The sequence below is a fragment of the Sorex araneus genome, chromosome X, assembly GCF_027595985.1.
Source record: "Sorex araneus isolate mSorAra2 chromosome X, mSorAra2.pri, whole genome shotgun sequence".
NCBI lineage: Eukaryota > Metazoa > Chordata > Mammalia > Eulipotyphla > Soricidae > Sorex > Sorex araneus.
The window spans coordinates 329,592,934-329,665,022 of record NC_073313.1 but is presented as its reverse complement, the minus strand read 5'-3'; positions in this window follow the sequence as shown (position 1 = coordinate 329,665,022).

Here is a 72,089-nt window from a genome sequence, read left to right as displayed (position 1 = left end):
CTCAGTTTCATCATCATAAAATTGCAATAAAGACAACATAATCTGTGTGGGCTTTGACTCTAAAATAGTTGAGAGTCAACCTTTATTTATTTATTTACTTATTTATTTATTTGCTTATTGATTGATGGGGGAATTCTGTGTTTTAATTTATCAATTTTTATTGAGGTCATGTTGGTTTTCAAAATGGTTTATGCTTTGGAAACTCAATTTTACATCTCTTCAAAATTAGTATTAATACCTCCTACAGTATATAGTATGGAGTATTAGTATTAATACCTCCATCTGTATCTCTGTATCAAAATCCTCATTTCACATTTCTGCATCTTCCACATTTAAAATAATAATGCTTAATAAGTCCTAAACATACACATGTCCAAAGAAGATATACAAATGACCAACAGATGAAAAAAAGACAAACACATAAAAAATTCACTATCACTTATTATTAGGAAAATATATAAATCAAAACCTCTATAAAATGTCATACCTTGTGCTAATTGCCTATGTCAAAAAGATTAGAAACAATTAGTAGTGGAGAGAAGGTTTTTTTTTTTCCAGAGGAAAAACCCTTTCTACACTGTTGATGAAACTGTAAGTTGGTGTAGCCTTTCTGGAAAATAATATAAAAATCCTTAAAGCACTAAAAATAGTGTTTATGATTTATCAATTCAACCTGTAGTCTTTTATTTGAAGAATAAAAAACAATACAAAATTATAATTTCACTCTATTTTTTTACCAACAATATTGACAATAGCCCAAACAAAATCAAACTGAATGTCCATGAACTAATAAGATAAAGAAGTTGTGCTATATAAACTTAAAGGAATATTTGTTTATATATGTATATTGCTTCTAACAAGTGTTTTGTAGGATATATGAGACAACACTTGTAGCTCATTCATTTGTTTTCATATCCTATTTTAAAAAGAGTACTACTCTGTCACACACATTTCTCATTTTACCACATATAAATGGAAAGAAAGGGAACAAGTATTCAGTGTTGTAATCGCATATTTAAAAGGAACATCTACAAGAAAGGATTCAATCTTTGAACTTCAAAGGGCATATTAAATACCTAATTTTAAAAATGATGTACAACTCAAGGGCTTTTACATGCTCATTAGGAGAAAGAAGGTTAATGAGTTTAAAGACTCACTGGAAAAAAATGGGCTACTTAGAAATATCCTCTTGTTCTTTAATACAACTGCCAAGTCAACTGAGTTAACTTCCTTCCCAGAAAGACTTGAGATTGGATTTCAAAATGTAGGTGCTTCAAATAATTGCTAAATATGCTCAAATCCATGTTAAATTCTGAAGTATTTATAAATATTTCTTTTAAATATACAAATGTTAAAGTTCGTCCAGACAGGTGCAAGGATATATCATGTGCCAACAAATTGTCAAAACTTTTAACAAAGAGTCAACAAATTGTGGCAATGTTTTTAGAAGAGCTCAGGTCTTTGTATGACATAAAATTCAATGCCAAGGAAAATCACCAGCTCCATCTGCAGTAACTCATTTACAAAAAAGAGTAAAACAAAGAATTCCCATCTTTCTGCAGATGTCATTTTCCTTGCCAAGAAATTTAGTCATGTAAACCATTACTATGCTTCACTTATCCTTAAAAGCCTCTGGACCTAATAAGTGATCAAGGTGTGGGAACCACAATCTAAATTCTTGTTCTCAAAACTGAATTAAGAGACTACGACAAATTCAAGAAACCTTTGCCAAATAACAGTGAAGCCACAAAAAGAGATTGAAATCATAAAATGGTGCACACCGATGCTTTCTTAAAAAATCAAATCTTAAAATAGAAAACCATAATAATCACTTGTGCCTTGCTTTATCAAGATTATGGGTGAACTTCATATTTATATCCATCAACCAATATTTAACTATAACCTTGATAAAAGCAAGGTTCCTTGCTAGAACTAAGGTTTTTTTTTTTTTTTTTTGCTTTTTGGGTCACACCTGGCGATGCACAGGGGTTACTCCTGGCTCTGCACTCAGGAATTACCCCTGGCCGTGCTCAGGGGTCCATGGGTCCATATGGGATGCTGGGATTTGAACCCGGGTCGGCCGCGTGCAAGGCAAACGCCCTACCCGCTGTGCTATCTCTCCAGCCCCTCTTTTTTTTTTTAGAATTGAGGTATTTTAAACCCCACAACATAACAATGGTGGTGTGAGTTCTGATTTTAGGGTCCATCTTCCAGCTGTTAGGAGTTAGATATCAACACTGACCAAGAAAAAGACTGCAAGTGCAAGATAAATAGGGTAAGCACCAGGTGGAACAGATATATTGAGACTTTTTATGGAATTTGAGATTAGAGATAGGCCACTTTAGAAAAGAGTGAGCAAAAAAATATTTACATTTGTTGGTGTGCTCTGAAAACTGTCTAAGCTTTTAAATAGAGAGGTAACCAGGAGAATTTTTGAGACGGGAAATAGGTAGAATAAATGAGCTGATGTGTATAATACGGGGGAGGGGCGTGAGTTGAGGGTGGTAGTTGACTTTATCTGAATTCATGCATGAGAAATCTGTGAAGATTTTTAATTGTTGTGTTATAGTTTGAATAACATAGAGATATTGATATTAATATTAATGGTATTGAAGTTGAAGGTTACTGCACTCCACCATATCTATGGTGCCCCAAAACCTTCCACAAATGCTTGTATATATGAAATCTATATAAAACACTTGATCTATTAGTATCGGAGCTCCTTTTGAATTTATTAATGAAAGCTAAAGTTGAGATAAAGTCTAGTTATTTCAGTATACTCATCCAAATGCAAGGAGACATAAATGCTAGGGAACAGCAGAGAAAAAGTAATAATAAAAAAAGTAAAAGCTTGCAAAATAGAAGAAAATAAAGACATGCATATGTACATGATATTAAAGGTATTAAGAATATTAAAGCAGTATAATGTCAGAAAATGTAGTTGAAAAGAAAAGGATTACAAAGAAAAAATGATATATCCATTGAGCAGAAAATAAATTTAAGAAACAAAAATTCTTTAAGAATGCATGCATAGGTAGAATACAGGGGTTAAAATCTTGCCTTGCTTGAAACCAACCTTGGTTACATCCTCTGCACTCAATATGGTTCCTGCACACTGGAGGAGTGCTCTCTGAGCACTGCAAAGTATGGCTCAAACAAAATGAAAAGAAAGTAAAGAGAGAGAAAAAAATGCAATATTAGATGCTAAACTTTAACAATAACCTGAGCATAATTGTATATAACAGAAACTAAAATCCAAATATTAAGGATACTTAAAAAGAAATAAAACCTGGTAGGAGAGATTTAAAATTACAAAATTAAACTCTAAATTTGTCACTGTCACTGTCATCCTGTTGCTCATCGATTTGCTAGGGCGGGCATCAGTAGCGTTTCCATTGTGAGACTTGTTACTATTTTTGGCATATTGAATTATGACAAGGATAGCTTGCCAGTCTCTACCTTGTGGGTGAGATACTCTCGGTAGCTTGCCAGGCTCTCCGAGAGGGGCAAAGGAATTGAACCCAGGTTGGCCACGTGCAATCGAATGCCCTACCCACTGCACTATCGTTCCAGCCACCCAAACTCTAAAATTAAATAAAAATATTGAAGAATGCTTTTCAAAAGTTGAAAAGTAACCGGAGCTGGAGAAAGAGAACTACAGATTGCTTTCACATGGCTAACCAGGAACTGATTTCCGACATCCCATATGGTCCTCTGAGCATCAACAGGAGTGATGTTTGAGTGCAGGAGAAAGCCCTGACCAAAGCTGGTTGTGGCCCCAAACCAAAAACAAATTAAGTAGCCAATAGTTCAACTAAATCAAAATATGCTGATAAGGTTGGAGAAATAGTGCAGCAGGTAGGACATTTGCTTCGCACGTAAGATGGGTTGATCCTCAGCACCACATAGGGTTCTCTGATCACCAGAAGGAGTGTTCCTTAAGCATAGAGTTAGGGAAAATCTCTGAGGGTAACCAGGTGTGACTCAAACAAACATACAAACAATGATAACGGTACAATAGAAAATAAGATAGCAAAGAAAACTGTGCCTTTGACAATATTTGATATATATTGTCAAAGCATCAAATATAGAATTGAACATTATTTTCTTAAAAACAGTTTGATGAGGGGACTGTAGCAATAGCACAGTAGGTCGGGCGTTTGCCTTGCATACGGCTGACCCGGGTTCAATTCCCAGCATTCCATATGGTCCCCCAAGCACCGCCAGGAGTAATTCCTGAGTGCATGAGCCAGGAATAACCCCTGTGCATCTCCAGGTGTGACCCAAAAAGAAAAAAAAAAACAGTTTGACAAAAAAAAAAAGAAATCCAGCTTGCTTGTTTAAAAATAAGATGTTGTCTCTCTCCTCCCAGACGAGATTCGAAGAGGCCGCACACAAAATGGCTCCTCTACTCCTCAAAGACTATGATCCCTGAGGCCTACTAACCAATTTTGGCACCCAGCGGCTTCTTACAGAAATGCATCTAGACTGTGACCTGAGCTACAACCCCATGCCACCCCAGGAGGGGAAAGGTCTATCTCTCTCCACCTTTTCTTTCTGCGGGGGTGGCAGCGGCGGCACCCACATGGCGACCGCCATCTTCTAGAGCCCACTACCCAGAGGTACAAGTTTGTAGTGATGTGGCACGCAGGAGATCACGGGATGAGGGGATGTTAGTGGCGCGCTCTCCGCCCAGATGAGATCCAGAGCGGCCGCACATGAAATGGCTCCTCTTCTCCTTAAAGACTATGATCCCGGAGGCCTACTAACCACTAGCTCTCGATCTTTTCTTTCGACGACTTCTGGCAGAAATCTCTCTGGACTTAATTACTAAAATATCAGAAATTCAAAACCGCGCTGCTGCAACAGCGGCCATGCGAGCTCATATATTCTTCATTCTCAGCAATGGAAAACAAACTATCAAATGATGCCCAACAATCAAACCAGTAGGTTTGATTGTTGGGGAAAAATTCCAAATAATAATAGTGAGTTTTCTGTTGAAATATTGAATGTACTCAAAATATAGAGAGAATAAAGTGAAAAAAGATCATTAGCCACACAGGTGGGGGGAGGGGGTGTACTGGGGTTCTTGGTGGTGGAACATGCGCACTGGTGAAGGGATGGGGGTTTGATCATTGTATGACTGAGATTAAACCTGAAAAAGCTTTGTAACTTTTTTCATGGTGATTCAATAAAAAATAAAAATTTTAAATAAATAAATAATAAAAATAAGATATCTGTTTTCCCAAAGGGCTGAACCAGTCGGCATTCCCACCAGCAGTGAAGGAGAGTCCTTTTCTCCCCATATCCACGTCTACACCGGTTGCTTTTGTTCTTTTGGATGTGGGCAAGTTTCTGTGGTGTGAGATGATATCTCATTTTGATCTGCATCTCCCTGATGATTAGTGATATAGAACATTGTCTTATGTGCTTTTTAGCCATTTGGATTTCTTCTTTGAAAAAATTTCTGTTCATTTCATCACCCCATTTCTGGATGTTTTCTTCTTGTAGAGTTGAAGACCTCCAGACCCAGCAACAGCCATGCTCAAGGCCACTCTCCACATGTTTGGACACGCCTCACACATGAAGGAACCGGCAGAGGAACCCAGGTGTGTGGGATCCAGGGCTGAGATCTCCAAGCCGGCTCGGATTGGGACTGGGCCTCTTCCACCCAGATTCCCCAATTTCCAGTAACTAGGTAATCATACCCCAAAACTGCCCCTGGTGCTGTGTAATCCCATCAACGGCCAATATCTAGAGACTATAAAACCAAGGTCCCAGAAGACATCTGATAGCCTCGTTCTCCCTCTTGGAGAACCTAGCAAGCTACCAACAGTTTATTGACCACATGGGAGAGCCTGACAAGCTCCCCGTGGCATTTTCATATCCTAAATACGGTAACAGACATATACATACCTCTCGGAGAGCCTGGCAAGCTACCCATGGTGTATTTGATATGCCCAAAACAGTAGTGACAGGTCTCATTTCCCTGACCCTGAAAGAGCCTCCAATTGTTGGGAAAAATGAGTAAGGAGAGGGTGCTAAAATCTCAGGGCTGAAAGGAATAGAGACATTACTGTTGCCCACTTAAGTAAATCAACGACCAACGGGATGACAGTGATACAGTGATACAGAGTTCAACCACTGCTTTGCATATCCTTGTATAGTCTTGATATCAACACCTTATCAGATGGGTATTGGGTGAATATCTTTTCCCATTCTGTAGATTGTCTTTGTATTTTAGTCACTGTTTCCTTTGAGATATAGAAGTTTCTTAGTTTAAGATAGTCCCATTTGTTTATCCCTATTTCTATTTGCTTTGTCAGTAGCATGTTATCTTTGAAGATAACTTTAGACTCAATGTCATGGAGGGTTTTGCAAGCCTTGTCTTCAATGTACCTGATTCTGGTCTGATGTTGAGGTCTTTAATCCATTTTGATCTAACTTTTGTACATGTTGTTAGGTAGAGATCTGAGCCCATATTTTTTTGCATTTAGTTGTCCAGTTTTGCCAGCATCATTTGCTAAAGAGGCTTTCCTTGCTCCACTTCACATTTCTTGCTCCCTTATCAAAGATTAGATGACCACATATTTAGGGTATGTGTCAGGATATTCAAATGGATGATTCTCAAAAAATTAAAAATTAAGCTCCTATTTGACCCAGCAATACCACTCCTGGGAATATATCCCAGAAAGTCAAAAAAGTATAGTGGAAATGACATCTGCACTTGTATGTTCATAGCAGCACTGTTTACAATAGCCGATATCTGGAAAAATTCCAAATGCCCAAGAACAGATGACTGGTTAAAGAAACTTTAGTACATCTACACAATAGAATACTATGCAGCTTTTAGAAAAGATGAAGTCATAAAATTAGCATATAAGTGGATCAACATGGAAAGTATCATGTTAAGTGAAATGAGTCAGAAAGAGAGACAGAAATAGAAAGATTGCACTCATCTGTGGAATATAAAGTAACAGAGTGGGAGACTAACATGCAAAAAATAGACATAAGGAGCAGGAGGCCTGCTCCACGGCTTGGAAACCGGCCTCACATGTTGGAAAAAAGGCAGCTAAGATAGAGAAGGGAATACCAAGTAAAGGATACTGGGAAGACGCATTCAGGTTGAAAGATGCGTGCCGAAAGTAGACTATAGACTGAACATGATGGCCACTCAGTACCTCTATTGCAAACCACAACACCCAAAAGGAGAGAGAACAAAAGGGAATGCCCTGATATAGAGGTGGGGTGGTGTGGTAGGGGATGGGGTTGGGGTGGTAGAAAGGATATTGGAAACATTGGTGGAGAAGAATAAGCACTGGTGGATGGATGGGTATGACTGAAATGCAAACACAAAAGTTCGTAAGTTTGTAACTGTACATCACAGTGATTCACTAATAAATTTTTTAAAAATAAAATAAAATATTTAAATAAAAGGATATACCTAAAAGAGAAGTTCTACATGGAGCTGGAGAAGCTCTATAAACAAGACCACACCTTCTACAAGTTCATTGTTGGTGATTTTCATGCCAAGATAGGACCGAGAAGGTCATCAAAGAACTCCACATTGGAACCCATGGCCTAGAATGGAACGAACAGGGTGAAAGACTGTCTGAGTTCATCATGTCAACCAGGACCATTCATGGTAACTTACAGTTCCAGAATGCTGAAGCTAAACGTTCAACATGGGAGTCTCCCGGTGGACAGTTCCACATCGAAATTGACCACATCATATTCAATCGAAGGTTTTGCTCACTAATGTCGCTGTTGTCCCAAAATTCTAAACGGGATCGGACCATCTCCTTCGTGCAAAATTCTACTTCACAGAGCGGGGAGAAAGATCTGCAAAGTTTACATTTAAGAAAAGAACTTCCAGAATGACCACCCACTGGGAGCTCTTTGGCACTATTGCTACAATATGGGAAGATGCCATCATTGACAAGACCAATAAGAATATGATCCACTGGTCAGCACCTCCATGACTGCATGAAGAATGCTGAGAGTGGGAAAACCACAAAGAGACGCCTGTCTTCAGAAACTCTCAAGTTCATTCGCCAACGTGGTTTGGCATGAGCCTCAGGCAACCACAAGCTAACTTCTGAGCTCACAAGCTGTGCAGAGAAGCGATAAAGGAAGACCTCAAAGAGAGAAGAGCAGCAGTGTTGGCCGATTTGGCAGAAGCTGCAACGGGAAAAGTATTCGCAATGCTCGCCTGTCCTTCACCAACTACAAGACCAGGATGACTGCCCTCCGAAATCCTGATGGATCTATCACATCTTCTGCAGGATGGATATGTCGTTCCCAATGTTCTCCCTTCCGAAATCCGACATGCCATTTCGTTGGTAAAGACGCATACAGCACCCAGTCCAGACAAGCTCAGACTTGAACATCTGAAGAATCTGCCACCAGTACGCATCAATACACTGGCTCGACTCTTCACATGCTACCTGTCCGTATGCAAGGTTCCATCCTAAAGGAAAACCAGCAGGACCATTCTGTTGTACAAGAAGGGAGACATCCACAACATCAGCAACTATCTCTCAATCTGTCTTTTGTCCGTGATTCACAAGTTGTTCACTCGAGTCATCCTGAATAGAATAGGCAAAACACTAGATGAAGGACAACAATGTGAGCAAGCCAGGTTCTAAAATGGATTCAGCATGATCAACCATATCCACAGAGTGACCATGCTCATTGAAGTTTCTTGAGAGTTCAAGATGCCACTCTGTTTAATGTTCATCGATTTAAAGAAGGCCTTTGGTTCTGTTGAGACTGAAGCAGTCATCGAAGCCATAGCCAAACAGGGCATTCAAACTCAGTATGTCAAGATCTTCTGTGAGCTGTATTATGGATTCACCATCAGGATATGCCATTCTACAAGGAAGTGATCATTGACATAAAGAGAGGGATTCAGCAGGGTGACACCATTTCACGAAACTCTTCAGTGCCACCCTTGAGAACATCATGCAACAACTGGATTGGGAAGAAGTGGAACTGAAGATATAGGGTTGACAACTACACCACTTCCACTTTGCTTTTGACATCTTCCTAATAACACCAAGCATTAGCCAAGGGACACAAATGCTGGCCGACTTCGACCGCAAATGTGGAAAAGTCAGATTGCAGCTAAATCTCACCAAAACAATGTTCATGAAAAACAGACTAATCCCTGACATTCCACTTGCTCTCAGCAGAAAAAAATATCTCTAAATGCAGCATCTATGTGTACCTGAGTCGAGAACTCAACATGAGGAATGACTTGGCACCAGAACTGCGAGGGAGGAAGAGAGCAGCGGGGAACGCCTTCAAGAACATCAAAGAAGTGGTAAAGAGGATGAAGAACCTTCAGCTCCGGTACATCTTTTTGACTCCAGCATTCTTTCTGCACTAACATATGCCTCAGAGTCCTGGACCCTATGAAAATATGATGAGAACACTATTCAGGTATACCAAAGAGGAATCAAAAGAGGTATGTTAGGAGTATCACATCTCACTCAAGTGAGAGAAGGAATCTGGAGCTCCGACCTCTGTCAATGGTCAAGAATCAGGGACACTGTCTCCTTTGCCAAGGCATCAAAAATCAGATGGGCCGGACACATAATGCGATTCAGAGACGACCGATGGACTAGAGCTGTTACCGACTGGATTCCACGGGACATCAAAAGACCGCGTGGCCGCCCATCAACGAGATGGTCAGACTTCATCGTCAAATCCCTGAATGAACGGTTTGAGGCTCTTCGTGTTCCTGGAGCAAGCAGATATCATTGGGCTAAACTAGCACACAACAGGGACTAATGGAAACGTTATTGGCACCTGCTCGAGGAAATCGAAGATCAATGGAATGACGAGTGATACTAGTGATCTAAAAGAAAGGAATACAAATAGTTCACAGTAAAAAAGGTGAAAAGCACATTTTAAAAAATTATATGAAAGGGTTTAAATAAAAATTTTAGTTTACAACAAAAGAGGAAAATACAGTACAATTCATTATTATATTGCTATGACTTTCAGTTTAGGTAGTGCTAGTATATAAAAATAAGTAAAATATAGAATGAGAAAATAGAAAATAATATATGCAAGATATTACCTTTACTTGGTTTGGGCACAGTTTTTTTAATATTGTAATTTATAGGGCTGAAGAGATGTAATAAGAGATAGGACACCTGTCTTGCACATGGCAGACATGGCATCAATCCCTGCACCCCATATAGTCCCCCCAGCTTTGACAGCAGTGATTCCTGAGTACAGTCCAGAGTAAGCTTGAGCATCACTGGATGTAGCCCAAAATTAAAATAAAGGAAAAGATAAAATTATCAAATAATTTAAATACGGAGCGATAGCACAGCGGTTGGGCATTCGCCTTTCACTCAGCCGACCTGAGTTCGATTCTTCCGCCTCTCTCGGAGAGCCCGGCAAGCTACCGAAAGTATGGAGCCCGCACAGCAGAGCCTGGCAAGCTACCCGTGCGTATTGGATATGCCAAAAACTGTAACAATAAGTCTCTCAATGAGAGACGTTACTGGTGCCCGCTCGAACAAATCGATGAGCAATGGGATGACAGTGACACAGTATATAATAAAGTGTTGCCAACATTACAAGCAAAGGACAAATATATCTTAGTAAAGAAATCAAAATGGTAATTAAAAAAAACTCCTTAACAAACAATGCCCAGGGCTATGTGGGTTTACTAGCTAGTCTTCCAAACTTTCAAAGGAGACATATTTTCAAACCTTCTCAGGCTCTTGCAGAAAGTTAGAGAAACATGAATCCTCCCAAACAGTACTGTGAGACAAACCTTACCTTATTATCAAAAGCAGACAGAGACGTCATTAAAAAGAAGAATTGTAGACCAGTATCACTAATAAACACAGATGCAAAGATCCTCAACAAGACATGGCATGTAAAAATAAGTGCGGGAAAATGGGAAAAAAAGCAAACTTTGTGTCAATCAAGATCAAGTAGTGAACTATTTTTATCACATAAATCAAACTAATAATTTTAAATTAAAATGGCTATTTCATTAGCAAGGCATTGAAAATTACCTAAATGGACAAAATAGGTAATTAACTAAAATTTATGAAGCAATGAAACACTAAGGTTCAATTATAATCATGTTTGCAGAAGAAAACACACTCATCTAAAAATATGTCAAGGGGCTGGAGCAATAGCACAGCGGGTAGGGCGTTTGCCTTGCACGCGGCCGTCCCAGGTTCGATTCCCAGCATCCCATATGGTCCCCTGAGCACCGCCAGGAGTCATTCCTGAGTGCAGAGCCAGGAGTAACCCCTGTGCATCGCCAGGTGTGACCCAAAAGGCAAAAAAAATAAAAAATAAAAATATGTCAATTGCTATTTTAACAGAGTGACTAAACAGCTTTGTAATTTTACATTATTTGGGAAAAATGAATATTCTGTTTGGGGGGGGACACACTCAGTGGGACTTAGGAGTACTCAGGTCTTACTTCCTGCTCTGTGCTCAAAGGTCACTCCTAGTAGCTCTCAGGAGAATATATGTGGTGCCAGGAATTGAACAGAACTGGTCACATGCAAGACAAGTGCCTTGATCCCTGTACTATCACTCCAGCCCTGAATATTTACTTCAAAAGGATAGAGTACATTATACCAAAATACTTTAAACAATGTTTTCTCTGAACAATAGGAAAAGGGGTGAATAATGCTTTTATTTTTCCTATATTGGCCTATTTGTCTACATTAAAAATAAATAAATTGTTTTGCAGTCAGAGAAAATGTGTAACAAACTATAATGATAAGTACCACAATTTTTTAAGTTAACCATAAAATTGACTAATAAAAGTAAATTATCTTTGCTATTATTTAGCTAAGAAACACATGCTTTTACTAATCCTGATAAACTGTTAAAAAGGGAAAAAAGCCAAAGATAAAAATACCAAGGAGGTTTGGGGCAATAAGTAGAGAATTTTATTTCAGGATTTTATGGATTCTTTAAATCAAAGATCAGAATTACAGTTCTTTCAAACTTAATTATTATTGTTGCCATTTTAGGGGAGGGGGAGAAGGAAGTTTTCTACTCAGAGATCCTATAGAAATACATATTTCTCTGGAATATAATGTACCGCAGCCATATGATGTAGGCTGTAGTATTTTAAACTTAGCATTATCTTCCAGTGTGAGTCCATGAGAATTTGAACAAAGCACAATAATGTAAATGATCACTAATGTTTTGAAAATATTTTTATCTTTGTTTCCAACATGAACTATCATCTGTAGTCCCCTGTGCTAGAGCCAATTTTCTACTGGCACTGAGAAATAGGAAAAATATTCTCTGAAGTATAGGCAGTGTTTTCAAGGTGCAGAATTGGAAATAATTTAATGTGGTTTCAAGTGGTACTTGTGAAATGTCTTTAAAAATAAATCCTTTCTGACTCTTCATTATGTTGTACAAATGAGAGGCCCAAAAATTATGGCTCAGCACCCATTTTACATTCAAGGTCAGATAGGTAACAATCGGATGATGATATTTTATTCTCCAGCACATATGAAATTCTGTTTCAACTCATCTAAGTGAATTTATAGATGTGCTAAACTATCCAATGAACAACTCTGGTGTAAGTAGGACAAGTTCTCTACTTGGTTTCCTAATGCAAGTAAATTACTAGCTAGGCATGATTTTACTTAGTATAAAAGGAAATAAGTTAATAATTTGTGTCCCAACCTTGACCAAAATACATGCCTGAATTTTTAAGGATAACAAATTTGAAAACCCTGGCAGGAACAATTCAGTAATATTTCTGAATAAGATAAATTCACATGAAGCCTTTTTCTCTTTGCCAGCATCTCTATAACTACTAGGAACTTGGAAGAATGAAAACAAAATTTCTCAATATAAATGGAACCAGAATTGAATATTTATCCACTGCAATTTAATCTGAAGAGATGTTCTTCTAGCATTTAGGGTTTGGTTGAATCCCACAAAACCCAGAAATGTTTAGAACTCAGATGGTTCTGTCCTCACTTCACCTCCCAATATCTGACTTGTGTGGGTGTAAGTGAATCACTTGATGATAAATTCCATTTTTTTACATAAATTCCATTTCAATTGATGTCAAAATTAAATTTTAAAGTGGAATTTAGCACTTACACTGTGGTTGAAAGAATATTTTATTTTTAATTAGAGGTTGTCTTCTCAATATTTTAGAGGTACAAGTTTATATATTACAAAAATATTCACCTCTAGGCATGAAGCAAAGCTCTGTGATGGAGACTTTATAAAATTTTGCCAATGAGTAGTAGGCTGAAGAAAATGTTTTATTAATCCTTAATGGCAAAGCAATAGAGAAAATATTTGAGGATACTCCATATAATTAATAGAGTAGAACTAAGCATACCACACATGCTTCTAAGAAGATCACAAAATGCTCTGTAGAAATAGCAATACAATGGTTAATCACTTTAGAGAAATCATGCAGAAAGTACTACATGTACCACATCCAAGATAATGACCAAACCTCTTCATAATCATCCCATCTGGAAATCTTTTCCAAAGCTCAAATTGGACCAGGCCATCCTTAGCCTTCCCCCACCTTGTAAGCACACAAAGCGAATTTCAGTCCAACTGTTTCTGAAATAAAAATGTATGCAAATAGCAAAGGCGAGATCCTCTTGCCCATCGAAAAGACGCAACCATGTCTGCAAACTTAAGAATGAATATGAAAAAGGGTAGCAGACTATCATCTTGGATTTCCAAGGGGAAATGGAGTAAGGCGGTGGTATTTTGGATCATAGGAAGAACCCACATAAACTGACCTCATGCATAAGATGATCCAAATTCAAATAAAAACCATGCCCTTCAGAACAACAGACTAAAGCAAAACATAATCTTTTGGAATAATAATACTTAGACAAAATGAATCTTAATTGTGTTAATTATTCATGTGTTTAAGAAACAGACTTTGCTGTCTAAATTATTGGTAAACCAACTGTTCAATTGTAAAAGAGATTTCTATGTCTCTTTTGTAATTCCTAAAAAACTGTGTTGATATCTGGGGTTCTCCAAACTCATAGGATTTAAATATAGTTGTGGATTGAGCTGTTATGATTTTAATTAAACTTGCAAAATGGCATATTAAAAGCAGATCTAACCAAAGATACAATGAAGCAAGAGAGTGACGCTTAAAACAATATTAGCAACTAGTGTTTTGTGGTTTCTCTTCAAATACCAAAGGAGATTGAATTGGAGTGAGGGAATATTGGTTAATAAACTTCCACAGAAGGCAAAAACACCTCTATTTTCAACCAAGTATCAGGAGAAGGAAGAACCTTAGTTAAGTAATGTTTATAATGTTTCCCTAAGTTCTATTCAAGTTAATGGACTTGGTGACACCCCAAGGAATTCTATAAGCAAGGTAAAATTTTGCACCCAGTATAATTATTATGCCTAGGGTACATACTTAGGAACGAATTTTCTAAAAATATACGCAGAATATTTTAGAAGAAAGTGCTAACAGATTCTTAACTCTTGGAAGTCTTGAGAGAGTACTATCTACTTCAAAATAACAATATAAAACATGGTAAAACAAAAGGTTAATGTGCTGTTTTAACTTTCTTCTGCAGCTCTAATTTAAACAAGTTGCACACGTAAGTGATGTTATATTCATGGGGTTTTACATTAAGTTTGCAATGCCAAGTTTGTTTATAAAAATCATATTTTTAACTGCTGGCCCCTGGGGCTCTGTTCTGGGCAGTTACATGCTCAGCCAGTTGGATTCTGATTTTTAAAGAGACAGTTCTCATTTCCATGAACTTTCAATGGAGACATTACAGACCTTGGGACAAAAATCTTGGTTTATGCTTTCTGTGGCCTTACAAACTTACACTGAGTTTATTTACTTAGCACAGAAAGTGCACTCCTGTTTGCCATGACTGGCCGGTGGCCACTGCCGCCCTTGGGAGGCCTGCAAAGTTTTTACTCTTCTTCTCTCTCTGCCTGGCCACCACGAGTGTGGAAAAAAATTTCCTCATAAGGCTTTTGAGAGCATTTACCACTTTTCTGTCCCCACTTGAAACTTTTAACTCCATTCATAAACCTAGTGGTCTCTTGGTAGTTAATAAAGGGCAGAAATCTTTATAGTCTTTCACCATGGTTGAAATCCAGGCTGCTATAATTTATGCCCAGCCATAACAATGCTCATACGCAGTGGTGGAACCAAAAACCTCCCATTCCTGGATGCTCTGCCACTTCAAGGAAAATGTAGTGACTTTGCCAAATATTTATGAGAAATAATTGCATGCATTTGCTTTGCAGTTCACTTAAATGTGGCAACATCATCATAGTTTTTGTTTTGATCTTACCACAGAACTTTAATTTGATCTTCTCTCCATTTCCCCATCTCCTTACTCTCACTGTTAGCTTAACAGCACCAAAACATAAAACAAACGTGATCATTATGAGGTTCTAGAAATACATTGTAGCTGGGCTGCCCAGATAATATTTTCATTAAGAGCTAGCCTTTTATGTTATGAACAATGCATTTCTATACTGCATCTTGAAACGTCAGTATGGATTGGGGACAAACGGTCATGACTCTCACAGCTCATTACTCATGCTCCATCCAGGAAGCACTGTTGTTTGCAATGTGACTTATGCTTTTATAAGCCTGATTCTTTGATATAAAATAAATTATCTAGGGCAAAGTTGTAGGTTCAGTGCAACTCAACAGAGCAAGTTTCTAGCTTGGTTAGACCCAGGAAAATGTTAGGGAGGAAATATTCTCTGGGCTACTGTCCATGATTACCATTCTGCCATCTCCCTTCTCCATTTGTCTCTCCTAAAGTCCCTGAAGAAAACTCTAGAATGTTACTTCAAATACTAATATTTATGTGGTAGTCCCTGAACACCTCCTACCTTTGACCATCCCAGTCTTCACAGTAATGAAATTTCTTCTTACAAAGAGAAACTTTTACACCCAAAAGCACAACTGAGAAGCTTATTAAATGGTAAGAGAATGATGACAAAATAGTAGTGATATAGAAAAAAAAGTTTATAAGAATTTCATAGTAGCAACCACAAATTTTTTTTTAAATATTGCATTTAAGCAACTTGGGAAGCATTCTGTCACAAATGTCTTCAATTTTAAGTTGTTAATATTATCTGCAGGTAGGAGGCTTATCCTTGTTTGCCCCTGAGCACTTCATAGACAGGAGTCCTCTTCTATGCCAGGAATCCCTAATCCTTACACTTTACGTGAAACAAAACTGGCATTGTCATCTGGAACTGTCAGAAATGTGCTTAAGTCAATTGCATCTTTGTCAATCTTTGAGCCACAAATAATTCTTCTTGACCTTTAATAAGCAAAATGCCCTGGGAAAATATCCTTTTTTCTGCCTACAACATACTTTCCTGACGTTCCAGGAGACCCCAATATCTCTTCCCCAATTTATTAACTATATAAAGATCCTTTATATAGAGATGTATGCTTGATATAAAGTATTAATCTTTCATCTTTTAATGACTCAAACTTCCTCGTTAGCAACAAAGATTTACTTATACTGACTTTTATTATTTTAAGAAAAAAATCTGCATATTTCAGTTCTTTGGGTCATTGCTCCTTTGTTACACTTTATGAGGTTCAGAGTTTGGGTATCCAAGTGGTGATATTGTAACTGAATGTATAAATAGATTGAAAGGAAATTAGGGTTTAAGGAAAAGGGAACAAATTCTGTTCTGAACATTTTGAGCTCAAGAAAAGAGAACTACTCAAATCAACTTCTTTAGAAAACTAGCGTTGTCGTCAAATGCCCTACTCTGTTATAATTTATCCAAAATAATAATAAAAAACAACTCTATTTCTACACATTGCATAGTCTTTACTCCTGTAACAAAAAAGAAAATATCCTACAATGGATTGATTATTCATCTGTACTGAGAAGTACACATAGGTACACATACTCTCCAGTCACTGCTCTGAATTTTTACATATATAAAATCTGACATAGTTCCAGGCACTTAGTAACCACTCAGCAAGGATTACAAAAACCTATGTCTTTCATCACTTTGAGTGAAACCTCAGCACTTGATATGAAAAGAACAGCAACTTTCAAATGTTAGCAAATCCTTCCCAATTCGTGCTTCTATTTCTATCCCAACAGACCCATGTCACTCCAGTTTTCTTCAGCCTGACCTGAGATGCTTTCCTGATTTCCCTCCTTTGTCTAGTCTTTCCTCACACTCTAAGACCAGCACTTAACTGTTCTAAGAAACATCACCTGAAAAGCCCTACTCTCTCTGTGAACAAAGGGTTCTAAAGTCTGGCTACACTGAGAGGTACAAGCTTGCAATGATGCAATTTCTGGCAGATATTTCTCTGGACTTAGTTACTAAAATACTAAAATACAGAAATCCAAAACCGCGCGGCCCTTAGTGCGGCCACTCAACCTCATACCTCTTCATTCTCTGCAATGGAAAACAAATTATCAAATGCTTCCTTTTCAGCAGGTCCGACTTTAGGGGGGGAGAAACTCCAGACAATAATAGTGAGTTTTTTGTTGAAATATGGAATGTAATCAAAGTAAAGTGAAAGTAAAGTGAAATTTATCAGTTACACAGGCGGGGTGGGGGGCTGGGGAGGTGGGAGGAAGGAGGGGAGGTATACTGTGACTCTTGGTAGTGGAATATGTGCACTGGTGAAGGGATGGGTGTTCAAGCATTGTATAACTGAGACTCAAACCCGAAAGCTTTGTAACTTTCCACATGGTGATTCAATAAAAGAATAAATTAATTAAAAATAAATAAAGTCTGGCTACAACTTGAACTCGTGATTGTAAACCTACATCCATCTCTTGTTATTTCTTTTCCTTTTCTGTTTTCCCTCCAAACTTTTGCTAGTTCGGGTGAGCTGATCACCACTTCCAATTGGTGGTGATCCTTCAGAGAAGCAAACCGGTCTCTGAATTACTTTGAAGATTTCACTTAGTCCAAATGTGGGATTCCAATGGCTACTGGTTATTGAGTGACTCAGTAACCCAATATAATTATCTATATGTGAGAGTGTGACAGTTGTAGGAGTGGAGCGGTTGGGGAGAGGTGCCAAATAACCTAATTAATCCAATTGGTATTTTTAAATCTTGTCTGCATGAAGTGTAGCCAAACAGATAATAGAAATATCTAATGTACAGATAGATAGTGATACATAAAATTGGAAATAGGACAGATAACTTTCTCTTTGACCCCATGTCTGTGTCCTGGGAAGATGGTAAGTAAGGCAGAAGTTCACATGTTCAGATGGATGACACTGGAAAAGCCAAAAGGCAAGGACTACTGAAAGCAAATAATGTGAGACATATCTCAGAACTCCAGTGACAGATCAGCAGACCATCAAGAGCACCAAATATCATGAAACTGGACCAGCACAAATATCAGGAGACAGAACCAGCATAAGACCAACATAGGTGTGAATACCATACACAAGACATCAGGGTTCTAAAAGTACTTACTTAAATTGTAAAATAAAGAACTATTAGCCCCAAACATATTTCACCGGGGGACTAATTTTATACATGGTTCCCCCAAGGACCCACTCAAAACTGGTCAAAAATCACAATTATCACTAGGAGAAGCCATTTATATTGTGGTAGAATTATTCTAAATAAGTACATACTCAAATGAAGCTTCCATAAATGGGAAACCACGTACTGGAGTAGGATGGATGGATTTATCAAGAATAAATTCTAAAAAAGCATGTATCTCCTGCCCATTCTTGGGGAGTTTCATAGATGACTTCAGCACCTAAAAGATAAAACATACAATGGATATGAAAACACTAGAAGGTATCTCTTTACTACCTCATTTCCATATGGGTTCCAGGATGAAACCCATATTCCTGGATTCTAGGAGGTTGCTAAGTTGACTGACTTACAGAAAGAATAGATCCTATGGAAAAAGTATTCCCACACATTCCATCTTCATGATCAACTTTAAGAGTTACTGCTCACCAATTCCTCTTACAAGTTAGCCGCAGACTCAATATTGACAGGTGTTTTCTTACTATTACCTCTTTAAATCCAGTGCAAAAAAACACTTTTGACACTTGGGCGAGAATCTCCCAGTTCCACCTGTATCTCCTCCTCTCCTCCTCTCCTCTTCCCTCCCCACCTCTCCCCTCATCTCTCTCCCCTCTCCTCCCCTCCCTTCTCCTCTCTTCTCCTTCCTCTTTCTCTCCTCCCCTCTCCTCCCCTTCCCTCCCCCTTCTGTCCTCTCCTCCCCTTCCTTATCCTCTACTCCCCTCTCCTCACCTTTCCTTGCTCTCCTCTCTTCTCCTTGCTTCTTATCATGTTACTCTCTTTTAAACACTTTCTTAATTTTATTGATCACTTCAAGTAAATATAATTTTACACAAACTCAACATTACCTTTAGTTCACCTTCAGTATCATATCATTTTCTTTGTAATAGAATTAAAATTTTTTGTGTCTTTTCCAGGCTGAAGCGATAGCACAGTGGTAGGGCATTTGCCTTCTATGCTGCCGACACAGGTTCGATTGCCCCTCTCAGAGAGCCTGGCAAGCTACCAAGAGTATCTCGACCATGTGGCAGAGCCTGGCAAGCTACCTGTATTGTATTCAATATGCCAAAAAAAGTAACAACAAGTCTCAAAGTGGAGATGTTACTTGTGCCTGTTCAAGCAAATCAATGAGCAATGGGATGACACTGACAGTGTCTTTTCCACGAGTTTGTGAAGTCTTCCACATTGAATTGAATTGATCTGTTATTATTTTACAACATTTATAATAAACACGCTAAACAGGATGAATGATTTAACAATGATCATCACAACTTTAAGTGGAAAGTAGCTAAGAACCAATCCCAACAAAGACTTCTCTGTACTGTCTCCAATCACCTTGAAATCAGGGAACTGGATGAAGAAAGAGCTAGAATATCCACATGTACAACTGCCTCACTGAATGCTCTGGGAGGAAATGTGTCTATGTGTGATACAGAGGGATGAGAAAAGATTTTTGTGCATAGGGCAAAGCTAAGCGGTAAGGACTACTCAGTGGTTAAGATGGAAATTAGGGGAAATAATCCACCTAGAAAAATTGCTTTGTACCTACTCTACAGGATGTCTAATCCGATCCCATAAAATAACTTGCCTTACTTTTTTTAATTAAAAATGTTTTTATTGAGTCACCATAAGATAAACAGTTACAAAGCTTTCATGATTGAGTTTCTGTTGGAACATACAATGTTCCAACATCAATCCCTCCACCAGTGTATATTTCCCACCACCAATGTACCCAGTATCCCTCTCCCCACCCCCACAACACCTCACCTCCTGCTTCTATAGCAGGAACTTTTCTCACTCTACTTTTGGGTATTACGACTTGCAATACAGATATTAAGAGGCCTTTATGTTTGGTCCTGAGAGTACTTTCAGCACATATCTGCCATCCAAAGTGATCCCTTCAACTATCATTGTCTTAGTGGTCTCTTCTTTATTCCAACTGCCCTTTCTCCCAGCACTTGAGGCAGACTTCCAGCCATGGACCAATAATTCTGGCCCTTGTTTCTACTGTCCTTGGGTGTTAGTCTGATACTATATTTTATACCCCATAAATGAGGTGCAGTCATTTTATGTCTGTCCCTCTCCTTAAGATTTTTTTCACTTAGCATCATACTCTCCATGTCTACCCACTTACAAGCGAACTTCATGATTTCATACTTTCTAACTGCTAGCATAGTATTCCATTGAGTAGATATACCATATTTTCTTAACTAGTTGTCTGTTCACAGGCACTCTGGTTGTTTCCAGATATTCTGACTATTGAGAACAGTGTTTCAATGAGCATACTACTGCAGAGGTCATTTTTATTGATTTTTTTTGCGGTGGTGGGACATCTGGGATATATTCCCAGAAGTGATATTTCTGGGTCATATGGAAGCTTATTTTTCTAGTTTTTTAAGGAATGTTCATGTTGTTTTCCAAAGAGTTTGGACCAGTAGGCATTCACCAACAAAGAATGAGAGCCCTTTCTCTCCATATCTGTGCCAGCACTGGTTGTTCTTGTTCTTTTTGATGTGTCAGTCTCTGTGGTGTAAGGTAATATTTCCTTGTTTTGATTTGTATCTCCCTAATGATTAGCTATGTAGAGTATTTTTTTGTTCATTTATTCCCCCCATTTTTTCTTGGGGTTGGAAGATTTTTTTTAAAGTTCTAGCAGTGCTTTATATATCTTGGATGTTAACCTCTTACCTTATAGGTATTGGGTAAAAAATTTTCCCCATTCCATGATCTGTCTCTGTGTCTTGGTCACTGTTTCTTTTGAGGTGCAGAAACTTCTTAGTTCAATGTAGTAGCATTGTAGCACTGTTGTCCCATTGTTCATCGACTTGCTCAAGCGGGCACCAGTGAGACTTGTTGTTACTGTTTTTGACATATCAAATACACCATGGGTAGCTTTCCAGACTCTGCTGGATACTCTCAGTAGCTTGCTGGCCTCTCTGAGAGGGATGGAGGAATTGAACCTGGGTTGGCCGCATGCAAGGCAAATGCCCTACGCTCTGTGCTATAGCTCCAGTCCAGTTTAATGTCGTACCATATGTTTATCTTTGTTTCAATTGTTTGGTCAGTAGTGTTTCATCTTTAAAATTGCCTTCAACTTCAATGTCATGAAGGGTTATGCCTATGTTTTCTTTCATGTATCTTATGGATTTAGGTCTGCTATGGAGGTATTTAATTCATTTTGATCTGACTTCTGTGTCAAGCATTAGAGAGAGAGATGAGTTCTTTTTTTTTTTTGCATACAGTTGCCTCACATTTGCTGAATTATAATTTCAAGGTATGCAGTCATACAATTAAGATTTTCCTAGAATCACCCCCCCACTTAATCCAATGGCAATGGGGAACAAGATTTGCCCATTTTAACAACTGCTTCAGAGCCCAAGTGGCAATCTAGCAATCTACCAGCAGCCCATGTGAAAAGAAACTGAGTGGCAGTTCTAATTGACCATTTTTTACCTATACTCTTCTTTGGAACAAACAATAAGAGCTGTCACAGCTTCCTGCCAATCATAGAAAATCTGACCTAGAGAAGCACCATCTCAGTGAGAACTGTTTATATATCCAATGAATTTCTTTTGCATTATCTTATTTTTAGGTCATTGCAGAGAAGAATCTGCCTAGTCATATCTTAAAATCATGTATTTAGTAGATCATAGATGATGACTTCAATCTAAATATGTCCTCTGGCTACCAAAACAAGGGGCCATTAAGCATTTGATTTTATCTTGTTTTAGAACTACAAGCTTATTTGAATCACAGCTCTTAAAAAAGTTAGATTGAATGCTATTTTATGAAACAGAGGAGAAAAAGTAGATTTGTGTCCTGCTATACAATGGAAAAAACTTCTAGATGAGGTGTTTTTCTATAACATTTAGGTTTAAGGAAATACAGATTTATGCAGACAAGTTATGTGCCACATTTATTTGCTTTCCATTCTTTTATGGTCAATGAGAGATTTCCACTCTGACACAATTTCGACAACACACATGTCATAAGCAATGGGGACTGGAAAGAAAGAAAAGGCCATAAAGATGAACCAACTAGACAGACAGCAGCTCATCAGTGCCACATGCTCCTGTTCAGCTCCAGTGGAACATTCTTGCCATAATACGGCCAGACATGCGGGTTTCTAAATGTCTCTACAAGTGGTTAGTTAACAAGGTGTCCAGATACTCATGGATACACTGACAGGGAAGCTACATGAGAAAACACAGTTGTCCTGTTTACAGCTGCCATGTCCATTCCATCAGGGAACATAGTTGGTGTCTTCTGCCCCTAAGTTATTAGGGACTGTGGGAAAGATGATAGAAGTTTAGATTATCTACCCAACTCAGCAAGAAGAAAGTTAGGTAGGAGAGTCATCACTATTCAATAAGAAAAGGAAATGCGTCTCCATTGTCTTCATTTGGAATGGACACAAATATGTGTTTCCATTTTTCAGGTAACATCATTCAGCTTTCTTCTGAAAAGTGATTAATATTGTAAGAAAAGAATGATGTTAACTTTTATTAATGTTTGGACCTCCTCCCTGAAGGAAAATTATATTGAGCTCCCAGTTGATTGGACTTATCTTAGTGACTCACTCTGGCCAGTGAACTAAGTGGAAATGATGTATATCATTGACATGCAGAAGCCTTGGAGTCAGTATGTGATCTCTAGGCTCTTTTCTTCAGTGGCTAACAATGTCCCAAAGAATGGTTCTGCCAGCCAAGACTGTCTGTCTGAGAGTGAAAACAATAGAAAATAGCCCCATGTAGATCACAGCTGATGGTGAGAAAAACATAATCTTTACTCTTATAAACCACTGAATTTTGAGAGTCATTTATTACCGTATCATAATCAAGCATACTTTTTTTTTCTATTTTTTTAAATTTATTTATTTATTTTTATTATTATTATTATTATTTTGCTTTTTGGGTCACACCTGGCGATGCACAGGGGTTACTCCTGGCTCTGCACCCAGGAACCACCCCTGGTCATGCTCAGGGGACCATATGGGATGCTGGGATTCGAACCCGGGTGCAAGGCAAACGCCCTACCCGCTGTGCTATCGCTCCAGCCCCAAGCATACTCTAATGATTTTAAGAAAATATATTTTAAGAAAATCATCTATAATAAATCTGAGGACAAATAGCTTCCTTAATTGTAAATTTTAAGTATTCCTTCTTCTTATCAGAATCTTTCTTTAAAAAGTCCGCTTTTAAAAATTTTATTTTATTTTTATAAAGTTGTTCACAATAATTGGTTATATTTAATATTCCAACACCAATAGTATCACCATTATACCTATCACCACATTTTGAATGTTTCCACCCCGACCTCAAATCCTACCCCCCAAGCCAGGACCTAAATAATTTGTTTTGCATTGCTTCTTATGAATAATCTGCTAAAATGATCCAAATATGTTTCCTTAGAGGAAATTGTGTGATGACTGTTGGATTTCACCTTGGAGCCAATAAAACCTTGTATAAGCATTTACTAACATGTTGTTAAAGTGAGCCTTGTGCAATTTGTATAAATGTGTATATATGTATATATACATAAATGTATATATGTATACACATATATATTTTTTTCCTCCCAGAGATTGGTTGCCTTCTAATTTACACCCCATGAAATGTGGTATGCTACTCATGGTATATCAGTGGTGTAGAGTATTAGATGTTGCATGGCTGCATTCATTCGCATTCCCTGAATTCTAAAATTTTACATAAACTTATACAGCTGAGGTTAATTTAATTTTTTAAAACTGGATGGTGACTTTTGGGTTCAGAGACATCTCTGTGGCATATGGTCTGTATTGCTCTTTTGCTAGAGATTTATTTGTGAGTCTCTGGATCATGGTCATGGATGATCTTATACGGTGCCAGAGGTAGTTCCTGGGCATGAATGTCAGGTTACCAGAAGCAGAGGGAGACGGGGGAGGTTGCCCATTTCTGACTCTGTGTGAGCCTGGAGATTTCAGTCACAAGTCCCGCGTACCTGGTTTTTTTAGCAGATTTACTCAGAGATGAGACTCATCCAAGCCTGTGGAGATTGGCTGTGAGCATGACAGTTATTGAGTTCTGGAGGTTTTTGGTACAGGGTCCAGAAACATCTCTGCAGTAACTTCTAGCCCACTTTTAACTGGATTATTTATGGCCATTATTTTTTAGTCTAGTTTTCCTCAATGAGAGATTCAGGAACGTTAGACCTCTGGACATCAGAAGTGAATGCATACTAGTAAGTTAATGATGTGGTTAATTCAATTGGAAGAGGAAATAAATGTGAAATAATTGTAGAACTTGTTATCATCTTTGAAAATAAATTTATTGCTTTCAAATTGAAAACAATTTGATTTCAAATTTCAAAATTGTCTTTATTGCAATAAGCATACTTAACCAGTATACAAGGAAAATTATGATAAAGGACTATGATAATATAATGTCACCTTCTTAGAGACTATACATAGAAAAATATATATATACCAAACTTAAAATAAGTGATAATGACAGCAACATTTTAAGAATTACAGTAAATGCTATACTTCTAAACAAAATTTATTGCATAGCACAGTACTTTTATCTCATCTAATCCAATTACAATACTTGGGTTGCCTTCTATTTTTTTGCATAAAGAGTTTGATTCAGAAACTGGAGAGAACTAAACAAGCACTTTTCCAAAAATATATGCAGATTACCAAAAGGTACATTAAAAAAAGTTGTTATAATCACTGATTATCTGGGAAATACAAATGAGGTCTCTGACTAATGATCAAGTCAAAAGATCAGAAATAGCAACTGCTCACAGAGATGTGTAAAAATTTGAACTCTTATTCACAGTTAGTGAGATGTTAACTTATCCAATCTCTGTAGATAACAATATAAATATTTCTAAAAATTTAAATATATAATTTAAATATATAAATAGATGTACATGCATATATCCTCAATGGAATTTTACTCATATACATGAAAAGATGAAGCCTTACCTTTTGGTACACATGATGAACAAACAAAACAGAGAAGTCATGGGAGAAGAGCAAATAACTTGTGATTTCATTTAAGGGAAATATATAAAGAAATAAAGCAAGGGAACATATAATGTCCAATGAAAACAAACATAATGGAACTTAGGGGAGAAGGGTGGGTCTTATGAACTCTGGTGGAAGGCTATTAATACTTTATTGGTGGGAGTGGTATGGCAATATCGTAATGCTAAAACATATAAAAATTTGTACTTTTTGTGTGGCCTTGGTTCACACCATTCAGTGCTCAGGAAGACTATAGATAGTGCCAGACACTGAACTGTAGTCATACACATTCAAGACAAGTGCCTTTCCCTCTATTATGTCTCTGACCCAAGCACTGACTCTATATACACTAATACAAGAAGTGTGACTGGATTCCACAGAACGTCAAAAGACCATGTGGCCGCCCACCTACGAGATGGTCAGACTTCTTCATCAAAACCCTAAACAAATGGTTTGAGGCTCTTTGTGTTCCTGGAGCGAGCAGATACCATTGGGCTAGACTAGCACACAACAGGGACAAATGGAGACATTACTGACGCCCGCTTGAGCAAATTGAAGATCAACAGCGTGACAAGTGATAAAAGTGAAATAATTTTTTTTAAAACTTGCCAAACGTTAGAGGCCAGTAATCATATTGCCCCAGACTTAAACTCAAATTTCTCTAAACTTGAATGTCTGTTCTTAATCCCCACAGAGTCCTCTAATACATGGATTAAATGTGTTCTTCAATACATTTAATGGATTAAATGATGGATTAAATGACACCCATTGTAAAAAGTATAACAAACTAACATAAATTAGCTAATGCATCCATCTTAACAGGCATGAATCTATCTTAGCAGGAGGTCTAATTCCTTTGCAACCTAAGACCAGAAGCCACTTTGCAAGGAAGCAAAGTTACTAAAATAAATAAGTCTCATATTTTAAGAGTCGAAAAGTTCTTAGATAAAAGGAAATATTTTTAACACTTCTGTGGCTCTATAGTCAAAAAAGTTGTCTCACTTTCAATTAATAGATTCTTTACAGACCTTCCTAGATAAATATGTATTCTAGGACCTTTCGTGAGTGAGTGATAGCTGCAAATCTTTGTACCTTTTATACTACATTTATTTTCATTTCAGAGGAGCTTGGATAGTTTCTACTCAGTACAACTGTGTTTACAACCTAAAGACTGGAGTTTTTAGGCTTATGACTTATGTATCTTTCCTTAGAAAAAGGATGGACTATATTTTTTTTTCTTTTGGCAGCCCTAAAATTATTAGTCAATTTACCACATAATCTTTGAGTTTCACCAACTGGTTTCAAGGATTATAAACTGAGAGCTTGAGAAAAGTGCAGGGATTATAAACTTTCACTAGCTTGCAATTTAAAGCCAATATTTTCATTCTTCCATGATCTAGGGGTATATTTCTTCTCTATTTATATAGCACCTTTGTAAAGACAAGGAAGACTTTGCTAGTGGAGTAACGAATGGTGGCGTGAAGTCTCTCGGAATTTATAAGGCAAGGCAAGGGCTCGAGATATGGTACAGCAGTTAAGGTGTTTGTATGGCATACGACCCACCTGGTTTTATCCCTAATACTGCTTATGGTCTCTCAGCACCAGTAGGAGTGACCCCTGAATCAGAGCCAGGAGGAATCACTGAGCACCACCAAGCACACTTCTTGCCCCCAAATCCTATAAATAAAACAAAATACATAAAGCAAAGTACTTTTGGAAGAAAGCTACATACCAAACCTCATCACAACTTTCATTTTTTAAACTTCCTAGATTTTTATGTTGGTCTCTTTCTGTTAGTGTAAATTTCTCTTTTTTAAATCCTGAGATGACCTTTCTGTACTTGAAAATATTCCTGCCACAGAATTTCCTTAGCATGTACTATGAAAAGAAAGACTTGTTCATTACATTTAATTACCCCAGGTTTCCAAATGTTTCTTGAACATGGATTCTCCAAGTGTCATTTCACCTGTCCTTAATGACTAGTGACCCAACCAGAGCTCCTCAAAACACCCAAGATTTGGGCTAGTCATGATAGAAGGTGAGCTGATCCAACTCAGAGTCATTAAAGGTAGAGTAGGAAATCCCTTATCCTCTAAAGAATCCCACTTATTAAAACTGTCTAGCAGGACTTCAAGTGGATTCAGAAAACCTTCTTTGTAAGTATATTCCACACATCAGATGAATGGAATCTGTATTTGTGTCCTCCCCCCTGGAACTGTTAAGTCAGGTGGATAGTGAACATGACTTGAGATGAAGATGTGAAATTTCCCCCCTACACACACACTATTTAAATACTATGGTTTACAAAGTTGTTCTTTGTAATAGCCAATTCTTGGTGATTGGCTATGGGCATTCATATTACAACACCAATCCATTGACAGTAGACACCATTCTCATCACTACTGTCACCTTCCCTCCACCATTGTCTCCATTTTCCTAAGTGTGTGAAATTTTTTTAATCATGGGAAGACAGTCAAAGATCCAAAGAATAAATACTATATTGATATATGTGGCTATGGAGATAATACAACTCCTGTGAAAATCACACATGAACAACACAAACTTTTGTACAATCAATATCACTTCTTGGGAATATTAATGGAGTCCTCAGAAGTTACTCAATAACTCTCCTCTGGATTTTCCTGATGAGCTATCCAACACTGCCTGTTAATATCTTTCATAGAAATAACTGGTGGTTTCCTCATACATGTACCTGCAGACTGAAAGCTATAATACACAGAAAGTTATTTCTTTCTCTCTGGTGCCTAGTGCAGTGTAAAATACATAATAGACACTGAAATAAATGCAGTGATCTAATTAATTAATTTGATAATGAATATAAACAAGTAGTCTAGAATAAAAAATTAGATTATATGGCTTCAATGTAGCTCAGATGATACAGCAAATTCTTAGTGTGTGAGAGACCTTGAATTAATAGCACCACATGGCCCTGAAGCACTGCCAGGTATAGCCCCAGATCATGGCAAGGGTGGCTTTGGTGTGCCTCAAGTGCAGAGCTAAGTAGTGCCATGAGTGACCTTTAAGTCCCTCAAGCACCACTGGAGATGATATCTCTAAAAATTAAGTGGGGAAAAAAGCAGAACTATTAAAATACAAAATGTGCTAGTAAAGTGAAAGTTTTATAGAATAGTTGGGATTAGGAAAGCAAGGGGATGAACTCTGTCTAGTAATTCATTTAATAATTGCTTTATTTGTTAATAAGGAAGTACATAGACCTAAAGATTCCAGTTCAAAAAGGATAAGTCTTAGGGAATCCTAGTTATTAATAGGCTTCAAATGTAATAATGGGGTTGGGAGTTGAAAAGACAGTAAAACAGCTAAGGGGCTTGCCTTGCACGCTGCCAACCTGGGTTCCATCTCCAGCACCTCATATTATCTCTTGGGCCCTGCCAGGAGTAATTCATGTATACAGAGCCAGGAGTAATCCCTCAGCATTGCCAGGTATGGACCCACAACTAAGTTATAAAAATAATGAGCAGAGAAGTTTTTCTATAGTGGAGAAATGAAGAGTTTTAGGAATAGACTCCTACTGAATAGCTAGGTTATGAAAGCTTGGCTAAAGATTTTGTACTTCATTCTATAAGCAATGGCAAGATAGACTTTAGAGGGATGAGATAATACGGATGCGTTTCAGACAATAATGATTGAGGTACGGGGATAACTAGTAGGAAGGAGTCTCAATCAGACTACCACTCAATATTCCTTAGGATCTCCTAATCTAAATTGTCGATGTTCCAATTAGTCTATCAGACCTATGTTGCTTTCTAAGACAGGACCTGGATAAAAGAAAGGGAAACAAATGAGAAATAAGCATAATATATTAAAAATGTTGTAATTAAAATATTATAAACTAAATGTTGTAAAACTAAAGTGTTTTAGTGGCAGCATCAGTCAAATTCATGTTCTCTTCTCTGTTGACTTCTCTTCTACCAATTATGAGCATTTTAAGATGAAAAACTGGTGTTAGAAAATGCCAAATCTAAGGTCGGAAAAACCCTCCACGATATTGAAGCCAAAGGTATCTTCAAAGATGACATGGACCTGAGCAATCAAGTAGAAACAGAAATAAACAAATGGGATTATATTAAACTAAGAAGCTTCTGCACCGCAAAAGACACAGTGACCTGAATACAAAGGCAATCTACAGAATGGGAAAGGATATTCACCCAATACCCATCCGATAAGGGGTTGATATCAAGGGTATACAAGGCACTGGTTGACCTCTACAAAAAGAAAAAATCCAACCCCATCAAAAAATGGGGTGAAGAAATGAACAGAAACTTTCTCAAGGAGGAAGTATGAATGGCTAAAAGGCACATGAAAAAGTGCTCTTCATCACTAATCATCAGGGAGATGCAGATCAAAACAACTATGAGATACCACCTCATACCACAGAGAATGGCTCATATCCAAAAGAACAAAAACAACCGCTGTTGGCATGGTTGTGGGGAGAAAGGAACCCTCCTACACTGTTCGTGGGAATGCCGACTGGTTCAGCCCTTTTGGAAAACAATATGGTCACTTCTCAAAAAATTAGAAATCAAGCTCCCATTTGACCCAGCAATACCAGTCCTGGGAATATACCCTGGAGAAGAAAAAAAGTATAGTCAAAATGACATCTGCACCTGTACGTTCATAAGCACAGTTTACAATAGCCAGAATCTGGAAAAAACCTGAATGCCCGAGAACAGATGGCTGGCTAAAAAAACTTTGGTACATCTACACAATGGAATACTATGCAGCTGTTTGAAAGCATGAAGTCATGAAATTTGCATATAAGTGGATCAACATGGAAAGTATCATGTTGAGTGAAATTAGTCAGAAAGAAAGAGACAGACACAGAAAGATTGCATTCATATGTGGAATATAAAGTAGCAGAGAGGTACGAGCTAGCAATGATGGAACCTCTGGCAGAAAGCCCTCTGGACTTAGTCACTAAAATACTAAAATACAGAAATATAGAACCTCGAGGCCGCCACTGTGGCCACACGACCTCATATCTCTTCACTCTCAGCAATGGAAAATAAATTATCAAATGCTTCCTTTCCAGCAGGTCCGACTCTGGGGGGGAAACTCCAAACAATAATAGTGAGTTTTTGTTTGTATGTAATCAAAGTAAAGATAAAGTAAAGTGAAATTTATCAGCTACACAGGCAGGGTGGGGGGCCGAGGGGCGGGGGGCGGGGAGGGAGGTTTACTGTGGTTCTTGGTGGTGGAATATTTGCACTGGTGAAGGGATGAGTGTTCGAGCATTATGTAACTGAGACTTTTTTTTTTTTGCTTTTTGGGTCACACCTGGCTATGCACAGGGGTTACTCCTGGCTCTGCACTCAGGAATTACCCCTGGTGGTGCTCAGGGGACCATATGGGATGCTGGGATTCGAACTCGGGTCAGCCACGTGCAAGGCAAACGCCCTACCCGCTGTGCTATTGCTCCAGCCCCTGTAACTGAGACTTAAGCCTGAAAGCTTTGTAACTTTCCACATGGTTATTCAATAAAAAATAAATGAATAAGTAAATAAAATAAATTTAAAAAAGAATTTATAGGAGATACCTACAAAAAAAAAGAAAATGCCAAATCATTTAAAATTATATCTTTTATTCATGATTTAAAATTAATTGTAAAGATCCTCAATATAATTAATATATGTACATATTTATTGTTTACTGGGATAGTAAAGATGAGTAAATTATAGAGCTACAAGAATTGTAAATTTTCCTTGAAATTTTAATAGCAGAAGTAGTTTGTTTAAAAAATATTGATATTATTTTTACCTTATCAAGTTTGTAACAAAAAAGTGTTGTCAATATAAAATAGGTATACTGCCCAACTTTCTGGAATATTTAAAGTCATTTAATAAGCTTTTCAGGATCAAGGAGAGTACTCAAAGACTAGAGAATATGCTTTGTATATGGTACAACCAAACTCCAGTACCACATGGTCCTATTAGTACCAATTTGGGTATTCCCTTCAAAAGAATTCTGCAATATATTTTAAGAAAATCAAATACTTTCTCCAAACAATAATATGTCACGTGACATAAAAACACCAAATCAAATGATGACCTTTTCTTACCAAAACATTTTCCAGAGGCCTATTGCACCATTTTGGGACAAACAGCTAGCTGTCTGTGACTAGTTTTCCTATATCATTCATCCATTCCTATTTTTACTTTATATGCTGTTTTTGCTGTTTCCCACAATAGTTTTATCCTTTCTTGGTAATCTAAGGCCTTGGCCAATTTCCTGAGGTAAAGATGTGTTTATATAAAACTGCTACCAGAGAAATAGTTCAAGCAATGAGAGGAGTCAGTGTACATTTTAACTGACAACTGCATAAATAGATGGTGAAGGAGTCACATTTCAGTATCTTGCATTGTGTAAGGTCTAAGAAACTGAATACATCACTGAGTTCACTCGCTTAGACCTAACCATTGATTATATGCACATACAAAAAAGTATAGAACAATGTTTATTGAGTACTTACTATATGGTGAGGAAAGTGCTAGGTAATGAGAATAAAGCAAGCAGAAAAGCTGTTGATTATCATGACATTGACTGCTTTCTGGCTGATTATTTATTGACACAGGGTCTTAATTTTTCAAATTCATTACACTCTGAAAAGACAAGCCATGCTTACAATGCCTGTGCCATTCCTAGATTAGGCTTGGACTAACATAAACAATGGAAATTGGAAATTTTCCTTCCCGGTTATATCTTTTACCTTGAATTCCTCCAACATAGTAAATATGCCTGTGTCTTTAACTACTCAAACTCCAACTTATATGATCTGTGCCATTCAACTCCATAGCATCTTTTGAGAATAAAGCAAGATGGCATACACAATTATATAGGCTAAGAAAGTAGACAAACATCAGCTCTGTTTTATTTCATTTTTACTTATTTTTTAAAAAATTTGCAGGATCAAGGATCAAGCCCAGGACCTCCCAAATGCAAGACAAATATTCTTTCACTGAACTACTTCCATAGCTTTACTTTTTGCAATTATGAATTTAAACTTTTTGTGAAATCAAATCTCTAATCAAGCATTTGTTCAACATTTATATAGTGCCTTCTTTGTGCCCAAGATTAATTTTCAAAATACTATTTATAGAAAAAAATAAAATAATATCCTGCCTTATTTTGAGTTGAATTCAGGTGTGTGTGTGTTAGTAGTCATAGTAGTAGTAATAGTAAAAGTAAGTGAATCTGGCTGCCTTAGTTTGAATTCAGTTTTGCTATTTATAAGCAGAGTAAACCTAAAAAGTATACTCTCTCTGCTCAGAGTATAAGTCTAAGCAAGTTAGTTAACTTCTTTAAGCCTTTGTTAGTTTATCTATAAAAAGCAGTAATAATGGAAGTGTTAGAGGAGTAAGTGAATCAAGTTTTGTGTGTAAAGTGCTAAGCACATTACCAGGTACTCAGTAAGTGGTAAATAAATGGTTGCAATTATTGTTTTTATTATTGAGTGCAGAAAATCTGCTTTCCTCAGAGGTACAATGTTTTTGCAGAGCTGTGGGTAAAACACATGAAGCCAGAGCTTAGAGGCCATAAGGGATTCTGTTTCCTGTATTTCACGATCTCAGGGATTTCTGAATTCCTTTACATTCTGAAATCCCTCAGGAAGTATTAGACATGGAGTTTTTTGTTGTTGGTGCTGTTTTGTTGTTTTTGTTTTTTGGTCTTGGTCCTTTAACACAAGAGGAGTTAATCTATTTTTTTTCTCAGAAAATAGATCTCCCTTAAATAATTGAGGAAATAATAGAGAGAAATACTCAAAGGTATATAAGATAGGTGGCAGAGGTGTGGTAGGGGATAGGAACATAGTTGATGAAGAGACATTATTAACTCCGGACTCTGTGTTTGAATCTCGTTTGTCTTGGTGCTTCTTCAGTGCTTTTCTAGGCTGTTTTTTTTAAAAAAATATTAACCAATGTCTAGAACAAAAAGATTTAGAGAAGTGGAGGTTCTCAACCATAAGGACCTCTTCTCTCTACCACACTTGGCATAAAGACTCTATTTGAGGCATGTTGTACCTTTAGCTTTGTTTGTTGCTATAAAAGAATAGGAGAGATTGGGCATATTCCTCCCTAAATGATGACTCTAGGTCTCTATTAATCCCAGGAAGGCTTACAACTATCCAGATTCCCAAATCCATAAGTCACCAAAGATGTTTCTGAGGAAAAATACAATGACGCCGCGGTTATGAAGCTGCATAAGTAGTTTCCCAGAAGTGAAAGGATCGTAGACTACCAATGTCACTATTATTTCCTCCTTTTGACCATGACCTTGAAGCCCTCAGATAAAATGAGAATTCTGTCTAACAATTGAATTATGAAACTCATTAGACTAGAAGATTGGGATAGGAAGAAGGAATCAAGGCAAGGGTCCTGGGAAGTATTAGAATGCTTCCCAAGATGGACACACTGTAGTACATAGATCAGGGAAACCTGTTGAATATCTTTATGGGGATAAAAATATGAAGGGTTCAGATAAGGACAGGCACTAAAAGGGAAGAAAAACAGCCTAGGAAGGAGAAATAAATTCATCTCTAATACCATTACCTTCACTGCTTTGGTGAGAGAGAGAGAGAGAGAGAGAGAGAGAGAGAGAGAGACTTACTTGTTACATAAAGCACTGGTCAGGTCAATCCCATAATTCATGTAGTCTATTTTCCCTTTTATGAAAGTTGCCATTGTAAACTTTGCAGATTTGGCAACATTAGGCAAGGATGCTGCCAGCAGGAGGGAAGATCTCATACAACCCTGCGTGGGCCATCACTTGTTCAGATCTTCCAGCAACCTTGCCTTGTATGGCATTGGAACAATGAAGCGCTTGTCATCGGATGAAGTCCTCCCTAATCCCTTGTCAGTATCTGAAGCCATACACTCCATAAATGACTATCATGATAGCCCCCAATTATTTAGACAGCAGTAGAGAAGTGATTCAATGCTGTGACAACACAGGACTCACTTATAGCCCTCCCTACAAGCCATGAACTTTCTTCTGCCTGAATACTTCCTGAGACATAGGGTCTCTCTTGTGCCCCTCCAGTGTGGGTCATTTAGTAAATGAGCAATGGAGTAAAAATGGCTCCCTTTACATGTCTACACTTTGTCTTCAATAAAAAAGTTTGAGATACCTGAAATTTCTCATTGTGGCACTTAATGTTAAACAAAGAACTTCACAGACCTCTGGAAAGGGGGCACTATTTATTTATTCATTTACTTATTTACTTACTTATTTATTTAATTTTGCATATCCATCAGTCTGCCCTCCTTTAAAGGGGGTGCTGGAAGAAGAATGTTTAGTTCAAAAATGGCAGAACCCAAGCTGTGTTGTAGCTGAAGATGTCACCCACAATAAACATGAACTTCTCTGACAACGGATAGTGGAAGGTGAAGAATTGCCTCTCTGGGCAGGGTGTGGGGTTGGGGAATTGGGATGGGGGGAATGAATGCGTGAGAAAGGAAAAGATGCATTTGATTGTGTTTACAAGATTCATTCACAGCACAGCAGGCAGTGTTCACACTGTAATATTCACCCTAACACAGATAATTTGATTTTCAACCTGGTTATCATGCATTCAGACATAGCAATACATGAAAATATATGCTTTAGCAGTGCATTTTAAACAAGGTTGCACACTTTAAGTCAGAATATATTAGAGGTGAGTGTTGAAGTTAGCAATTGTACTGGCCCTAGAAATCTCCATTCAACACATGGCATATGCTTTGAAATTACTCAAAAATATTTTTTACATATGTTACTTCCAGCTGCCAACTGTATATTTATCTATTTTTCACACAGAGTATGCAATGAAAATAAGTGTGCTTGTTTTTTAATTTTTCACAGTTTAAAGAACCTTTAACTTTACTTAAAATCCCCAAATAAAATGGAAACTATTCCACCTACTCAGTAATGGTTGAAATAATAACTATTATACCCTAGCCCATGACAGGATTTTGCATCCAATCCCAAATGTGTTGCATGAGGAAGCATAGCCCAGAGTATTTGGGTAACTTTTTTAAGGTCACACAATTAATATGTGGAGAGTTAAATATAGACTCCTGATTTGTTTTGAAATTCATTCAGACTGAGAGATTAACTCAGCAAAATTGCTTCCCTGTTTCCTTCATTCTTCTATCAGTATCCATCAATAAGAGACATTTCTTAACAATTGGAACTTCATATGAATAGTACTGCTGTTGGAAGACCTTGAGTTTTTAACACTACCCGTGACCTTGGTGTAATACCTAGAAAAATACAAATCTAATATTTGGTAAATAGACTTTCCTTTTCATTGGTGATAACTTTGTTACAAGTATGGTGATTAAAGATTTTGACTAGGTCATGGGTCAAGCATTAACTCTTCATAAACTGAAGACAATTTCCAACCTATACAAATGGACACCTGAGACACATCAGGAGAGCAAGAGAATGAGGAAGAGAAAAGGCAGAGAGAGAAACCACTTGACCTATGTCTGCACAACTTGGGACTATGAATGGGTTCTTATTCTTCCATGCTTTGCCAAGCCTATCTCCTCTTCATGTAGCAAATTATTTTGCCACAAAGCTCTGAGAAGTTAAATCAAGGCTGGACCTGAAATCACCCAGGAGGCTAAGATAGTTGTTGGAATTTGTGAAAGGAGGGAGGACCCTAAACCTTCATCGCCTATGTAAACTCTATGTAGGAAAGTACTTACACTTTCTGGTGAAAATCTGCCAAAAATAGAAGTTTTTTTTTTTAAGTTGGGAAAGGCATTTTAGAATTACCCTGTAATAAAATGTTTAAAAATAAATTAGTGTATAAACAATGTAGAAGGAAGAAGTTCCTTCCATCTACATTATTTTGGAGCCCTACACAACCTTGGGGTACTAGAAATCTAGGGTGGTTCCTCCTATCTCTGGTACTTGCAACAAATACGGTCTTTGGGAAGTTTCTTGCATACTCTGCACATCCGATACATCATCTATAAAACTGTCATATCTCCCTTATAGTTTGATGCTATTTTAAAAATTTGTTACCACAAAATACTTAGAATGATAGCTGGCAAATATTAAGCACTCAACAAATGTTTAGTTCCATTTATGATTCTACCCTGATACAAATACTAGGCTAGAAAAAATATGGCAGTGATTCTCTTTTTTCCACTCAATTATTCATAAGTTTCTCTAAGAAACAGGCTCTGGTATTACTTCTGGCTCTGATATTCCCCTCTCCAAAAATAACCTGAGATTCTCTGAAATTGCCTCCTGATTTTGAGAATATAGGACACCCGTGTATTGGGATATAGCATGCTGCTTGCCTTGCACCACATAATCAATTGTGTTTAATGACCATTTTTATTAGGATTAGAGTGGTGACAATAAAATTAAAGGGTCCAGACTCAACATCACCTTGCCAAAAAGAGAAAATGCCAACACTACACACACACACACACAACTACAAAAGAAAATTTAAAAAAAAAACTTTCTCTTTCCTCTTGGGCACTTGCCATAAGCTGAGTTCAGTCCAGCAGAAGAGAACTGCTTCATGTAAAATGATCATCTTCACGGTTACTTCCAACAACAACAACCAAAGGAGTCATTTTTCTAGACTCAGAATGCTGGCTTGACCAAACCACCATCTGTTCCTGGAGAAAGACTGCCTTAGCCCCTATACTCAGGAACCCACCAGTGATGTCTGGATTCACTTGGATTTGCACTGTGCTCCTGCAGCCTTCCCTCTTGCCCTCTGCACACACAAGTGTCTATGCCCAGGCTGCTAACCTGCATCTTTCCACCCATGTGGAAAGCATGGATTCTATGGTGTCTAAAATTTATTGATGACACTTACATCAAAGCCAGTTTCTTCCATCCCAGGGTCCATAAAGCAGCTGTTTAGTGTTGTATGGCGAGTGCCACGTGATGGATCAGTGAAGGCAGGCACAAGGCAGATCTACTCACACAGGTGTTTGACACTGCATTTTCCAGGAGGCTAGTAGGAACCTAATTGTTTGGTGAAAGCAAAAGTCGTGTGCAAGAGGAATGGTTCCCTGGCATTGGCAAGAGCATGTAGCCAAGATACTTGGCTGGAACCCGTCTCCTCACCAGACTTGGTCTTATAATCAGAATATGTCTCCTCTTGGAGTTCTACTTACTCTGAATTTTACTGGAGTGTTTGGACTCTTTGCTTGAGAGTAGTCTTTTGGTCTGGTAACTTACTTAGATCACCACAACTAGTGGCATCAGGAGTTTATGGTGTGGAATCTACATCAAAGCATACAGCATAAGAACTGAAACTGCTACTCAGGCTGTGTTTCTCCCCAGTCTCGTACACACCTTCATGAGCAGAGGGCAGTGTGTTGGATATTTTCTCCTGCCTAGCATAGCATATTGCATCAACAATAGCCAGAAATCACAACAAAGCCCACAAGCAAATAAAATAGCTGATTCTTGGAAAGCAGAAATCCAGGAAACAGCAAAGCAGCTCTCCACAGCAAGAAGATTGAAAATTAGGCTTTGATACCATCAGGAGCAAAGGAGACTGAAATCCTATCTCTGGAGGTCTCAATGAATTGAGCTCCAATGCCGACAGGGTAAACATGCCATTTCCAAGATGAACCTGAGAAACCCTGAAGACTTCGACTGGAAAATATCACAGTGATAAGAAAAAAAAATATGCAAATATAAAGACTAAGACAGAATTCCCACCAAGAATGTCCTCAGGAATTTTTAATAACAGATAGCAACCAATGTAATATTCTAGTAGCCTGCCATATGTAAATCACCAAGAACCTCCCATAAATAATCTTGGTACTCTAAGATGATCTCCAATAAGACCAGCAAAACCATTACTCTCAAGTCCTCCTCAAGAGTTCAGGGTAAATTTACCCCGACTTATAAATTGGAGGAAAGGGTTAGGAGGGGCTTGGGGGAGTGGTAGGGGGTTATCAGGGGACCACCTGTCCAGCACTGGAGGAGTGGGGTTCCATCTCTTTTGATCCTGTGACCTAACAGACTCTGGGTCAGAAAAGCAGCTGTCATTTTTCACGTGGCACTTGAGTCTGGCAAGAGAGCAAGTTCTACAGAAGCCAAACCCTTGTCAGAATCTCATCAGCCCCACAGTGACGGAGCCTCTGCTAATTGGCCGAGGGTTACAGGAGTGTGGGAGCTCATCTGCTCCCACATATGACTTCCCAGGCTTCCTTTCCAGAAAGTCTAGGGGAGCCTGTTTATGGACTACCCTGTGCATAATTCCTTCATACAAATAAGTGAGAGGCAGCCTGATGATCATGAACAAGATTTTTCTGACTTGTTTCTAACCTGTTTACTTATAAATTATCATTTATAATGTATTCCAAATAGCAATAAAAGGGTCAAAAATAATAAATTCTTAACATACGTGCACATGTAATCTAGTTATTATAGAGTTTCTTTTTTTTTTCTTTTTGGGTCACACCCAGCGATGCACAGGGGTTACTCCTGGCTTATGCACTCAGGAATCACTCCTGGCGGTGTTCGGGGGACCATATGGGATGCTGGGAATCGAACCCGGGTCGGTCGCGTGCAAGGCAAACGCCCTCCCCGCTGTGCTATGGCTCCAGCCCCAAGTTTCTTAATAAATAATAAATCATACTATTACACTTACATCCAGATAACCTTTGTCATGGTGAAGGGTATTCTCGGGGTAGCCTGTGCATTGCACTATACTTAGCAGCACCTCTGGCCTCTTTTTACTGGATGCTTCTGGTTGAAAATTACTGGGTAATACAGATAGGTAGATAAGTTGGTAGGATGGTAGACTTAAATATATAACTGAATAGATGAAGTATAATCAAATGTCATAGAGAAAAATAAGGAGGCAAATGCTCTTTAAAACTTCAGCCTGGCCCTTTGGACCCGGCTGTGGAGCGAGCAGGATGGAAGAGCCCAAGGAAGCGCCCTTGGACTCCAAGCAGCCCACTGAACTAATTCCGGCATGGGACCAGAGACCCCACGGCGCACTGAAACAGTGGGAACCGGGCATCCCCCAATTCTTTTAACCTCTCTCTCTCTCAACTCCTTCCTCCTGAGCACAGCGCAGGGGCCGCAGTTTTCCTGAGCGCAAAATGGAGACTCCGAGCCTCTCTCTAGGTTTCTCCATCTTATGAGCACCATAAAAGGGTAAAAGTTTGTAGTGATGTTATTTCTGGTTGTACTTTCCCTGGACTTTATACAGAAACCCAAAACCTAATGTCATCTTAGCATCAGCAATATGTAATATGTCCCTTTTTAATGGGTCAGACTTTTGTGGGAGATCCTAACAAGAATAGTAAGTCTGTTGCTGAAATATTGAAGGCAATCAAAGTGGTAGCCATCTCTCTAGACTGAACTAAGCTATATCCCCACGCCGGCTGAGAAGAAATTTTCTTCTTTCTCAGGAAGAAACGCGGCGTGTCGTCAACTACAGTGTGATGTCCATTAAGCAAACAGACCTGGTGGTGTGGGAATGGTATACAAGGGGAAAAATTATGTACATGGAACAGTGGGACGCTGGTGGAATCTCGAGCCGGAGCCGATACCAGCGCAAGACCTTCGGTTCCAGAAACTGCTTGCAGACACTCTACTAGTCTAGCAACTAAGCCAGAGCCCCACGCCTCCTGATGACGGGAAATAACCATCCTTTTCGGTTTTTTTTCCCTTGTCAGGCAGCGTGGCGATTACTAAACAGGCGTGAACTCGGTGGCGCGGGGCAAGGGGGAAAAAGAAAAGTTATGTAACAAACAGCGGGACTTAATATCTCTATATTCTTAGCAGTGGAGAACTATCAAATGCCTCCTTGGCAATAGGACTGTCTTTCTTTTTTGGGGGAAACCCCAACAACGGTAGTGAGTTGTGTGTTGAAACATGGAATGTAATCGAGATAAGGCGTGTACATGTACAAGGGTGGGGACTGGGGAGGTGGGAGGGGGCGGCAGGTATACTGGGGGGGTTGGTGATGGAAGATGGGCACTGGTGAAGGGAAGGGTGTTTGAGAATTGTATAACCGACATAATCCTGAGAACTATGTAACCCTCCACATGGTGATTCAATAAAATTTAAAAAAAAAAAAAACTTCAGCCTGGGTAGGTTCAGAGTGAAAAACTAGAGTGGGTGTTAGGTTTAGTGGGCCTAGTGATGATGACATTTTATTTAGTTCTTCCAGAAGCCCATCACAATCTCTCAACTCCATTCTTAATCATGCATGACATTCTGCCCTATTTGTATCCCCATTTTATAGATGAGGAAAAAAAGAGCCATGGAGAGATAGACTATTATTTTTAATTACTGCTTTTTTTTCTCCCCTCCCCTCTGTTCTTGTCGTGATGACTGGAGCCTGCATTGCAGCATTCATCCCAGGTCACTGAATTTTGGTTATGGTGCTTGCACACTGGATTTCAGTACTAAAACAGGGAGATGGGTTGAGAACTTTTGGCAGTACTAGCACATATACCCCTTGGGCAAGGGGTAGGGATGGTGGAAGGTGTTTGCTGTTGCACCCCAGGCCTTGATGGTCACATATAGCTTACTTGCAGTACTTACCAGAAGGTGCTCACACTCTATTATGGTATGAGCGATAGAAGGCAGTAGAGTATCAATAACTGAGCTCAGTGTACATAGTGGCACCAAGAATTGAACTCTCAGCCTCTTGTTTGCAACATAGGAACTTTTGTCACTGAAATGTCTTCATTGGCCTAAGTGAAATATTTTTTCTAAGGATAACTAACTGAAAAGCAAGAGACAGAATCTGACAAGTTCATATGATTCAACTGCTAGAACTTCATTGCCTAGCATCGTAGCCTTTAAACACTTGGAGTATGACTAATCAAAAATGAGATATACTACTAGTATAAGACACACTCTAGGTTTTAATGGTATGTTGAAATTATGTTTTGGATATGCCGGACTAAAATTATTAATATCAATCTGTTTCATTTATAATGTGGCTACTAGGTTTAAAATACAAAAGTGGTTTGGATTAAATTCCTATTGGACAGTTTTGTGCTGGTCAATACTATCTCCCCTAGTATTAATTTTATAAACACTAAAAAGCAAACTACTGGACCAGAAAGAAAGTGTAGTAGATAGGGTACTGGCCTTACATGTGGCTGGCCTGGGTTCGATCCTCTGCACCCCATAAAGTCCTCTGAGCATTACCAAGCACAAACCCAGGAATGAATCCTGAATACAAGTGGATATGGGCCAAAATTAAAAAAAACTCTATATATACACATTTATGTGTATATAAAAGCAAAAAAATGATATATATAGAAAAACCTCTCTGTATATGTTACATGTGTATATGGAGAGAGCTTATATGTATATATAGAGATATATATTGCATAGAGAGTATATTATATATAGACAATATTATGTATATGTACACATAATATAGATGCATTATATATACATATATATAAAGCAAAGCACTGTGCTTTGAGTCAAGTGCTAGATATCTGTGAAAAAGGAACTGGTGTCATTAGTTTTTGTTATCAAACTAAAAATTTAAATAAAAATATTTTTATAAATATGGCTCTATGTAGAGTTGGTAACAAACTAAATGAATTAAAAAACACTCAAGATTTTCAAAGTGTTTGTATGCAAGCTCATAAACATAGTATCCTCTTTGTTGGCATCAAATCATGACAGGCTCAGCACTAAGCGATTTACTTCTATACCAGCTTATACACATCCTGGTGTTTTTCCTGATCATTCCACAAATATCTCTTACTATCCATTCACATTTCTCTGTATACTAGCTAATCCAAGTCTAGTCCTCTTAGAATCCCACTCACTGGCCTTTCCTGAAAACTCTGCTCAAAAATTGTTTTCATCTAATACAGATTTGTTATCCAGAATGAGTCCCTGGATAACAAATTTGTTATCCAGAATGAGTCCCTGGAACTCATTCCTTGTTCAACCCAAATGTTTCCTTATCTGGGATCCCATCCTCTATCCAACTCCCCTTTCTTCTCCAAGACTAGGCCTCATGCCAGGGAGGTAAGCTGGTAGGCAGCTGGAGAGAGGGAGCTTAATCTGTTTCCATACCCCTTCATTGTATAATTATGGACCGGATCTACAAATAGGCCTTATATACTATCAACCTCCTGGAATTGTTATGAATATTAGTAAATTAATCCAGGTACAACCCCTTTAAAATAGATTTTCATATGAACTATGAAACTATGAAACTATGATTTTCATATCAATGGCATTTTTCATTATCTTTTGATTAAAAGGACCCAAATATTGTGCATGAGGATATTCCTGCTCCCATCTACATAACCTATGTCCACGTTATCACCCCACCTCTGCAGCACTAAAATGCAGACACTTGAGCTTAACAACACAGGGTCATCAGAGTGACCCAACCCAAGGAAGAGCGGCCAGCACGCCAGTTTAAGAACCACAACACAGGGATGGCTGTTCCTACCACATTATTATTAAATCTTGATGAACAACTCTGATCATCGCACAGTTTAAAATTATGGGATTCAGAGCCAAAGCCGAGGGATTTGTTTCAAGTCGGTAAATCCCTAGAAGAGGAAGTCTCTAAAACAGACACCAGAATTGCACACCCAGAAGGCAGATCCAACAGGCTGCAAAGGGTTTTGAAAAGCCTTGGGAGAGATGCTCTGATCATCCTCAAGCATAGGGCTGAGCAATTGCAGGACAGAACAAAAGCAAGAGGCAGGCTGTAGGCTGAGTAATAGCAAACCACCTCCCACTTTGGTCAATAATGGGAGATGAATGAAAATACCCGCTGAATAACCTCACTTAGCAACTTTTATGCGAAGGTTTGACAAATGACTCCAGGGAAAGGTACAAGAGAATGATTAAAACCAGCCCTTGCAAAGGCAGAGATAACTGTCCTGGGACTTGCATCTTCTCTAGTTTCCTTCATTCTAACCCCCAGTGCTGCCTGCAGTATTCTAGAATTTTCCAGAGCCATGTTTCATTGATTCATGGCCTTCTCCCCTCCTTATGCTATGCTCCATACATGCTTTTTCCTTGCAATCGATTTATCCAGCTGACTCTGAATGGCTGGAATGAAAGTATTCATTAGTTCAACATGCCAAAATACTCATCAAGATGCAGTGAAGGCAAGAATTTTCAGCATGTATAAACAATGAGTTCTTTCTCCAAAGTCCTTACATGATGTGTTTTCCATGGAAGAAAATCACCTAGGTTGATTATTAAAAACAGTTTCTTGGGTCTCACTTCATAGGAGATTTACCGCATCACAGTTTTCCTCAAAGAGGGTAGTCTCTGTGATCAGGGATCACTCCTGGCAATGCTCAGTGGTCCATATGTGGTGCCAAAAATTGAATATTAGTCCACTAAATGCAAGGCAAGTATCATCACACAATGTATATGTCTCTAGCCTGAAACCCAGGTATTCTTAGTGAGTGGGGAAAGCTCAGGAAAAAAATATTGAGTTTTCTCATGCCACTTTCCTTGCTTGGTGTGAAGAAAGTTGGCTATTGTTCTTCTCTAGTTCTGCCTCTTCAACTGAATGCTTATGTCACACTATGATTTTCCCCATGACTACTTACAGGGATAAAACCCATCAGAATCATAGGGCCCTAGATGTTCAGATATGCTGGTGTTTTATGGTAACTGTACAAGGCTAAGGGTCTGGAGCGATAGCACAGCGGTTGGATGTTCACCTTTCACTTGGCCAACCCGAGTTTGATTCCTCCGCCCCTCTCAGAGAGCCCGGCAAGCTACGGAGAGTATTGAGCCTGCACAGCTGAGCCTGGCAAGCTACCTGTGCATATTGGATATGCCAAAAACAGTAACAATATGTCTCGCAATGAGAGACCTTACTGGTGCCCGCTCGAACAAATCAATAAGCAACGGGATGACAGTACAAGGCTAAGCCAAAGGAACTGTAGACAAGAATTCTGTTCCAATTCTTCTTCAAGATTGGAGAAAAAATATCATGTGTGGATTGTGGTGAGAAAATGAATTATGCTCCAAAATATTAACTGACAGCTTAGTCTTATTTTTTCCTTCAGTACTCAGAGATGTTGGGAAATGTCACCTTACCTGCTGGTAAGGATGAGTCTCTCATTCCTACCACCTGACTTACTGGCAAGAAAATAAGTCTCTGAAGCCCTGTTTTTAAGCATGTCCGAACAAGTTTCCTCAAGCAAGAAAAACAAGGAAATACGCCAGCTATAAGCACCTTGACAAAATATTCTCAGGAATCCTGGCCTAAAATAACAAATTATTTGACTCAAAATAAAGATATGACTTATCAGAAATCAAGTCTCTGCCCCAGTCTCCCCTGTGCAGAAGAGTACTATATTTTACATTTTTTTTAATCCAGTGTATGAGTCTCTGAACCCTATCACTTGAACATGTAGATTTCATTGGGCACCATGTTAATTACATGACAATGGTTTGTCTCAGCATCAAACTTGGCAGATGATGCTGAGATAAGCCATTATCACATTTGCATGCAATTTATTGATACTGGCCCTTATAAATAAGGAACAAATTCACTCAGAATCGCTTTCTTATCCCCAACCATTTCCATCTTACATAAGCTGTAATAAAAGCAATAAAATTTTTATTATAAATCAATATATGTTTGGTAAACTTAAGTGAGGAGAGGAAAAGGAACAAGTTAGCACTTTTTTCAAGATAATGTGTGGAAAATAATAGGATTATGAAAGCACTAAGACTGAGTATCAGGAATGTGGAATTTTCTACAGGGTCCAATGACTGCTACAATCAGAAGCACCTGTGTAGGATAGAATGGAAAATAATAGAAAGGTAGTGTTTCTGAACCTTACAAGGCAAGCCAAACACATTTAAATTGACAGCTGTCATTAATACAAACGTTTATTGCACTGTGTTGGGAGGGGGACAACATTAAGTATTGGAGGTACAGAATTATTTTGGATAGTGAACATTGACTGTATGTGGGCTCTGACCCTACTATCTGCAGGAAGGGACAGCCATGACATGCATCAAAATGAGGGTCACAAATGGTCACCCAAAGAAACCCAAAGAAGAAATGCTCCAAGGTAAAAGAAGGAGATTGGTGTTACCTGTCGAGTTTATGACCTTTCCCTTTTCTTTTACTCTTTTTTTAACTGTCCTTCAAGAGGGCTAAAAAGCAATTTTCATGCTATGGCTCTAAATATCAGTTTATCCCTCTGACAGCGTTCTGAGCATGCCCAGTAGGAATGATTTAACACTGTGCTGATGACTTGCAACAGAGGAACGTCATGTGAAAAGGTAGTCTGCCACAGCTAATGGGCTCTTGTTTCAAAGGGATGCTGTGTGTACATTACCAGTGTATGGAGAAGGTGCAGAAAGGCCCAGGCAGCCATTAGGAATGGAGTGTTGTTGATGATGAAAAGGCACTTTGCCGGTGAGGGAATGGTGGGAGAGAGAAGGCTTATCTGTCTTTTTGATTAGAAATGCATGCTTCCTTTCATCATCTGAGCTGAAAAATTGGCTTCTGCTCTTGGTTTATGAAACCATTTTTCTTTTTCCTTTCTTCCCAGGTTTGCAAACTGCTTAATAAATTAGTTACTGTGAGGTACATGGGTGCCACAATAACCTTAGAGGCTTTTCCCAAATGCATCCTTAATATTTTATAAGTATTTAAATAGATTTATTCAATTTGAGATGGCTGATTTATTAAAATTGGCATTCTAGCACAAAAAAGGGGGTTCTATGCAGATTAAAACAGAACAAAAAAATTTTAAAATGTTCCCAATTCACATAAAGATTTTTCTAGGAACTAGAGCAAAAGTATTAGATGTGGTAACTGAGAAAATAGGGTAAATAAACTTTACGAAGCATAGTTACTTTAAATGGAAGCATCAGGTCTATAGTTACAGATGTTCTTAATTGTTCATTCATTCATTCATTCATCCCAACAACATTATAGGAAGTGTTGAAAATTGTGTTGTCATTGGGATCTTTCTGTGATTCACTTAGGTCCAGCTTTAAAATATATAAAACCAAAACTTAAATGCCTATTCAGCTATCAACTCAAGGAAGCACAATAAATTTCAGGTTATCTTTTTTTGTAAATTATAATTCTGAATTTATGGAATGAGTGAGGAATGCTGAGAGTGGGAAAGCCACAAACAGACGCCTGTCTTCAGAAACTCGAGCTCATTCATCAACGTGGTTTGGCACGAGCCTTAGGCAACCACTAGCTAATGTCCAAGCTCGCAAAGCTGTACATAGAAGCGATAAAGGAAGACCTCAAAGAGAGAAGAGCAGCAATCTTGTCTGAAACAGCGGGAGCCGGAAAAAGTACTTGCAACACTCGCCTGTCCTTCACCAACTACAAGACCAAGATGACTGCCCTCCAACGTTCTGATGGATCTATCACATCTTCCAGAAGGACAATGGAGAGAATTATTCACGACTTCTACTCGGATCTCTTTTACAGCCACATCCACCTGCCAACATACCAAATTCCACAAGATGGATATGTCGTTCCCAACATCCTCCCTTCAGAAATCTGACTTGCCAATTAGTTCATAAAGACGCATACAGCACTCAGTCCAGACAAGGTCAGACCTGGACACCTGAAGAATCTGCCACCAGTACTCATCAATACACTGGCTTGGCTCTTCACATGCTACCTGTTCAAATGCAAGGTTATGTCCCAATGGAAAATCAGCAGGACCATTCTATTGTACAAAAAGGGAGACATCCACGACATCAGCAACTATCACCCAATTTGCCTGTTGTCCATCCTCCACAAGTTGTTCACTTGAGTCATCCTGAATAGAATAGGCAGAACACTATATGAAGGACAACCATGTGAGCAAGCCGGGTTCGGAAAAGGATTCAGCATGATCAACCATATCCACACGGTGACCAAACTCATTGAAGTTTCTTGAGAGTTCAAGATGCCGCTCTGTCTAAAGTTCATCGATTTAAAGAAGGCCTTTGATTCTGTTGAGACTGAAGCAGTCAACAAAGCCTTAGACAAACAGGGCATTCAAACTCAGTACATCAAGATCCTCCATGAGTTGTATTACGGATTCACTGCCAGGATCACACCATTCTACAAGGAAGTGATCATTGATGTAAGGAGAGGGATTCGGCATGGTGATACCATTTCACTGAAACTCTTCAGTGCAACCCTGAATGTCATGTGATGACTGGAATGGGAAGGAATGGGAGTGAAGATAGATGGTAGGCAACTACACCACTTCTGCTTCTCTGATGACATCATTCTAATAACACCAAACATTAGCCAAGCAGCACAAATGCTGGCTGACTTTGACCGCGAGTGTGGAAAGGTCGGACTGCAGTTGAATCTCACCAAGACAATGTTCATGAGAAATGAACTAGTCCCTGACATTCCATTTGCTCTCAACAGAACGAACATCTCCCAATGCAAGAGCTATGTGTACCTGGGTCAAGAACTCAACATGAGGAACACCTTGGGGCCAGAACTGCGCAGGAGAAGAGAGCAGCATGGAATGCCTTCAAGAGCATCGGAGAAGTTTAGAGGACAAAGAACCTCTGACTCTGGGCACATCTTTTTACTCCACTGTTCTTCCTGCTCTAACATATGTATGCCTCAGAGACCTGGGCCCTACGAAAACAGAACGAGAGTACTATTCAGGTATCCCAAAGAGGAATCAAAAGAGCTATGCTTGGAATATCACATTTCACTCAAGTGTGAGAAGGAATCCAGAGTTCCGACCTCCATCAACAATCAAGAATCAGGGATGCTGTTTCATTTGCTAAGATATCAAAAATCAGATGGGCCAGACACATTATGCGATTTAGAGATGACCACTGGACTAGAGCTATTACCGACTGAATTCCATGGATGTCAAAAGACCATGTGGCCGCCCACCTATGAGATGGTCAGACATCTTTGTCAAAACCCTGAATGAATGGTTTGAGGCTCTTTGTGTTCCTAGAGCGAGCAGACACCATTGGGTTACACTAGCATGCGACAAGGATGAATGGAGACGTTACTGGTGCCCACTTGAGCAAATCAAAGATCAACAAGATAACAAGTGGCAAGAGACAGTGTTAATTCTGAATTGCAAATAAAAGACTAAGTCCCTATCTGACAAGAAGGACTAAGATTTGGAGTCCTAACTGGTAGCTCTTATTTCTAAGAGTATAAAAGTTTTCTGAGAGTCTTGAGAAATGACTCCTGTATCAGGCAGAGTTATGGACCCCTACCCCATGTATTATTCCTCAGACATCCATTTAACCCTGTACTGAGACCACAGTGCTTTCAGAGAACACATTGAGCCCCACATTATCCAGAAAATCCGATTTTTGACTCCAGAGGCATCAGATGCTTAGTCAGATTCCCTCACTGTATATCCAAGTAATCTGTGAAAGGCTAAATTTCATTCCACTGGCTAAAAATTAAACTTGGAGATGTATTATTAAGTCAAAAGATCTTCGATGAAATAGTCAAAATTAAAGAGGACATAAATCACCTTTTAAAAATATTTTTCTTATTTTCCAGGATTTTTACATGCATAACATTTGTCAAGCTTTAAATCTAAATAGACAACAAATTCTAAAGAGGATGAAATATGTTAGAGAGTGCACAATGATCAATTTCAAACAGCATAATAAATAATACCCTTGTGGTACTTTAGAGAGTACATGAATAATTAAGGTAATTATCCATACCAAAAACTATTCTATACAAATATGCTACAAAAACTGCATTAGATCCTAAATGATCCAAAAGCAGCACCACATAGCATGTCTTTCTAAGATCTTTCCTTTTCTACTACTATCTATTTGACTAAGAGAGCTGAAAATTATACCATTTGTGTTAGAATCAAATGCAAATGGAATAATTGTCCCTTCTCTAATCAAAACACATTTGTGGATTGAAATACCACATGGGGCAATTTTCAGTTAATCATGGATGTTAATAAATATGACTCTAAGCTCATAAACAAACATTACTTTGGCTAATATAATATAGGAAATTATTGTTAAGCTTGATCAGACATGTAACAAAAACTGAACTTTGCAGAAAGTCAGCAAATTAACCGTCTGAAAATAAAGATGAGCATCAACAGTAATGAAAGATTAGATTTAGCTAAAATGCTTAGACAAATCATGCATTAGCACTAGGAAATATTTAAAGCTAGCTTTGCTGAAATGGAAAATATTAAGTATTATCAGAGCATTAGTGTCTTTAAAGAGCAAAAACCAGATGCTTAGTGATTACAGATTTAAAAACTAGAAAATCAGGTTCACCAAAATCAAAGTTAGCCGGATTCTGAATTACATCAAAGCCTCTAACAACAAATGGTCCTTTCAAAAGAAAACGAAATATTTAGTACTCATTCTATTTCCATCAGTGAGCTTATAAACCCATTTGAGAGTTCTTCGTTTAGCTTTCCCTGAAATTAAAATATATAATTATTTTGATGACAAAACACCTGAATGTTTATAAAAGTATTCCAGCCATCTAAGACTAGGGTTAGATTCAGACCTGCTGAGGCACTAATCGAGGAAAAGCTTAGGACACCACTTCACCTCCTGCCATGCACTTAAAATTGTAACGCTTAAACAATAAAACTAATATGTACAATAAAACCCAAACATCTTCTTTCTAGATTGTCTCATTCCAGAATTTTCACATGATCTTTAAAGCTAGGCTTTTCTTGTCTGCTGGAATAGGGAATCTTCAGCATACTTTCTGGGTACCTTCAACAAGAAGGCTATAGGAGCACGTAGTTCCATGAAACAGATGGCATTAAAGAGAAAGTATGAGGGGCTGGAGTGATAGCACAGTGGGTAGGGCATTTGCCTTGCACATGGCCTACCGGAGCTCGATTCCCAGCATCGCATATGGTCTCCTGAGCACCACCAGGGGTAATTCCTGTGCATCACTGGCTGTGACCCAAAAAGAAAAAAAAAAGAGTGAGAGAAAGCATGAGGAGTATGGGCATCTAGGTTTTAAAAGTAACAGTTTTTTTTTACTACAGTTGTTTATCTCTAGATTAATCTGCAAATCAGTTGTCACATATCTGTACAGCCAAGTGGAGTACAAGCAAAGATCATTTTCTAAGCAATTACAAGCAAGCTTTTTTTTTAAATCTCAAACAACTTCCAAACAATGGCAAAGATTAGTATTTCCTTAGATTATTTAGGCAACTGTCATTCTTCCCCTCTTGTGATGGAAATGTAGACCCAAGCCCTGGAAAGAAGAAACTTCATTGAAGCAAGACATAGGGATTACAAAAAAAAAGTAGCAATTTATCTATTTACCAAACCCTATGTTTCAATCATGTTTTGGATTTGTATGATTAACTTACTAAATTCTTACAAGTATTCCGTAAACTTGGTGCTATTTTTAATTTTTGTTTTTATGTGAGGAAAACATTGAATGGAGATGATAATAAACACATATTAAGGGTATAATTAGGATCTTAACCTACCAGACTTCACTACTGCAGCCAAAGATTATTGAAACTATCATCTTTTAAATATATATATATATATTTAAAAGATGATATATATACATATATATGTATATATATATATATACACTGTTGGCATTCAGAACTGATTACATTAAAATATTATGTGCAGGACCAGAGAGATAGTACAGTGGGTTGGGTGTTTGCCTTGTGAGTGGCTGACCCAGGTTCTATTCTTGGCCCTCATATGGTCCCCTGAACACTGCCAGGAGTGAATTCTGAGCACAGAGCCAGGAGTAAGACCTAAGCATGCCTAGTTTTGGCCAAAATCCAAAAATAAAATAAATATTCTGTTCAAACCCAAATAGCAAATACTCTCCATTCTACATGTATAAGAGTAAATTGTTTATTCTATTAAAAACATAGAATTATGTGTTTAATTTTCAGTGTGCAGCTCATTGCCCCATTTTCTCTACTGTCAAAAAAATAGAGAAAAAGAAATATTTATTGTACTGCAGGTTCTTGTCTGAATCCACTTGCCTCTCTTTTTCACTAAAAACCAGACTAAATATTTCTAAATGTCCACATTAAAAATTTTGAAGTAGTAATGAATAAATCATACCTGGAATACTCTAACCAGATCCCACATTGTCAACAGACCTCATAGCCTACTGATATAAACACACCTCCACAAACTTATGCTTGATTATTCCTGGGTCCATCACTCCTTGGATCTTTCTGATACAATCAAAGTCCAAATGAAGAACTAGTTTTTCTGTAAATCTGTTAGAAGACCATTATAACAACAATGAACTTTCAGAGCATTGTATCTTATAGGAAACTATAAATGAAAGGTCAAAGACAAGGCACACGAGTCACTGGGAAAGCATATCCATTTCGTTTATACAACTTCAGCTTCCCTGACTATACAGATTCCATATAAGGAATAGTAACTTTTCAAGCCAGCAGGCCTGGACATATTTCTTGGCCTTATAATTCTCACAGTTCTAGACATTCCAAGGTAGAGGGTCATTCAGAGTTGTAATTTCTTGTGTATATTTATTTCTAAAGTATCTTATGCATAGTTTCCCAATGATATCATAGATGGAGGCTAGGGGAATGCAGGCTGGATTATTTTTCAGGCATGCCTAGAAGAATCAGTCAAGAGAACTTCCTGAGCTCCTCAAGGAAAAGGGTCTGGCATGAACTGGACATTAGAAATATCTACTACTGCTTGCAGTTCATTTCAACTGTATCATTTGTCCCAGAGATGATTGTCGTAAGAGACATAAAAGATGCTCATGAAATGTGAAGAGTAAGTGTTTGAGGTTACTGCCATTCTTTGGATTTCATAACATGCAAACCAGCTTAGTAAAGCAGTGTGACTCTGCCCTAGTCTTAGCTGAGCAGAGTCTTGAGTATAATATGCTGAAATGTCTCAGCAACTTTGAGTGCACCCTCACTGCTTCAGTGCTTTTATGGCCTCATCTGCAAAAGAAAGTGAATGACCAGAATGATGACACTTTCTGCTTGGATGTGATGATACTAATATTTATACTTATGAGACTTGCTTTACAACTCTCAAAAATATTCAAAATTAGTATGTGTACTTTTATATCTAGCTGAAATTTAAAGGCAAGACATTTAATAAAAACAATTATGGTTTGAAAATCTTGTACAGATCCACAGCTGGTGGTTATTGACAATAATACAGTAAGGATAGTTTAGTAAAAAAATGTTTTTTTTATTATATAGACTGAATTATCCCAGGTAACAGAAAAAGTCACTCTTCTAGCAACTCTGTACTGTTAACAGTCATTCATTCACCCCTTATTGAAAAATCTTTCCCTCAGCACTGGGGTGCATTAGTGAATGAAAGATGTTGGATCCATGTCCTCCTAAAGCTTATGGCTTCTATATGAAAGAAAATTGATAAAAGTATAGAAAGTTCATAAAAAAATTCTGTGATAATTTAAAGTAAATAAAGTGCTAGTAAAAGAGAGCAAGTTTGCTAAGCTAAGGGATTGGGAGTTTGGAAGTTAGAGTTAAGGTCTGGCAAAGAGAAGAATTTGCATTTGAGAAGAATTTTAGAAGGTAGAAAATGAGCTAGTCAAGTATATGGGGAAGAGCATGCATAAGTATCAAGGGATAGCAAATAATTACAAAAGTCATGACTTTTAGCTTGAAGAGGTAAGAGAAAACTTTGCAGGGATTTCTTCATAAAAGTCATAACTTTATTATACTTCTAAATTTCAAAAATATTAAGACCCATTAGGTTTTTTTGAAACTTATTCAAACCCATAAAAATCTCATTGGACAAGCACAGTGTATGTTTATGGAATCATAATCTCATTCTTAATGTTATCAAACCATCATAATCATCATTAGACACTGTATATAAGTTTTCTAGTTTATAGAATAGAATACTACTTTATCATATTTCCCCATTAATATTAAAGTCTAATTAAAGATGTCGCAGAATTTAATTCTGCTTCACTTATTACATGCCCATTCTGTGCCAGAGTTGTGCTAGATATAAGTGGGGACGAATACAAAGAAGAGAAGGATATAAAACTTTCATTTTTGTCACTTAATTTCACTCAACGTCATGCTTCTCTACCAAGCCAAGAGAGAATATATTCTGTTTCTCAATGTTTTGGTGAGGATCATATGAGATAACATGCCAAACACTTTGAATTGTATTGTTCACACATATCATAGATGGTCATTTTAGCAAGTGGTACACTTCTCTCAGGTGAATTAGTAAAAGAGGTTATTATTTTCAAATAAGTCCAAGTGAAACCAAGTACATACTCAGTTTACTATTGGACAAGTTAAAATAATGCCTATTACTCTCGGCATAACATCAAACCTTCAGAAAGAAGTATAAAATGTGTTTGGAGGTCTGAGATAACACAGTGAGTAGCGCAGTTGCCTTGCTTAGTCAACCCAGGTTTGATCCCCAGTACCCCATCTAGTCCCCAAGTCCCACCAGGAGTGATTCTTGAGTGCAGAGGTGTAAGCATTGCTAACCACTGAGTGTAGCCTAAAAACCAAAAACACTAAGTGTTTGGAGGGTTTGTGAAGTCAGAAATTAAAGTAAAAGCATATTGAAAGTACAAGTTTTGGGATTACATTCCTAATAAGAATTTCCAGTACACCTCTGGGCATGTAAATCATTATAAAACATCATTAACACAGGTATGTAAGTCAATAAAAACAATATAAACTAGGGATAAAAATTATATCAGGTCATTATGTTTTTGAGAACATGTTCTCTTAAACTCAGATGACAAAGAATATAAGCTATGGTTTAGAAAATTTAGTTTAACTTACGGTTTTTCTGTAACTGATCAAATAACAAAACCTGCAGAGGTTTGACATGGAGAAAAGTCTATCATGCATTGAGTACAGAGGCATTTGTGTGCAAAGGATTCCTGACATGTATTGAAGAAGCAGTTGCTGCCACCTGATAGTAAGTTGATCCGAGAGGGACATTACACCAACTTTCAGTGATCTATTAAGCTGTATTCGAGATTAGAGTCTTGGCCAGAAATTAGAGTCAAACAATTTTTCAGACACTCAGCCATAATGTGGAGCACTTTTTTATTTTTTTATTATATTAAATGGTGTTAGTGTTAATTTTCTTATTTACATGGCTCAATATCATATAGTACTTACCAGTTGGTCCTTACTGATTTATTTTCTTTTTAAAAAATTTTATTTTATTTTTATAAAATTGTTCACAATAATTGATTATACTCAATATTCCAACACCAATCTCACCATCTTTCCACCACCATATTTTGAATTATTCCCTCCTGCCCCCAAAACCTTCCCCCAAAGCAGGGCCTAAATAATTTATTTTGTATTGCTTGTTGTTATGAATAATCCGCTAAAGATGATTTAAAAAGTTTCCTTAGAGGAAATTCTGTCATGTTGTATCACCCTGGAGCCATTAAGTCCTTGAATAGAGTATAAGATGTCACATGGCCACTCCAGAAATTTTAAGATTTTAAATAGGATGATACAAGTAGAATAAAAATTTTAACCGATACAACTAGAATAAAATTTTTAACTGGATGGTGACTTTTGGGTCTGAAGGCATCTCTGCAATGTGTTGCTCTCTTCCTTTCTCGGGGTTTATTCGTGAGTTTCTGGATCGTGACTATTAATGAACTTATATGGCACCAGAGGCAGTTTGTCGGTGTGACTGCCAGGCTACCAGAAGCAAAGGAAGATGGGGGAGTTCACCCATTCCTGACTGTTTGAGCCTGGAGATTTTGGTCACAATCCCTACATATCTGGGATTTTCAACACATTCACACATGGATGAGGCTCATCTGAGCCTGTGATGAGCCATGAGCATGGCAGCAATTGAGTTCTGAAGGATTTCGCATGACAGGGTTCTGTCAGGGTGTGTGGTGGAACTCACGCTCTTCCCTATCTGTTGCCCCCGATAAGACAGCCTGGAGCTGGGTCTGGTGGCATCTCTGCAGAATGTTGCTCTCTTCCTCTGTCAAGGTTTATTTCAGAGTCCAGCACTTTCTGAATGTGTCTGGCTACTCTACCTTTCACCCTCATTCTCTGACCACAGATCTTTATGTTCCAAGGACTACATATTACAAGGTAAGGATGATAGCTTACAAAGATAATCATCATAGTCATCATCATCATCATCATCATCATTATCATCATCATCATCATCATCCCCTTGATTGTCAATTTTCTCGATATTTTAGAAGCCTCTCTTTACTCATTTTTCCCAGCGGTGCTGCATTGGAGGCTCTTTCAGGGTCAGGGGACTGAGACCCATCATTGTTACTGATTTTGGCATATGAATATGCCGTGGGGAGCTTGCCAGGCTCTCCCATGCGGGCAGGAAACTCTCAGTAGCTTTCCAGGTTCTCCGAGAGGGAGAACTAGGCTATAAGATGTAAGAAAGCTATTTGCCCAAAAGCAGAAACCTAAAGTAGCCTGGAGGCAACATAGCTATCATGCTCAATTAACTGGTAGTTCATTTAGTAAATACAATTCCTTTTATTTGATGTACTTTCAGTGTTGCTTATGAGCTATATCCTACTTAGGAGTATGAACTCTCCAATTATTTGTCTTACATTATGAATCATTTATCTAGTCAATCTAATATTCTTCCCTTATGCATCTTAATACTTCAATTAACTATTATGAGTCATTTGTTATTTGTATACCAGAAAACTACTTTCCAAGTTATTACTTATTGGTCATAATCAATTAGGGAAGTTTTTATACTATGTCTGTCTTATATAAATACACTGGTAAAGTTCAGCAACTATGATTTCTGACAATTAAATTGTTCTGTCACTTGGGAACTCTCATTAATCTCAACTTGTCATCCTTGTTTATGCAGGTTATAATGGGCTATGTGTGTGAGTGAAGCTAGACACTAAAAGCCTTTGGGTTTTTAACTCTTTGATGAAAGTAAAATTGAAGTGCCTTCTTAAAGTGGTGACTTTGATTTGTACAATCTGAAGGAATTGTGACCTGGACCGAGAACAAGCATTTTTATCATAATAAATTGTTATCTCTATGTAGATTTTTAGTTAAGGAACATGAAAACATAAATGACTCCCAGCCCACTAAATTCTGGATATTTGTAGATCCAGAAAAGGAAATCTAGGAGAAGAAAATCGAATTGTGTAATTATCTGTCTGTATTGGTCACCTTCTCAAAATTCTCACTATAACTATTGAATAAATGGCTAGAGAAAAAATATATATATAATCAAAATGTTCCAAGGGAAAAGTTTAGATGTCAAGTGCCATTGATGAGGATTTGATCCATGACAGGGATTTAAATGCAGGGGGTTGTTATGAGGACCACTACAGGGCTGGTATTAAGATGTAATTTATTGGGTATCATTATTTATGATGTGAATTATGCAAACAGTGCATTAATTAAATTCAGGTGTCCCTACCTCTAGCAAAACCCCCTAACGATAATTAAATTATAGCAAGTGACCCAAGTCAACAGATTAGAAATCTGAACAGAAATATAAGAGCTTTAATAAAGTCATAAATCACTGTAAAGGAAATGGTAGGAATTATTTTAAATCAAGAATGTGCCTGAAAAGAATATGTAATAGTAGAGCTGATGAAAAACGGATCTGAACTAGAGCTGCAAAGAACATGGAAAGTTCAAATTCCCAGGTAAAACATCTTCTAATCAGAAGATCAAAATTTGATAAAATTTAAAAAAAAATTGAGTCAAGATTCACACTTTTGATTTTCCAAGAAAACTCAATTTGTTTTATATTTGCTGGACTACAATATTCTATAACTTTGAACATAGTAGAGGCAGTTCTTTCTTTGGACTCAAAACTTTGTAACTTTGAGTTTTCTGTTGAGTGTAATATATCAGGGTAGATTCTTAAAAAGAAAAATGATAAGTTGCATTTACTCACAGGATGGGAATAGGATCACTACTTACTACTAGAAATGCTTTATTTCCATGACTTTGAAGCTAAAAACCTGCAATCCCATCAAAAAATGGGGAGATGAAATGAACAGAAGTTTCCTCAAAAAAGAAATACAAATGACCAAAAGGCACATGAAAAAATTCTCCACATCGTTAGTCATCAGGGAGATGCAAATAAAAACAACAACGAGATATCATCTCACACCACAGAGACTGGCACACATTCAAAAGAACAAAAGCAACCAGTGCTGGCTCAGATGTGGGGGAAAAAGGGATGCTCTTTCACTGTTGGTGGGAATGCCAACTGGTCCAGCGTTTCTGGAAAACAATATGGACAGTCCTTCAAAAACTAGAAATTGAGCTTCCATATGGCCCTGCAATACCACTTCTGGGAATATATCCCAAGGATGCAAAAAAGCACAGTAGGAATGACATCTGTATCTATATGTTCATTGTAGCACTGTTCACAATAGTCAAAATCTGGGAACAACCCAAGTGCCCTAGAACAGATGACTGGTTAAAGAAACTTTGGTACATCTATGCAATGGAATACTATGCAGCTGTTAGGAGAGATGAAGCCATGAAATTTGCTTATAAATAGATAGACATGGAGAGTGTCATGCTAAGTGAAATCAATCAGAAAGAGAGGGACAAATATAGAAGGACTGCACTCATTTGTGGGATATAGAATGAGGCTGACACCCAAGGACAGTAGATACAAGGTCCAGGAGGATTGCCCCAAAGCTGGAAGTTTGCTTCATGAGCAGAGGGGAGAAGGCAGATGGAATAGAGTAGGGATCACTAAGAAAATGATGGCTGGAGGAATCAGTCGGGATGGGAAATGTGTGCCAAAAGTAGATAATGGACCAAACATAATGACCTCTCAGTGTCTGTGTTGCAAGCCATAATGCCCAAAAGTAGTGAGAAAGTATGGGGAATATTGTCTGCCAAGGAGGCAAGGGAGGGTGGGAAAGGAGGTGTATACTGGGGATATTGGTGGTGGGGAAAGTGCACTGGTGGAGGGATGGATGTTCAATCATTGTGTGATTGTAACCCAAACATGAAAGCTTGTAATTATATCACAGTGGCTCAATAAAATTTAAATAAAAAATAAATAAGAAATGCTTTGTTAAGATATTGTAATTTCACATTTACCATTTTGTTCTCTCTGTACTCAGCGCCACTGGTAATCATCCTGTACTAATTGCAGCTAACATTGACAGAATCTTTGTTATATCCTAAGCACTGTATTACATTCTCATTACACAACACAACAATCCTAGAAATTATACTTAGAACCCCCATTTTATAGACTGGAGATATCAGTAATGCCTTTTACAAGGATAAGACAGGAGTGTTTGAATGTTCTCTGCCTATCTTTGGATCCCAATTTGAACCACTCCACTAGCTGCACCTTTCTCTGCGTCTTAGTGTCTCTCCAACCTTGTCAAGCCTTTTGCCCATATTTATCTCCTTAGAATTTGAGAACCTTCATGGTCATCATGAAATACCCTTTATAGTGCTCATACCTTGCAGTACTTTGGGGTGGAGCAATACCACATCAGTAGGGCGTTCATCTTTCACGCGGCGACCTGTGTTCGATTCCTCCGCCCCTCTTGGAGAGCCCGGCAAGCTACCGAGAGTATCGTGCCCACACGCCAGAGCCTGGCAAGCTACTTGTGGCATATTGGATATGCCAAAAACAGTAATAATAAGTCTCACAATGGGAGACGTTACTGGTGCCCACTCGAACAAATCGATGAACAACGGGATGACAGTGATCTTGCAGAGTCTGTTGTCCCCACACCTGGCTGTCTTCACCGAGGCCCCTTGGATGGGGTGGGTTGAGTTTCCCTCCCCACACCTAGCAGAGCTCCTGCAGCCAAAGACCTCCAGAACCCAGCCACAGCCATGCTCAAGGCCCCTCTCCACACATTCGGACAAGCTTCACGTATGAAGGTACTGGCAGAGGAACAGTTGTGTGGGACCCGGGGCTGAGATCTCCAAGCCTGCTCAGATAGGGATTGGGCCTCTTCCACCCAGATCTTTCATTTTCCAGTAGCTAGGAGGTCACACCCAGAAACTGCCCCAGGCGCCATGTAATCCCATCAACGGCCAACATCCAGATACTATGAAACCAAGCTCCTGGAAGCACGCAGCGACAGACATTTGACAGCCTAGTTCTCCCTCTCCGAGAACCTGGCAAGCTACTGAGAGTTTCCTGCCCTCCTGGGGAGAGCCTGGGAAGCTCCCTGTGGTGTATTCATATGCCCAAAACAGTAACAATGATGGGTCTCATTCCCCTGACCATGAAAGTGCCTCGAATGCGGCACCATTGGGAAGGATGAGTAAGAGAGGCTTCTAAACTCTCAGGGCTAGGATGATTGGAGATGTTACTGAGACAGCTCGAGAAAATCAATGATCAATGGGATGATGATGATGATGATGATGATGATGATGATGATGATGATGATGATGATGATGATGATGATACCTTGACAGCAAAAACTATATGTTGTGTATTTTTAGATGCCTAACACAGAGTGGTTATTGATATATATTGGAGACAAGCAGTGAAACAAGAGGCAGATGGTAAAAGAGAACTGCAGGATTTAGTGGAATTGACCATTTGAGCTTATGAAAATGAGGTTCAGAAATGCAATGGAATACCAGATAGGGGACATAGTGTTTTTTCCTGTTCTATTTGTACAAATAATTTTGTTTATTTCAGCATCAATTTCTCACTTGTAAAATGAGAAGTTGGCTCAATGAACTGATACCATTCTTTTTAATTCTATATATTCTCACCAGCCACATGAGTAATCATACTAAACCTATTTTGTACTAAACCCCTTCCATGCATCAAACACTGTATACTTTATCTTCCTGTGATCATAACAACTCTGTGAGGATAGTATTATCATTCTTGTTCAAAAGAAAGTGAAACTTAGCAGGTTTACAAGCTCAAGGTCATGGGGTTAGTGAGTAGCAGTAAGGCAAATCTTATCTAAGACATTTAGAAATTTGAAAGTCCACCAAAGCTTGAGAATTGCTGGAATTCTTTGCTACATGGCTTCTTAGAAAGTGCTAAGCATTGTCCCATGACCCTTAAAAGTTTTCAAAGTGATTTATTTAATCAAAAGGGGCCTGGAATGTGAGAAAATGAAACAAGATTTGAAACGTGATTTTTGAAATATCCTAGTTCACAGTCACAAATGCATCTCTAATCCTGGGCAAATAACTCTCTCTCTCTCTCTCTCTCTCTCTCTCTCTCTCTCTCTCTCTCTCACAGACACACACACACACACACACACACACACACACAAATAAGATCACTGCAAACCTGTCAACACTGGCTAGTTCTATCATTTCTCCCAAGATCCAGCGTCCAGAGCATTGTCTGTCTTTACTATTTGGTTGCTATTTAATCTTTCCCTCCCTCCCAATCCTCATTTAACTGTTTCATGTGTTTTAACTCCTGCATTACTAACACAAATACAGCTCATTAAGTGTAAATTCTAACTTTTCCCTTTCTTTCCAGCTTTATAATATCGACAATATAGTAGATCCTATAAAGTAATGCTCCCTTTCGCTTAACAGATTTTCAACAGATCATCAGCCAGTGTGCTCTTTATGATAATTCTTGTGTCCTAAATGTACCAGAAATGCCACATACAATATAGCCATCACTGACTGGAATTCTCTCTGAGTGGTCTTCAGTAACATACCAGGACGAGAATGGGCTCACAGAAATACCATAATGCTTAGATGAAGAAGGCGAACAGAAATTTGATCTTAGTAGAGCTCTTCAAATGATAGTTCTGTTTCAGTACAAGAAAGTTTAAAATCAGGATCAAGTCAGACTAATAATCTCCAGGTTACAGCACCATTAGCTCCAATTCTATGAATTAGTATCTACTAAAATTTTGTACATGAAATTATTTAACTTCAGAGAAATCTAGTGGTAACATGTAGAGTGCTATCTGCATTCAGATCCAGATCCCTTTTATTTCAAGTCCAGGGTGTTAATCTTCAAATTTTACTTTATATCCTGAAAAATTTGATTAACATTTAAGACTGATCTTGGGATTTGGCTTCCATGATTGATAGAGAGAGACTAGATAATCTTCAATATCTTTAGATACCTCCTTTTGTCCCTGCTAAGCAGGTGCCACTGGGTCTACCCATTTTGTTAGTTAGGAGATAGCATATCAATAAGAGGCCATAGTCAAGAATGTTGGTAGGAGTCCTAAATTTGAATATGTTCTTTGGAAGTCCTGTTATTTGAAAAAGCTGTACAGTGTCAGAGCTGAGTAGAAATCCAGCTGTGAACAGCACTCTGAAAAGTGTTGATAAGATCGAGGTTGCCTAGCTGTGAGGGGCCAGGAAGTGTTTGAAAAAGTGACAAGCAGCTTGCTCTCTCAAGCCTGTGTTCTCCCTTGAATACATATCTCTCTTTCTGCTTTTTCCAATCTGGAGAAGTCCAGGTTCTCTCTTGACCACATATCCCTCCTTTTCTCTCCCTTTACATCTTTCTAAATAAATTTTGTTCAATAAAAAAATCGTGTTTTACTTTAAAAATTAAAATAAAAAGGAGTGATGAGTACTGGCAATATCCTTTGCCCTCCCCCGTATCTGTGGCCAGAAATAATCAATGCAGGACTCTCTGCAGCCAATAGACTTAACCACTACAAGCTCAGCCCTATGTTTTAACAGAAGTTTTGAGCTAATGCACTAATCATAATAAACAAAAAAGAAAAGCTGCCCAAGATACACAATATCACTGAATGTTGTAGAAAATGAACAGAGAAGAAAGAAAAGGAAGGAAAATAAAAAGAAAAGAGAAAATAAAAGACAGCCTCTGAATCACAACAGCTTAACCCAATAATAATGTCAAAAGTGCCAAAGTAGAAAAATACCAAAATACAAAAAAAAAGTTACTGTTACAACTTTTCTTTAGTCAGTAAATAAAAGTGAATGTGAGGATGGTTAGTTTGTCTATTCAAAATTTTGTAGAAAATGATATCTATCCTTAGAGCAGAATCAGCAGAGATTTTGAAATTAGAGGATCTGATTCAACTCTAATGTTGACCCTATACATTTTGTGGGGAGAGGACACATGCTGCAGTACTCAAAGATTACTCCTGACTCTGTTCTCAGGTAGGCTGGAATGATAAGCATTTGCCTTGCACGCAGCCAACCCAGGTTTGATTCTTCCGTCTCTCTCGGAGAGCCCGGTAAGCTACTGAGAGTATCCTGCTCACAAAGCAGAGCCTGTCAAACAACCCTTGGCATGTTCAATATGTCAAAAGCAGTAACAACAAGTCTCACAGTGGAGATGTTATTGGTGCCCACTTAGCAAATCGATGAACAATGGATGACAGTGCTACAGTGCTACAGTGCTGTTCTCAGGTAAACTCCTGACAGTGCTTGAGGGATCAAGTGCAGTGCTGGGAATCCAAGTAGAGACAGCCACAAGCAAGATGAGTGCATCGGTTCCTGTACTATCTCTCCAGTTCCTCACACTATATTTTGAATGGGCTATTTAGTGCCTTAAGTATGTTGCTTTACCTTTAAGGAGAACAATAAAAATTTTTATTTAAGATTTTAGCAAAACTTAAATGAGATATAAATTCATAATTAGTGGTTTTCCAAAAGTGTTCATTTTTATCTCTCCTCCCATATATTGATGGAGAAGCCAAATATCTGTTTTCTGCGAGGAAGTCTCATAGGATTGAAAGTCAAGACAAGCCAGGTGTAAAAGTATGACACCAATGGATATCTTAAAATGCCATCAGGAAAGGTGACTAGGTTACATGCGGATATGTGTGAGAGAGCTCAGAAATGTTCTTTTTAGGTTTGTTTGTTCATTTATTTGGATTCCTAGACCAGAGATTGTTATGAATCTCAATCAGAGTGTGTGTGTGTCTGTGTGTGGGTGGTGTGTGCATGGTGTGTGTGTGTGTCTGTGTGTGTATGAGAGAGAGAGAGAGACAGAGTGACAAAGAGATAGAGAGAGAGACAGGGAGACAGAGATCATTTGGGGACAAAAAATCATTTGGGAACAAGAATAGTGGTTTATTAGCAGACACAGGTCCAAATAAGTGAAAGATCAGGTATCGTTAATGTGACTTGGGACCTGTGGTTCTTTCTGGGAATAAATTCAATAATATAGTTGGCACCTGGACCAAGGCTAAAGATTCATGGTAACCCCAAAGCTACTTGTGCTGTAGTCATTATACAAAAATAAGAATGCCACCAGAAAAAAAAGCAATTGACATACACTAAGACACTCTACCCCTAGGTAAGAATAGCCTTTGCATCCTTAAAAGTTTATTAATTTCCAGGGAGAAAGAGAAAGCAAAGCAGAAGGGTGCTTGACTAATATATGGCTGACTTGGATTTACTCTTGGCACCATATAAATTCCCGTAAGCACCACCAGGAGTAATCCCTGAGAACAGCTCGGTATAGCGCCCAAAACAAAACCAAAAATATTTTTTAAATTTCTTTTGTGACACGCACAGTGGTTATCAATTGCAACCTTGTATTTCAGGTTAATGATTAGCACCCGGAAATCAGAAGCTATTTCAAATGTCTTTGTCTCCACCAACCTCGTCTTTCATTGTGTCTCACCTATAACAATGAATGAATTATGGAAATTTAATAGAAATTAATGGTTTTAGCACACAAAAGCACTGAAAATGAATAATTGAAGTCAAAAGTTGAAATAGTTGACCTGTAGAAGAGATTAAGAGGGAACAATGTTAGAATTATTCTGTTTCTGGAGGAGTGGAAGAAAAGGAAATCAGAGTTCCTTTATTCAAAAATCGCTGTCAGAAACCCCCACTTCCTTAAGGAATTTATTAAAGGGATTGAGAGGCCACATTGCTCACATGCACCAAAAATGTCCCATGGAAAATAAACCTGAACATTCCAAGTCAAACCAACAAGATAAATAACTAAAGAAAAATAATCCGAAATGCAGAGGAGGCGGGAAGATTAATTGAAGTGGAGAGAATACGGAGGAGGTCAAAATTCTGAAACAAAAGGAAATGTTTTTTCAACAATTCTTCTAAGAATTTGTGAGAAAAGGTTCAGATAAGAAAGGAAAATTATCTATTATAATTACCCCAAAATTGTCCACAGAATTATATATGGTCACCATCCAGTCCTATCTGAAGGAAATCCTCATTGCTACTTTAGACAGAAAAGTTGATTGAGTCTGTTAAATACAATTTTATTGGCAATCACCAATTTTTACCATGTTAGGACTGCACAGAACACAAACAACTATAAGAAATTCATTGCAGTCCTATTGCTCTATTATTGAGAAAGATATTTCAACTTCTCTCCCTTTTTGAAAGAAAAAGTTGAGCACTCCTTCGAATTAGGGAAATATTAAACAACACATGCATCATAGGAGGTGTCCATCTATGACTAGGGGATCAAATTCAATTTGATGTCTATTTTTGTAGTTTTATTGGTATACAGGCAGGCCCCATTTCTTTGTATTATCTAATGGTTACTTCTGGGGCAATAATGGAAAAGTTGAGGAGATACAGTAATGATGACTTAAAGGTTTTCAGTGGAGAAGCAGAGGAAATAGCAGCAAGAAATCTGGTTGCTCTGCTCAGAAGGAGGCTGGCTTGAAGCACCAGCTAGGGTGGCGGCAAAATTCTCTGTGCGGAAGGTCTAGTTAGTGTAAGGAGAAAAAGAGAGAAAGAGAAAAAAAGAGTGAGAGCGAGAGATAGAGGGAGAGGAGAGAAAGAGAGATGCAATTAGTAGAAGCTTTGAGTGCTTTTGTCTGCCTCAAAGTGATTCTCTCGCCTGCTCCTGCTGCACATTTGAATGTTTTATTTCTTTGACCCTCCGAGCATTACCAAACAGTTATTATCTGAGCTTCTAACAAACAATTATTCCAGCTTCTAATTTATATTTCAATCATTTTAACTACTGATCTTATGATCACATCCAGGCTCTGATCACATTAGTGTCTATTAACTATGCAGCAACCAATAAAATCTGCATGAGAGACTTATTCCATATATACTCCCTTAGCGCAATTTATTAAAATAATGTAGACTATTAACGTTTAAACTAAATGTAATATATATATTTAATATAAAAATTCTCATTACTGTGATTAATAAAATTTTTAGTGTAAGCTGATATTTAGTTAGAGAAAATGAACAAGTTAAGCCAACTGAACTATTTCACTTACATTAATTTAATTAAATATGACTTTTACATTATGTAGGATTAGGCATATACCACTGATAATTCTAACATATTTAAGAAATCAAAGGTAAACCTCCCCTATTAAAGTTACAATCAAATTGTCAAAGGTCATTCTAATAAGATATATTGACACCTCTCACTGAAATACCCCCCACACACACACCACCACCACACATCCCAGTCTTCTTTTTCTAGCTAGATATGCTCCCAGGAAAGAGAGAATTTGATATGCAATAGAGCAATACTGCTCTCATTTCTACTTAAAAAGTATCATCTAGGGCTTTGTTTTTACTTTTGAACACATCAGAGGTGTGTGTGTGTGTGTGTGTGTGTGTGTGTGTGTGTTTTCACGTGTGTGTTGGGGAGATTGTTGGTGGTATAGAATACTGGAGTAAATGAAAGCAATATATAAACAGAGACTCAGAGACAAAGGAAAACATAGAATCTTATTGTGGTTTTTTGAATTGTTTTCCAATTATGTAGAAATGTTCCCCAGAATGATTTCTTGAAGCATATGTTTATCTAATTTTACTTTCTTCCTGGGATGAAGAGATAGTACAGTGGGTAGGATATCTTGTGCTTAGCCCTGAAGAGTTCCTTCCTAGCACCCTTTATGGTCCCCTGAGCTCTTTCAGGGGTGGCCCCCAAATAAAACTAACAAATAAACAACAACAAACATTACTTCCTTCTGAAATCTTTCATGTGCAAGTCCCTGAATAGGGGTTGATACAACTGAGTAAATAGTTATTCCCTGTAAGTCTTGATTTCTAATCCCTGCCATATAAACATGGTCAATAAAAATGCATGTCTACAGGGTTTTGTAAATACTCAATAAGTACAGCAAATAAAGCACCTTTAACAGTGCATGACTTAACATGATTTAATGCCTTTAACAGGACTTAATCATGATATTATCAATCATAAATCATGATATTGTCAATCATAATGGAGATAGGAATTCCTAAAACAAAATCACTGCTCCTTGTGTATCATACTGATACACAATGACTCAAAAAGAGAAGGACAGACATGAAATAATTGCACTCATTTGCAGAATATAAAAAAGCATAATATAAGACAAGGACAGTAGAGATAAGGCCAAGGAGGACTGGTCCAAGATTGGAAACTTGCCACTAGTGGGTGGGGGAGAAGGGACTGCCATGACAATGATAGAAATGATCACTCTGGACAAGAATCAAGTGCTGAAAGGTAATGAGTGCTGATAAACTTTCAGTACCTATATTGCAAACCGTCATGCCCAAAAGGAGAGAGAGAAGAGAAGCGTCTGCCAAAGAAGGAGGCTGAGTATAGGAGTGGCAGGAGGGAAACTGGGAACACTGGTGGTGGGAAATGTACTGGTGAAGGGACAGGTTTTGAAGCATTGTATGGCTGAAGCCCAGTCAAGAACAGCTTTGTAATTGTATCTCAAGGTTATTAAAATAAAATAAAATAAACCCCACTCTGCTCCTCTAGATGACAGTTATGCATGCATAGGTGGTGAGTTCAGAATATGAGAAGGCCCAGAAACATTTCTTTAAGCCGCAGAGTAAGGGAAAGTGTAAAAATTCACTTCCTTTAAAAGCAAGAAAGGATTCTGTCTATATTGCCCCCTGTCACTTAATTAGGCTATCAAGGTTTATTTCTAAAAATGTATCACTAGCAATAGCACCACTATCACTTCAAATATAATCACTTTCATAGAATAAAAGCTAAAAGAATAAAACCTGCTCCTAAAAACTCCCACTCTCAAAAATATATCAAGAGCTATGATTTTGATGATCTGATTTCATACCCCAAAGCAAGATGCTTCAGTCTCTGCTGCCAAAAAGGGACAAGGACAATGTAGAATCAAAGTGCTGCTGTTTAGTTCTAAGCACTCCTTATTGAAATGCTGATACTGGAAGAACCAGAACCTATCCCAAATTATCTCCCGATCGCCTTAATAAAGGTAGACAGGGAAATCTCAAGAAAGGTGCTGGCTAATAGACTGTAACAGATATTCCCACACCAAATTCATCCCAATAAGGTGGATTTATTTGGAAGGGACAGTCAGGCAATAATGGGAAGCAATTATTAAATGCAGTTCAATGAACTTCTGGGGACAGCAAAGAGCCTGTGGCTGCCATTTCACATCCTTTTCTGAAAGGCCTTTGATCACCTAACCTCTGTGTCCCTCCCCTTCATTCAGCAATAATTTAAACTGAAGACCGCATTGTTCAGGTGGAGCTTTTAGGACTAACAAGTCCTCCCCTTCTGTTCTGTAACAAACTAGTTAATAGTACTTATGTCATCACCTTTGTCAATATCCTCTGCCCTATGAACCTTATTTTATTTCAAAGTTTGGTTAGAAAAATTTCCTCCATCAATAAGCCCACTGATTCTGGGATTCCATCCCCTTGGTAATCCATTTTAGGAAGTTATTAGGAGTTTATAACATAACATGATTATCTCTGATTCAAATTTCAGACCCAATATATATTAGTAGGAAAAGAGAAACTACATTTTCTATATTTAGGATTCCCATCAATGAAGTGGAGATTATGAAATACAGACTTCAATAAACAGCTGTCCAAGCACATGAACTCATGAAAGTAAAGGGAAAATCAAGATCATTCACCTCATAATTTCAATAAATTTTAGTAATCATTGTCATTATCATTGTCATCATCATAATTATGTTTATCCTGGGAGTTATCCTTTGCATCTGAGAACTCATAGTTCTATGAATTTGGGATCAAATATCGCATAAGATTCTCTTAGGAATAAATATGACATGTGATAGCTGGAGCATTATAATAGATTTAAGACATCTGACCTTTTGTAAACTGTATGTATACAAAATACACATGTACTCAAAAACTATTTTGTTTTCAGCTACAGAGAACCAAAATATGGGGTCCTTTAAATTTTCAAAACCTAACCTATCTTTTTCAGTTTTGTTTGCACTAAAAGAGCTCATATGCTATCTTTAGTATAGAACTGTGCACTTAATCTGGAGTCAAAGTGATATACTTTGACAACAGTTATATTAAAACTAAGTTAACGGTCCAAAACATTAAAAAAATAAAATACCAAGCAAATCAAATCCTTCTATTAGTACACAAAGAAACAAACATTTATTTTCCCACATTTCCTCTCACTCAGACTTTCATCTTTGAGTCCTTATGAGTCTTTATGAGCTTTATGAGGCTAGGCTGACTTACCCAAGGTGCCACATGACAGCCAAATTACCATTGTCTATTTATTCCATCAGCAAAAATCAAGGTTGAGGAAATTTTAACTACCATGAACAAAATGCATCAAGACTTGAATAACTGAACCAAAGACTTCTTTAAAGAACACCATTTTCATGAACTTATCATTGTCTAGAAATAAACCTAATCCAAACTTTACCAAACTTAGATAACTAATTCCTTTTTAGTAGCTTTGCTGGGAAAGACTCTTCTTAACAAAATCCATACAGTTCCAAGTGCTGTCACATGATTATAACCTTTTAAGTAGATAATTCGTGGTTTGGTTTCATTAATGAAAGGCATCCGTATTTGAAACAATACAGATATTTGCTTGGTTTCAGTTGCTGTTTGAGCTTGAAATTTGAAAAGCAGTTACTTCTTAATTCTACACTGAGTTTAAAATATGGCACACCTGGACAATCTGGTTCCCTCCAGGGAATCTACTAACTCTGGATTGTTTCATGCATTTGAAGTCCACCATATGGAACAACTGTGTCATTAAAAAGGGCATTAAAAAGATTTGTTCACTCAACTAGATTTAGACAGATAATAACACTTGGCACTTATATGGTGCCTTTCACCTGTCCATCTCAAAGTAAGCAATTTGTAAACACATATTGTTATAAACTCTTTATAAGGCAGAGTTATATTAGCTTTTTCTCTCAGTAGAGAAAAGCTCCAAAAAGTAAATTCAAATTCAAGATAAAGGGTGGTATAAAATAAAACAAAAAAAGAGACCAGTCCAAGGATGTTATGTATATATTCTCTCATATAGCAACTACAATCTTTCCGCTTTCAGACAGTAAGAAAAAAGGGCTAGGAAGATATGCAATTTTTTATTTTCTCTTATGTAATTTAGGACACAAAAAAACAAATTTTTCATAGTAATTAGAAATACCATTACTTAAATTAACTGTGAAAGAAATTGTTCTAGACCTCATAACCACTTTCACTTTAGTAATTCAGTGTTTTTTCACAATAAGAATTTATGGATCGCTGTGTAATTTTAATTAAGTTTTCCATTGTTGTCATCTCATTTGCATAGCTGGGTTTATGAATCTGTTTCTCAATAGATCAGAACTCAGAACTATAAAAGGTTGACTCATTTTGGTTGCTTTCCAACCCACTAGCATTTCTTATGATTTTAACATATTATTTATGTATATGATTTTCCCTCCAACCTTAATCTTTCTAATCATACAATGTCTGCCTTCATTTTACTCAGCTCTTTTATTTTGAAATTTCTTTACTTGTGAAACATAAAGAATTTACAGGAAATAAATATCAAACAGCAAAATAAATAAACAAATTTCAGGTTCAGACTATTTATCAAATATTTTAACATTGAAATGCATAAATGTAAGTTAAATTTTACTTCATGCATTTCAATTTAATAATATGTTTCAGATGGAGTAGGTCAAAGAATATCCCATAAATTTTAGTTACTGAGATGTGCAAAAAGAGCCAATTATAAGCAGGATTCAACTGATTATTCCTTAAGATATGAATGAACAAAATAAATCAGTCAACTATACATGATATTAGACAATCAAAAAAGATTCTTCTCTCTCTATATATATATGTTACGATTTTGTATTAACAGTTTCTAGAACATCAAATTTCAAAGTATTTGTTTTCAAAGAGTCATTAACCTAAATTTCATAATGAATGAAAATATGATTGGAAATGTAAATTGTAACAGGGACTGACTAGTGAACATTAATGAGTGAAGCATCCAATAATAGGGAGGAATTCATAATCATAGTATGCTATGATATATTTGCCAACATAAATTCTTTCTATGAACTATAAGCATATATGTTTATGTAGTTGCAGTTAATTTACATGTACATAATAATTTAATACATACTTATATCTATATACATATCCCATTTTTTATAAATTTTATTTTATTTTTATAAAGTTGTTCAGAATAATTCATTACATTTAATATTCGAACACCAATCTCACCACCACGCACCTCCCCACCACCATAAGAAGAAAGTATGTGAAGATTGTTATATTTCATCCTAGGGCTATTAAGCCCTTGCATAAGAGATTACAAATGTTATGTATGTTAAACCAAAAAAAGTCTACTACTTTTGATACATCAGTGGGGTAGAGTATGAGAGTTTGGTCCACGAATTCGGAAATTCAGAATATGATTATAGAGCAGATTCATTCATGGGTAAGGCCTGTGTTGCTCTCTTCCAGGAGCTTAATTTCAAAATCTCTGGATCTTGGCCGTTGATGAGATTATATGGCGCTGGGGAGGAGGTGGCTGGGGTGCAAATGAAGGTGTGACTACCAAGCTACTAGAAAACTTGGGAGCTTGGTGAGGGAGGTCTAGTACTAATCCAAGGGAGCTTGGAGAATTAAGTCACAGGTCCCATATCCCATTTTTTTAATAAGCATAATGGTACCCTGTTGAAAATGAGTAATGCATGTATACCTTTGATAAGGATGGCTGCTCTGGAAATCAAGGTAGTTGATGTCAAGTAAGAAGGTACATCTGATGTGAGCAAATATTCTGATTCCTGAACAAGAACTGCAAATTTACATTTTAATGTGAAAGCTTTTAAGTTTTAAATGTTTGCACTAAAGTTTTTAAAAGTCTATTTGTGGTAATTTATAACATTTCAACTAGCCATATATTGACAATTAGCTAAAACCTTCATTCTTGAAGGTTCAAGGATTTTTTTACACACCTAGGAAGAAAATGAGGAGCAATCATAACTTGCTTATTAGTTAGTTTCAACATCTAGATAACTAAAAATGTGTAATAAATTTATAATAATAAATTTCAAATACTTTTATTCGAAAGTAGTTAAAGGAGCCAAGAGATAGTACAGCAGCTAGGGTGCAAGCCTGGCAAGCAACCAACCCAAGTTCCACTCTGGCTTGAGCCCGGGGGTCCTGTGAGCAACACTGGGTGTGACCCAAGGAGACCCCGGCACTGCCAGTGTGGTGCAGGTTTCCGTGGCTCTGCAGGGCCTGAGCAGCATCACATCCTGGGAGCTTCACACTGAATCTATAACTATAATCTACATGTAGGGGTTAATGTTTAAGACATACAAAGACTCTGGTGTATGTTTCATATATGTTTTATATCTGATGATATATTGTTTTGATTTGCATCTCCCTGATGGTTAGTGATGTAGAACATTTTTATGTGCCCTTTGG